At 36.0% G+C, this 72,089-nt stretch overlaps 1 protein-coding gene across 1 annotated transcript; it reads left to right on the top strand.

The window, feature by feature from the left end:
* Positions 1 to 48,725: 48,725 nt before the first annotated feature.
* On the top strand, positions 48,726 to 52,997 carry LOC149138070 (glutamate receptor 3.2-like). The gene is made up of 6 exons (XM_089449692.1): positions 48,726 to 49,117; positions 49,565 to 50,889; positions 51,004 to 51,284; positions 51,399 to 51,430; positions 51,542 to 51,936; positions 52,049 to 52,997. The coding sequence occupies exons 1-6, from the start codon at positions 48,838 to 48,840 to the stop codon at positions 52,739 to 52,741; spliced, it is 3,006 nt and encodes a 1,001-aa protein (XP_089305818.1). The 5' UTR covers positions 48,726 to 48,837; the 3' UTR covers positions 52,742 to 52,997.
* The last annotated feature ends 19,092 nt before the right edge of the window (positions 52,998 to 72,089 follow it).

Genomic DNA, 72,089 nt, shown 5'->3' on the forward strand with positions numbered 1-72,089 from the left:
TCCCATATCCCCTACCCTTTTTGACATTTACATTGATAATCTTGAGGAGTGTCTGGAAACTGCAGGTTACAAGGGAACCGAGCTCGGTGGTATAATAATTACTCTTCTCCTCTATGCTAATGATATCATTCTTCTTGCAAAAATACATGATGACCTAGACAAGTAGCTTAAGAATCTTCATGTCCACTTCTCCAAGATGGGTATAATAGTTAATACCAACGAGACTAAAGTCATGATCTTTAAATAAAACAAGATCACCCATGGTAGTTTTGTCTATTATAACCATTATTTAGAGCAGGTTTCTTCTTAAAAATATTTGGGTATTTACTTTCCTCATCAGCTCAACTGGAATCATAGCATCGAGAAAAGGATTATTGGAGGCGGTAAAGCTTATTATGAGCTTGAAAACAATTGTAAGTCGGTCGATATTTCAATTTGGAGTAAAAAAATGTTCCCGTTTGAGACTCCCGTCACCCCTATTATCTTAACATATGTGAATTTTGGGGTTGTAGTATATCCAAAGAGTTGTGGAGAAATATTGAGACGATTCAAAATCAATTTGTAACCTACAACCTTAAGATCAAGGGAAATACTCCCTATCCTGTCCTCTTGATCAAAGCTGGCTTATACCCCAATGAAAGTACATCTATGTTTAGATATTTGATGTATAAGAATAATCTTTACAACATTGAATCCAAGAGGCTCCCAAAAATTGCTTCTAACTTTAGTCAAAACTCCCACCTTCGCCTCAAGTACGGGTGGCATAAGTATGACCAGTCTTGGCTACCCATTGGGGGAATAAGGAGGAGATCATCATGGGAAGCAAGGATAGTATCAAAGATACTATTACCTCCAATTTTAAGGAGAATTTGTGGGATGATAAGGAGTTGGAGGGTAAAAGGTAGCTAAGATACTATAAGGAGGTGATCAACCCCACCCTTGATAACCAAAATTATGTCTTTGTGTTAACCAACACTAAGAAAAAAATGAACATCGCTAGGATAAAAACTAATTCCCATGAGCTTCGAAGTGAAAACGGGAAGTGGTCTACTCATAAGACTCCTTGGGATGATAAAATCTATTAAATTTACGATACTAAGAAGGAAGATGAAAAACACTTCCTTTTAGACTGCCCAACTCTTACTCACATCCACTCTCAATTCACTAGCATCTTCCACACTTCCAATCTTCTTGACTTATTAAACTAGCCCAACTATAGCAATCTTGGAGCACTTCTTTCTCTTCTTTTTTATCACAGAAACAAGATTTTGAAAAATCACACTAGATTCTTTTTATTTTCTTGAGGTCCAATAGACCACATTGGTCTTAATGGATGTTAATCATCATCATCGGCATCATCATCATCATTCATATATATATAATCAATCTTATATTTTCAGAACATTTCGTTCTAGTTACAAGAATAAGAAATTATAATAATTCCTTTTTACTTTATTTCTTATTTTTATTTTAATTTTAATTTTTTTAAATTAATATTATAATTCTTTGATAAAATTATAATATTTATTTTTTATTTAAATTAAATTTTTAATACATGGGGTGTCTAGTCTATAACCTCGAAGTCGCCTTGATTAGGACTCTCACTTCAATTTGCAAGATCAACATGTGTAAACCTACAAAGATTTTCAGTGTGGAAGTTTCTCTTCAGAGAAAAAATAACAAGGACCTAAAGGAATTCCATAGGGTGTTATAACTTAAAATTTGATGAGCCCCAGTATTGCAACAAGAATGTTGCAACTCCCAAGGTTACCACCTTTAATTATCAACCCGAGGTTCATACAAACATGAGAGGGACTCGCACTGTACGTGCAGCAAACACCTTCCTCTTCCTAGTTTAACTCCCTTTAATGCAAGTGAAAGAAGGAAATGAAACAACTTCAAATGATCAAATATCTAGGTAAGCCGCCAATCCTAAGTTTTGAAAGGTAAATAACAATATGAACATCTATTCTACTTTTGCTGGAAAGTAAATGACAGAATGGAAATCTATTCTATTTGCGAAAAACAATGTAAACTTTGAAACGGGAACTATAAACTCAAAACGGGAACTCTGGCCAAAAAACCCCAAAAAAACATCAAAAACAGTGCTAAAAACGAAAAGTGTTGATGCTGGAATAACACATTTTTTTTTTCTTGGGTAAATTTTCAACATGTTTTAAAAATGGCGGTGAAAACCAATTTTTTGCAGAAAAATTATCCAAAAAACACCCTCAAAACGAATAGTGTTAATTCTGGAAGAACACTTCTTTTTTTCGAACGTAAAATTTCAACATTTCGAAATAATAGCGTAAAATATTTTATCATGACCCCGAAAAACATTAAATTTTTAAAAAATAATGAAAACATAAAATAAAATAAAAAAATAAAAAAAATTAAAACAATGAAAAACACAAAACAAAAAAAAATTTAAAAAATTAACAAAACATAAATTAAGATATATACTAAAAACAAAACACAAAATAAAAATATAAAACTTTAAAAAAAATCAAATATAAAAAATATATATATCAATCATAAAAATGTATAAAAAAAAAAAAAAAAATTAATGGTAAAAATTAAAAAACTAAAAAAATAATAAATTATAAACAAATAAATAGTGAAAATAAAAAATAAAAAAATAAAAATTATCTTGTAAACCATCAAAAAATTAGAAAAAGAAAAAAAAATATGGAAAAGAAAAAAAAAAAAAAAAACATTTAAAAAAAACTAAAAATTAAGTAGGTAAAAATAGAAAAAAAAAAAACAAAAAACAAAAAACAAAAAAAACAAAAAAACAAAAAAACAAAAAAAAAAATTAAAACAAACTAGATTTTAAAAAAATAAAAAAAGTTAAAAAAAAAATTATCTCACATATCAAAAAAGAATTTGGAAAAAAAATAAATTTAAATATATATATATATATATAAGACAAAAATAAAAAATAGAAAATGTTAAAAAAAAATTATCTCATAAACCCTAAAAGAATTTGGAAATATATATATATATATATATATAAAGTTAAGTAAGTAAAAATAGAGAAATTAAGAAAAAAACATTAGCAAAATCTAAGAAAAATAAATAAATAAAATTAAAAACAAACTAGTTTAAAAAAATAAATAGAAAATGAATGAAAAAAATTAAAAAAACTAGTAAAATTGATATTAAAAAAAAAAAAAAAAAAAACCAAAAAAATATGAATATGGCGGAAAATATATGTCTTTTCAAATGAGAAAATAAATAAAAAAACATTTACAATTTATAAAAAAATACCTATTTTTGATTTTTTTTTTTTTAATTCAAATTAAAAAAAAAAAAAAAAAAAAAAAAAAAAAAAAAAAACCATAAAAAAAATTAAAATTATATGAAAAAAAAACCCCAAAAATGCATATTTTTTATTTTTATTTTTTTTAAAGTTAATAATAATTATTTTTATTGAACCTAAAAACTTTATTTAAAAGAAATTAAAATTAATTTTTTTTTAAATAAACCTTTTTTTTTATTTAAAAGAATTATAAAAAAAATTTAACACTTTTTTTTTAATTTATAAATACAAATAATTAAAAAAAAAAAAAAAGTTAATTTTTTTTCAAAAAAAATTAAATTTTTAATTTCAAATTTAAAAATTTATTAAAAAATAAAAATTAAAAATTAAAAAAAAAAAATTTAACGCTTTTTTTAAATATCAAATTAAAAATTTATTAAAAAAAAAAAAAAAATTAACGCATTTTTTTGTTTTTTTTTTTATTAAAAAAAAAAAATTGGTTTCGGGTCCCCGCGCCACCACGGGCGGCCGGGGGGGGGGGGCTCGATTTGCGCAGGCCTTCCGCCCACGGCCGCGGCACCACGGGCGGCCGACGGACGGGGGCCCGAAACCAAATTTTTTTTTTTAATAAAAAACAAACAAAAAAAATGCGTTAATTTTTTTTTTTTTAATTTTAATTTTTTTTTTTAATAAATTTTTAAATTTGATATTTAAAAAATGCATTAATTTTTTTTTTAATTTTTAATTTTTATTTTTTAATAAATTTTTAAATTTGAAATTAAAAATTTAATTTTTTTTGAAAAAAAAAATATATATTTTTTTTAATTATTTGTATTTATAAATTTAAAAAAAAAAATTATAATTCTTTTAAATTAAAAACAAAAAAAAAAAAAGTTTATTTAAAAAAAATTAATTTTAATTTTAATTTCTTTTAAATAAAATTTTTAGGTTCAATAAAAATAATTATTATTAACTTTAAAAAAAAATAAAAATAAAAAATATGCATTTTTGGGGTTTTTTTTTTCATATAATTTTAATTTGTTTTATGGTTTTTTTTTTTTTTTTTAATTTGAAAAAAAAAAAAAAAAATAGGTATTTTTTTTATAAATTGTAAATGTTTTTTTATTTTTTTTATTTATTTTCTCATTTGAAAAGACATATATTTTCCGCCATATTCATATTTTTTTGGGTTTTTTTTTATAATTTGATTTTATTTTTGATTTTTTTAATATCAATTTTACTACTTTTTTAATTTTTTTCGTTAATTTTCTATTTATTTTTTTAAACTAGTTTGTTTTTAATTTCTTTTATTTTTTTCCTAGTTTTTGCTAATGTTTTTTCTTAATTTCTCTATCTTTACTTACTTAATTTTATATATATATATATATATATATATATATATATATATTTTTGTTTTTTTCCAAATTCTTTTACGGTTTTTGAGATAAATTTTTTTTAACATTTTCTTTTTTGTCTTTTTATATATTTTTTTATATTTGTTTTTTAGAGACAATTATTTCATGTGGATTGAAAAATTAATTAAGGATGTATAAATATTTAGATTATCTAAAATTCAAACTATCGACTTTCTAATTTAAAAACGCAAAACAATAAAAACCCCACTAAAAAAAATTAAGATAGAGAACAAGAAAATATGAATAAAATGACCACTTCAAAAACTATCAAATTTAGAAAATAATTTTTTACATTTCACACACTAGAAAATTTAAAGTCAAAAAATAGGTCTTTTAAAAAAAGGGTGTGATGCAGAATACTCACTTTTTAAAATCAGAATGAAAATCACTACCCTTCTAAAACTTAATGCACATGAAAAAAATTAAAGTTCCAAAAACCATGTTCTAAAAAAAACATGTGTATTCTGCATCACCACTTTTGAAAATCGGGTCATTTTTTTGCTATCTCTACGAAATGGGTAACAGCATCAGTTCCCGTTTCAAAGTTTACATTATTGAAAATGTAAAGCATAATGACAACCAAGAAAATATAATTTATATTGCTAGAAAGGAAATGAAATTAAAGGAAATCTATTCTATTTTGCAGGAAAGAAAAGTCCTTGATTACTTTTTCAAGAAGGAAACCACACTTTGTTTAAAGAAAATTGCAAAAAGGAAATCTAGACTAATTGCAGAAATCAACATTGAAGAAGAAATAAATGTAAGAGGTAAATGAAGACCAAACCAAGCCTTAGATAAACCAAAGTGGTATCAGAGAATTCATAAGCTATAAATCTACTTCTACCATGAATTTGGAGTGAATCTGGGCAAGGAAGATCTCGAAAGAAAACTACTACAAGATTGTTGTTTCTCAAGGTAACTTGAAAAATGCCAACAAAAATAAAACGAAAATGAGATGGCGTAATTTTTTTTATTAAGTAGGATGTCCTAATACTCCAATATAAGTGGAATCACTCAAAAATACCCTTGCTAACATGTACTAGAAATTGGCATAAAATTACTACTCTAGAAATGAGACATTATGGAATTAATAAGTTGGTTAACCTACCCAATGCCTAACCTGACCAAGTGAAAGTGCTATGGGGTAAATTTTTTTATTAATTAGAGTGTTTTTAATGCTCAATGTAAGTAGCACCAACTCAAAATAGCTTCATTAACATGTGCTAAAATTCAATAGAAATTTACTACTAAAAACCAAAAAGTTGAGAGCAATGAATTAGTGAGTTGATCTAAGTACCCAAATGCCTAAGCTAATCAAGTGAAAATGTTAGGGGATAATTTTTTTATTTTATTTTATATGTTTTTAAGATTCAATCCAAGTGGAATAAACTCAAAATAATATCACTAAAATGTGCTAAAATTTAGCATACATTTACTACTATTTTGCTACAAGATACTTCAAGAAATTCTAGAATTGTGAACTAGTAAACCAATCGAAGTAGCTCATTGATGAATATGAATTTGAAAATATGATATGAAGATGAATCATACTTTTATCTATATAAATGACATGTAAAACCACTTATTTCAATCATTTAACCAATCTAACCTATAACAAATGAAACATGAATATTAAGGGCAAAAATAGGAAATGCAAGAAGAAGAAATGCAAGTGAATAAGAAGTGAAAAGAAGATAAATAAATTGTATATTATGGCTTTGAGGCTCCTAGGATGGCCAAGAATAAGGATACATAGAATCCTATGAAGGAAACCAAGATTTAGAATCTAGAAATTGCACTAAAATGCATTATTAGAGTCAATCCAAGTACATCCTTGCTAGAAATGAAAGTAGAGTTGTTAAATGACAAGTTTTCTTCACAAGAAGACTAAGAAATCATGCCCCTAGAGGAGAATTCGAATCAGTATTTACATAAATTGAAAGGGAATAATTATCCTTGAAAGGAGGTAGCTTTCCCCTCCAAAATCCCTCAAAAAGTGGATCTAGTTCCCAACAGTAGGAACTTCATTTAATGGCAAGGAACACATTCCTATATTTTCTCAATTAATGGAGCTCCATAATTTGTCAATGATTTCATGATAACCTATTCATTTATTATCCAATATTGGTCCATCTTGTAACACGAAGCAAGTCCCTGTATTATTTGATTCAGAATTTACTCAATATTCTCTCAATATTCCGCAAAAATAAATAATATTAGGCACATAATATGAAATCATCTCTAAATGATTCGAATTGGATCCATAAAGAACTGTCAAATGAACCATGATTGTATCAGGTCGGGAAAAACACTAAAGAATTCAAAATAGTGATCAAAAACACCTTGAACCAGTGGCAATGGCAGCCAACGTGGAATGACGAGGGCCTCGGTCAAAGCGCGTTGACCGAGGCCCATGGAGACTGCGCGGGAGGTCAAATTAGCCCCTGGGAGGCCTGGATCGGGAAACAGAGGAGGTTTTTGATGCGCGATCACTGGAAAAAAAGGCTCGAAATGGGGAAGCCCCGAGCACTCGGTCGCGTGGGGAGCCGAAGAACCGTAGGGAAAAAGGCAAAAAGAGCTAAAGGACAAGGTGGGACCCGCGCTCTGGAAATCGGCGGTATTGATCGGGGCGCCCTCAAACGGTAAGCGGTTTTGGATGGAAGCGGAGCGATCCCACTCAACGATCGGCACGTGGCAAGTGGAGGAGAGAGAAAACTGTTGTTGATCGCATGCTAACGGTCGAGCAATTCAACTGCGCGAAACGTGCGTATGGCGTCGGATCTGGAGGCCCCAGATCTAACGGCTGAGATCGCGCCCGATGGGGGAAGCGGAATCGACGAAGGATTAAGCCGTAGTTTGTAAAGATTTGAGGTCTGTTTTGACCACCACAGTGGAGGAAGACTCATTCCATGAATGTAACTAAAGAATTGAACCGACAAAGCAGGCTGGCACTGTTTACAGGAGGACATGTGGCCACTCCCTGTGAGCCTGATGATGACGCTGAACAGGGAACTCCAAGCGCAACTACAGAAGGTGATTCAACGGAGGCGGAAGAGGAACTGAATAGACATGGGAACGAATGGCTTCAAAGCCATGAACAGAGATAGAAGACACGGGGAGAATCCGGAGAGGAGGACAAGAGACAGAGAGACTAGAATCCCGAGAGGAGGACGGAACACATAGAAGAAGATGGTGAAGCAAAAGCAGAAGACGGAAGACAGAGGGCCGAGCTGACCAAAGGTAGCATCGAGCACCAAAGAGCTTGAGATATTCAAGCCATCCTAGGGAGGATCTGTCCGGACTGAGCATCACATTGGGCTCTCTCCATTATAGACCAGAGGGTCACAGAGCTGGTAAGCAAACAAGTCTGTGCACTCCAGTGGCTTGGGAAATCCAAGAACCACTCTGCCAGGTAAATTTCCATTTCAGGTGACTCATATTGAGCTCCTACATTGTAATTATCTGCTTAAGACACAATAAAACAAGGCCACCACTAAGAGCTGGATAGGAGATGTAGCCCTGGAGGATAAGGTGAACTCCTTATTAATTTCTTGTGTTCTTGTATTTGCTTACTGTATTTCTCTTTTGTCTTCCCATTTCAATTGTCTATTATTCGCAATCTGATTGATCCGTTGCTTAAATAACATAGACACACACACCAGCACATGAGTCTGTAATACCTTTATTCAATAAATATTTAACTGAGGTCACTCATAGGGTGATTATCAAATCAAGTGGTATCAGAGCTTTAGGCTGTAAGGTTAGACAAGCTTGTGTTGGTTTAGCTGTTGAATGCTCACTAGATCAAAGCTCAAATTAGGAGAAGGAGAGTTGGTGGAAACTAATCCTGAGATTGGGAGAGTCTATCCTCGGAAGACAATGTCAGAGGAAGGTTCTGTGGGGCCAGACCCTCAATTCATAGAAAGTTTCCTAGCTATAAAGTCTATGGTAGAAGAAATGTATAGGGACTTTAGAAAGCATAAGGTTGAAGACTCCTTAGGTTCTAAACAAGATAAAGAAGAAGATGAGTCTCATTTCCATGACCACTCCAAAGGAAAAGGGAAAGAGGAAAGCTTTCTCACACCTCCTAATAGCCCTGTGCATAATAAGAAAGCATCTTTGATCAAGCTAGATGTTAAATTTGATTTGCCTATATATGATGGAGAGCTAAATGCTGAAAAGTTGGACAATTGGATTAGACAAATTAATGTGTATTGCAGGGTACAAAACATCGACTCAGATAAGAGTAAGATTCAGCTAGAAAGCCTACGCCTAGGAGGCACTACCTTGGTTTGGTGGGAAGGCAGAACCCAAGCTGATATGAAAAGACATGGTAAGACCATCTTTGTTTGGAGTGAATTTGTTTCTGCAATTAAAAAGTAGTTCTATCCATTGGCCTACATGCAACAAGCCATGATGAGTTGGAAAACTCTTCGACAGTTGAAAGGGCAAAGTGTGCAAGGGTATACTCAAGAATTTAGAAAGAGAGCATTGATGTTGGGTATCTCATTAGACTCACCAGAGACTCTTTTGAAGTACATTGGTGGTCTACACAGCCACATGAGGCATACCATCCTCATGTTTAATCCCACTAGTATAGATGAGGTATTTGTACAAGCTACTCATCTAGAAGCTAGAGGAAAGAATGGAAATCCAAAATTTGGGGGACCATCCCAACCCACTGCAAGCAAGAGCAAGGAGAAAAGAAAGCAGAAGTGGAAAGCAAGGAAAGCTAACACTGCACAGAAAAGCAAAGCTTCATGCACTCACTGTAAAAAGGATGGGCATGATGATGAGCATTGTTGGATTCTGCATCCAGAGATGAGACCTAAGAAGTCTGAGGGCAAGAAGAAGAAGACTGCTTCAGAAAGATTTGGGGTTAGACTCAGGAGATGAAACAACTATTGCAACCACAGGTATAAAAGGTAAGAATTCTGAAGCATCTACTAGTAATTCTGCTCAATCTATCATTGACGAAGAAAATGAGAGAAAAAGACATGATCTTTTCCATATTCGAGTTGTTTCCAAAAATCAAAAGATTGATACTTTGTTTGATAGTGGCTCACAAGTAAATTTGATTTCTGAAGCAATTGTAAAGAAATTGGGATTAGCAACTACACCTCACAAGAAACCATACCCATTAGGGTGGTTGAATGATAAAGCACAACTACAAGTGACTAGACAGTGTAAACTCAAGTTTTCTTTTGGGTCAGAATTTGTAGATGAGGTTGAGTTAGACATAATTCCTTTGGATATATGTGGAATTGTTTTAGGAAGTCCTTACTTGTATGATAGAAAGGCTATTTTCTATAGAGCTGAGAACAAGTATCTACTTGTTAAAGATGGAATCAAATACTTTGTAAGAGCTCATAAGCTCAAGAATAATTATACTCTCATAAACTCAGGGCAGATTAAAAGAATGAAAAATTCATGTAAACAATTCTTACTGATGGTTGTAAAGGAAAAGAAATCTGACAAAACCAATGTATTTGAGGGTTGTAATGCTGAACAACAAGCTGATATAGAAAAGGTTGTTTCAGAGTATGATGTCATATTTCAAGAACCTAAAGGTCTGCCACCCAAAAAGGGAATAGTACATGATATTATTTTGCAACAAGATGTTCCATTGCCTAACATTGGGATGTACAGGTTTTCTGCTTTAGAGAATGCTGAAATCAAGAAGCAGGTGCAGGAGTTGCTCGAGAAAGGGTTCATCAGGCCTAGTACATCACCATGTGGGTCACCAATCGTTTTGGTGAGAAATAAAGATGGCTCGTGGAGAATGTGCATTGATTACCGAGCACTGAATAAGATAACAATTAAAAATTGCTATCCCCTTCCTCGCATAGATGATATTTTGGATCAATTGAAGGAAGCTGTTTATTTCACCAAGCTGGATTTGCACAGTGGATACCATCAAGTTAGGGTTGCAGAGCAAGATGTATGGAAGACTGCTTTCAAAACACAGCAGGGATTGTATGAATGGCTGGTTATGCCTTTTGGCTTGACCAATGCTCCTGCTACTTTCATGAGATTAATGAATGATGTACTCAGACCTTTTCTTGATGATTATGTTATTGTGTATCTGGATGACATTCTATTTTTTAGTAAAACGTGGGAAGAACATTTAAATCATGTTAAGCAAACACTAGATGTTTTGAAAAGAGAAAAACTTTATGTTAAAATCTCAAAATGTGAATTTGGCAAAACATCTCTAAACTACTTGGGTCATACAGTAGGGGGAGGTGAATTGAAAATAGATCCCTCTAAAGTGGCAGTCATTGTAAACTGGCCTAAACCCAAGTCTGCTACAAAAGTGAGAAGCTTCTTAGGAGCAGCACAATATTGGAGAAAGTTCATTTCTAACTTTTCCTCAATTGCATCTCCCTTACATGCTTTAACAGGATTGAACAAGGTGTTTCAGTGGGGAGGCAAACATCAGAAAGCCTTCGACACCTTGAAAGAAAAGATTAGTACAACACCTGTACTAGCACTGCCTGATCTACAAAGACCATTTAAGATCCAAACTGATGCTAGTGACTATGCCATGGGAGTAGTATTGATACAACACAGTAAACCCATATGTTATCATTTTGAGACTTTTAATCCTACAGTAGTTAACTATCCTACATATGATAAAGAATTGTATGCATTAGTTCAGAGTGTGAAAAAGTGGAAACATTACTTAATGGGCAAAGAGACAGTAATACATATTGATCATCAACCACTTCAATATTTGCACTCCCAAACTAAGTTGCAACAATCAAGACATTACAGATGGATGGGTTTTCTACAACAGTTTCATTTAGTCATCAAATATAAAAAGGGCATACATAACAAGGTTGCAGACATGTTATCTAGACCCATTATAAATGCATCTACCATACTTAAGCATAATTCTGTACTACATGAAAGCTACATTGAACAATATGCTCAAGATATGGACTTTAAAGATGTATATGCAACTTTGAGTCAAGGCAAAAGAGTAGAAGAATTGGACTATCATGTGAAGGACTGAATCTTATATCATTGTGGGAAACTCTACATTCCACAAACTGAGAGAGTAAAGATAATTAGGGAAAAACACACTTCTCTGATATGAGGTCAGTTTGGGGTAAGTAAAACAGTTGCACAGCTGCAAAGGTTTTGTTATTGGCCAAAAATGAATGAGACGGTTTCTAGATATGTAAGAGGGTGTGCTATGTGTGCTAAAAGAAAGCCCAGCAACAGAAAACTAGGCTTGTACACTCCATTACCAGTTCCTTCTCACCATTGGGAAAGTATTTCCATGGATTTTGTTGGAGGACTGCCTAAATCTAGGAAAGGTCGTGATTATTTATACGTTGTTGTGGATAGGTTCAACAAAATGTGTATTTCGATACCTTGTAATGAACAGATTATAGCTGAACAGACTGCAAAATTATTCTTTGAACATGTATGGGTTCATTTTGGATTACCCACTTCCATTGTATATGATCGAGACACCCGATTTGTGGGGAAGTTTTGGTCAAGTTTGTGGGAACTGATGGACACCAAATTGAAGAAAAGCACAGTTTTTCATCCACAAACAGATGGCCAGACAGAAGTAGTTAACAGGACAATGATCCAGTTACTGAGAGGATATTGCAGCAAACATCCTAAGCTTTGGGATGAACACTTGTGTTATGTGCAGCATGCTTACAACAAAGCAAGACATTCTTCTACATAGAGATCTCCTTTTGAGACCTATTTTGGTTTCACACTAAGGTCTCCTTTGGATTTTGTCTTTGGTAAAGATACCATGGTTGATGGACACAGTGATGTGGACAATGCAACTAGGTTCATTGAACAGATCCAGGAGATCCACCAGGCAGTACAGGAACAGCTGGAAAAGAGCCAAGCCAAGTACAAGGCTAGGCATGATAAGCATCGGATGGAGCATAGTTTTCAAGTTGGTGACCAAGTCTGGCTGTATATTAGCAAGGACATGATGCAAGGTGAAGGTAAAAGGCTAAAGCCTATCAGGTATGGACCCTTTAGGATACTTGAGAAGATTGGTGAAAATGCTTTTCGCCTTGATTTACCAGCTTACATGCACATCTACTCAGTCGTAAATGCAGATTGCTTGAGATTGTTTGAACCTTCAATGATTGAAGACCCTGAAGAGCAGAGTCAATTGCCTTCTATTGATGACCTACTACCTGAGTATCTTAATGAGTTGCAGGAAGACACAGTGCTGGACAGGAAGGTGAGGACAACGCGCAAGGGAGATGTTGAGTACCTCAGAGTTGGGCTCAAAGGTTCAAAGCCAAGCAGTGCAAAATGGATTGAGATTGGGCAAGTGAGAAAGTAGTACCCTCACTTAGTCGATGCTTGAGAACCAACTTTTGGTGGTCCAAAAGCTTTTTCAGTGGGGAGGCCGTGATCTGAATTGGATCCATAAAGAATTGTCAAAGGAACCATGACTGTATCAGGTCGGGACAAACACTAAAGAATTCAAAACAGCGATCAAAAACACCCTGAACCAGTGGCAATGGTAGCCAGCGTGGAACAATGAGGACCTTGGTCAAAGCGCACTGACCGAGGCCCATGGAGACTGTGTGGGAGGTCAAATTAGCCCCTAGGAGGCCTGAATCAAGAAACAGAGGAGGTTTTTGATGCGCGATTAGCGCTAGGCGAAAAGGCTCGAAATGGGGAAGCCCCGAGCACTCGGTCGCATGGGGAACTGGAGAACCATAGGGAAAAAGGAAAAAAGAGCTAAAGGACAAGGCGGGACTTGCACTCTGGAAACCATCGGTATTGATCGGGGTGCCCTAAAACAGTAAGCGGTTTTGGATGGAAGCGGAGCGATCCCACTCAACGATCGACACGTGGCAAGCGGAGGAGAGAGAAAACCACCGTTTATCACGCGCTAATGGTCGAGCAAGTCAACCGTGCGAAACGTGTGTATGGCGTTGTATCTGGAGGCCCCAACTCTAACAGCTGAGATCACGTCCAATGGGGGAAGCGGAATCGACGAAGGATTAAGCTGCAATTTGTAAAGATTTGAGGTTCGTTTTGACAGCCACGGTGGAGGAAGACTCATTCCACGAATGTAACTGAAGAATTGAACTGACGAAGCAGGCTAGCGCCATTTACAGGAGGACATGTGGCCACTCCCTGTGAGCCTGATGATGACGTTGAATAGGGAACTCCAAGTGCAACTGCAGAAGGTGATTCGATGGAGGCGGAAGAGGAACCGAACAGACATGGGAACAAATGGCTTCAAAACCATGAAAAGAGACAAAAGACACATGGAGAATCTGGAGAGGAGGATGAGAGACAGAGAGACCAGAATCCCGAGAGGAGGACGAAACACAGAGAAGAAGACAGTGAAGCAAAAGCAGAAGACGGAAGACAGAGGGCCGAGCTGACCAAAGGCAGCATCGAGCACCAAAGAGCTTGAGAGATTCAAGCCATCCCAGAGAGGATCTATCCAGACTGAGCACCACATTGGGCTCTCTCCATTGTAGACCAGAGGGTCACAGAGCTGGTAGGCAAACGAGTGTGTGCACTCCAGTGGCTTGGGAAATCCAAGAACCACCCTGCCAAGTAAATTTACATTTCAGGTGACTCATATTGAGCTCCTACATTGTAATTCTCTGCTTAAGACACAATAAAACAAGGCCACCACTAAGAGCTAGACCAGAGATGTAGCCCTGGAGGATAGGGTGAACTCCTTATTAATTTCTTGTGTTCTTGTATTTGCTTATTGTATTTCTCTGTTGTCTTTCCATTTCAAGTGTCTGTGTATTCGCAATCTGATCGATCCATTGCTTAAATAACATAGACACACACACCAGCACATGAGTCTGTAATACCTTTATTCCATAAATCTTTAACTGAGGTCACTCATAGGGTGATTATCAGATCACTAAACCTTAGTAATGAACACATTATAGCTTAAAATCATGTCATCAAATGTATAGAATTCTTTCAAATGTGGGATGGAAGGTTTTCCTCTATTTATAGGTTTATATGTTTGATTTTTGTTGGTTTATAGACAACTGACATAAACATGTCAACACCCCCTTTAAATTCTTTCCTTTCGTAGCTGAAACAAAACTCAACATATCATGCTGGAACTCTTGTTGATGTTCAATTTTAGATCCCTCAAGCATGTCTTTTTGTTTGTAATTAACTTTAATGATCTCTTGCTTAGGTTCTTTAGATTGTACCACAACATCTTTACTAGCATAAGCTATTTGTTCTAACTATTCAATTATAAAAAGAGATTTATCTGCTTTTGTGTGATGAGAATGTACAACATATTCAATTCCTTCTTTGAACAAGTGATTTTGATTATGCTCCTTGTAAAAGATTGCTTTTCTATCATATAAATACGGGCTACCCAAGACCATCCCACATGTATCTAGTTTTACCACATCACACATCACCTTATCCTTAAATTGAGAAGTTATTGCAAATGGTAACATGCATTGCTCAGTTACTCGTAATTTATGATTTCTTTTCATCCAAATTAAAGTATTCGATTTACGATGCTTTATGGTTTTCAACCCCAATTGCTTAACCACTTTTTCTGAAATTAGGTTAGCTTGATATCCACTATCTAACAACGTGTCAATCTTTGTATGTTTCATAACAACCCTTATATGAAATAACTTGCATCTTGAACTGTTAGAATCATTACCTTCATCAGGTTTATTGTTCATAACCAATGTTGCGATCTGCGTCTCGTCGCTTGAACCAACAGTTTCATTGTTGTTGCAACCTTTTGCTTCCCTTTTCTGATCCACTTTGGTTTCATTTCGGGATGCAATTGCCAACAATGATCCTCATCATGGCCCTCTTTCTTGCAATGTTTACAAGAGAGATTTTCAACCTCCTTCTTGTCGAGGTTTACTTTCTTCACTTTCCCTTTTCCCTTGCTCTTTATTCTCACTGTCAATTATGATGATACCCCAAATCCCAACTTACCTACTCCAATGTAAGTTGCTTGTACTGCCACTTCATCCAGGCTAGTAGGACTAAACATAAATACAGTATTTCGAACATACTCAAGTAATCCTCTGATGTATTTCATTAGATTTTCTTGAGTATACAAAGGAATATCTAACATCAATGCCTTCTTATGAAACTCAACTGTATATTCCTGCACCAAATGACCTTTCCTAAATTTTAGTCCTTGCCATTCTATTAAATTGTTTTCGTTATATCCCAATGGATATAATTGCTTTCTAAGTGCAATAATAAAATCAAACCATGATGGAAAAATCTTACCAATATGTTGAGTACCTTTCTGTAACTTACTTTTCCACCAGATCAATATTGCGCCTGCTAAACGAAGCAATGCTAGTCTGATTTTGACTTCATCTTCAATGATATGTTGCACGCTACAGAAAACCTCCATTTGCCTAACCCAATTGTCAAGCTTCTCAGCGTCAACTTCTCCATTGTACATGGGTAACTCGAACTTAACATCGAGCTTCAACAACGATTTCAAAGTTTCAGATGGATTCAAGAGAGAAGTGATAGGGTCTTTTTGATCGCTTTCATCTCCTTTTCCAGATTGTGATCGTTTTCCTTCTTCATCTTTAGATTTGGTGTCTTCACCTTTTTCTTTCTTAAACTCTTGATACATTTCTTTGACCATGGCTCGCAAGGTTATGAAAGCATCCACGAAGCCTGCATCAGATCCAAACGGATGATAACCGCTTCCTTCTTCAACCAACTCTTCTCCTCGAGTTGTCCTTCTTCTCAAGCCAATTTTTGGATCTCCTTCAACAAGTTATCCTTCACCAAGCTTTGATTTTCTCCTGGTGATCATGCACACTTCAAATCATAATTATCAGCAACTCGCTCTGATAGCAAATGATCCCAAAAATATCTTTAATTGAAATGTGATTCATTTATTGTTAAAATAGTGTTAATGCATGATTCTTAAAAACACCAGTAAACACATAAGCATGAAGAACTGATAATATTTGCAGCAAATTGAACAGTAACACATGAAAAGAAAAAGCGACACAAGAGATTATTAACAGAGTTCGACTATCTTCAAGCCTACATCTCCAGGCCCTAGTCTTCAATGGGGAGGCCTTTATATTAGAAGCTTCAAAACCATAAATACATAAAAGAATAATGCTTCAAATACAATCTCGCACCATCCAGACGCACTCTACTCTGTCTCAGGATCCTGTAGCAACTTTTAGTTCTGAAAAAAGCTTCCTGGATCTCCCAAAAAGTGTCTTCAAGTTTCTTAGCTTCGTTACTGCCACCTGCTAAAAAAACTCCTCTACTACATGCAATCTCAACTCTCCTCTTCAAAAAGCCAATGTTTCTCTCCTTCTCTGGCACATCGATGTAATGCTAATTTATAAGTTTTTGAAACTCTATACATGGCAATTGGTTGCAATTTTGTTACAAAAATATCAAATAGTTCAAAATTACACCATATAAAACATTACATTTGGTTCTCGGTGCAATGAAAATTATGCACATAGGTATCGAAACTATACAAAATTAATATGGCATAACAACCATATAATACATTAAACTTCGGTGCGTTTCGTATGGTTTCCAAACATAACATATAGTTATAGCTCCCCCCAATGGTTATACCACATTAGTTGTTGGTCGCATGTGAATGGTGGCTTCAAGCGGTGCCATAACCTTTTGTGGTCACGGTGGAGCCGTGGTTCCCGTGGCACATTTTTGTAACCGTTGCATGTGATAAGTCCCGCGGCTTTGGAGCATGACATGTCATTTGGACCCGTGTTATACCATAAACTCCGCACCATATTGTTATATCACAAACTATGTTTAATACATAATTTTAATATCCTTTGCAGCGTTAACAAATATGGTTCTCAACCATATGTAATGTACCACCATCTATTATATACGTTCAACATTTTGTATTACGTATATAAGTTTTCACTTTTAAAATTCCGCTCCCATTCATTTACATCATTACATATTTAATATATAATCTAATATATGTTATGTGGCTTAATATATGTATGACTTTAATACCATAACATATGTTTTAATATATGGTTTTTTACACCACATATTATGTATTTCATAAACCATATGTATATAACCTAATATATGTTATGTGGATTAATATATGTATGACTTTAATATCATAACATATGTTTTAATATACGGTTTCTTTACCCCACATATTATGTATTTCATAAACCATAGCTCTGTGTTTCGAGATTTGATACCTTCACCATGTAATGAAGATTTACATCCAAACTGGACTTTGACTTGTTTACTTTCACATCAAACTGTGGAGGTGCCCCTTGGCCTGCAAGGCTTCATTTATCTGCTTACTCACAAATTTCAACGAGCTCTTTCTCTTTCATTCGGAGTCCAAATGTGTCTGTTCAAGTTGTGTTGGAGTCATTTTTCCGAGCTCTATGCGACGGTGCTAGTTTTGCTTGCATCCAACAAATTTGATTTTTTGGTCTTTTCTGGATCCTTGACCTTCCATTGATCAATTTCACATCAGTTATGCCCTAGATTTCTCAACAAAGGCATCCCCTTGAAGTCAATACTTCTTTAATACTAGATGTAGGTTTTAACCCTATACAAAAAAGATCTGGAAACAGAAGAATATACATTCTACAATGGCGAGCATATAAAATATACATAAATTTTCTCTTGAAAACCAAATTGATTTTTCATTATATTCATTTCAATATTACAATACATTATATACATGTTGAAGCATTCATAAACCAATCCTTAGATAAACCAAAGTGGTATCAAAGAATTCATAAGCTATAAATCTACTTCTACCATGAATTTGGAGTGAATCTAGGCAAGGAAGATCTCGAAAGAAAACTACTACAGGATTTTTGTTTCTCAAGCTAACTTGAAAAATGCCAACAAAAATCAAATGAAAATTAGATGGCGTAATTTTTTTATTAAGTAGGATGTCCTATGACACCAATATAAGTGGAATCACTCAAAAATACCCTTGCTAACATGTACTAGAAATTGGCATAAAATTACTACTCTAGAAATGAGACACTATGGAATTAATGAGCTGGTTAACCTACCCAATGCCTAACCTAACCAAGTGAAAGTGCTATGGGGTAAATTTTGTTATTAATTAGAGTTTTTTTAATGCTCAATGTAAGTAACACCAACTCAAAATAGCTTCATTAACATGTGCTAAAATTCAATAGAAATTTACTACTAAAAACCAGAAAGTTCAGAGCAATGAATTAGTGAGTTGATCTAAGTACCCAAATGCCTAAGCTAATCAAGTGAAAATGTTGGGGATAATTTTTTTTATTAATTTATATGTTCTTAAGATTCAATCCAAGTGGAATAAACTCAAAATAATCTCACTAAAATGTGCTAAAATTTAGCATACAGTTACTACTATTTTGCTACAAGATACTTCAAGAAATTCTAGAATTGTGAACTAGTAAACCAATCGAAGTAGCTCATTGATGAATATGACTTTGAAAATACGATATGAAGATGAATCATACTTTTATCTATATAAATGACATGTAAAACCACTTATTTCAATCATTTAACCAATCTAACCTATAACAAATGAAACATGAATATTAAGGGCAAAAATAGGAAATGAAAGAAGAAGAAATGCAAGTGAATGAGAAGTGAAAAGAAGATAAATAAATTGTATATTAGGGCTTTGAGGCTCCTAGGATGGCCAAGCATAAGGATACATAGAATCCTATGAAGGAAACCAATATTTAGAATCTAGAAATGGCACCAAAATGCATTATTAGAGTCAATCCAAGTACATCCTTGCTAGAAATGAAAGTAGAGTTGTTCAATGACAAGTTTTCTTCACAAGAAGACTAAGAAATCATGCCCCTAGAGGTGAATTTGAATCAGTATTTACATAAATTGAAAGGGAATAATTATCCTTGAAAGGAGGTAGCTTTCCCCTCCAAAATCCCTCAAAAAGTGGATCTGGTTCCCAATAGTAGGAACTTCATTTAATGGCAGGGAACACATTCCTATATTTTCTCAATTAATGGAGCTCCATAATTTCTCAATGATTTCAAGATAACCTATTCATTTATTATCTAATATTGGTCCATCTTGTAACACGGAGCAAGTCCCTGTATTATCTCATTCAGAATTTACTCAATATTCTCTCAATATTCCGCAAAAATAAATAATATCAGGCACATAATATGCAATTATCTCTAAACCTTAGAAATGAACACATTATAGCTTAAAAATATGTCATCAAATGTATAGAATTCTTTCAAATGTGGGATGGAAGGTTTTCCTCTATTTATAGGTTTATATGTTTGATTTTTGTTGGTTTATAGACAACTGACATAAACATGTCAACACCCCCTTTAAATTCTTTCCTTTCGTCGCTGAAACAAAACTCAACGTATCATGCCGGAACTCTTGTTGATGTTCAATTTTAGACCCCTCAAGCATGTCTTTTTGTTTGTAATTAACTTTAATGATCTCTTGCTTAGGTTCTTTAGATTGTACCACAACATCTTTACTGGCATAAGCTATTTGTTCTAACTATTCAACTATAAAAAGAGATTTATCTGCTTTTGTGTGTTGAGAATGTACAACATATTCAATTCCTTTTTTGAACAAGTGATTTTGATTCTGTTCCCTATAAAAGATTGCTTTTCTATCATATAAATACGGGCTACCCAAGACCATCCCACATGTATCTAGTTTTACCACATCACACATCACCTTATCCTTAAATTGAGAAGTTATTGCAAATGGTAACATGCATTGCTCAGTTACTCGTAATTTATGATTTCTTCTCTTCCAAATTAAAGTATTCGATTTACGATGCTTTATGGTTTTCAAACCCAATTTCTTAACCACTTTTTCTGAAATTAGGTTAGCTTGATATCCACTATCTAAGAACGTGTCGATCTTTGTATGTTTCATGAAAACCCTTATATGAAATAACCTGCATCTTGAACTGTTAGAATCATTACCTTCATCAAGTTTATCGGTCATAACCAATGTTGCGATCTGTGTCTCGTCGCTTGAATTTGACCCTAGGTCCAACAGTTTCGTTGTTGTTGCAACCTTTTGCTTCCCTTTTCTGGTCCACTTTGGTTTCATTTCGGGATGCAATTGCCAACAATGATCCTCGTCATGGCCCTCTTTCTTGCAATGTTTACAAGAGAGATTTTCAACCTCCTTCTTGTCAAGGTTTACTTTCTTCACTTTCCCTTTTCCCTTGCTCTTTATTCTCGCTGTCAATTATGATGATACCCCAAATCCCAACTTACCTGCTTCAATGTAAGTTGTTTGTACTTCCACTTCATCAAGGTTAGTAGGACTGAACATAAATACAGTATTTCGAACATACTCAAGTAATCCTCCGATGTATTTCATTAGAGTTTCTTGAGTATACAAAGGAATATCTAACATCAACGCCTTCTTATGAAACTCATATGTATATTCCTGCACCAAATGACCTTTCCTAACTTTTAGTCCTTGCCATTCTATTAAATTGTTTTCCTTATATCCCAATGGATATAATTGCTTTCTAAGTGTAGTAATAAAATCAAACCATGATGGAAAAATCTTACCAATATGTTGAGTACCTTTCTGTAACTTACTTTTCCACCAGATCAATGATGTGTCTGCTAAACGAAGCGATGCTAGTCTAATTTTGACTTCATATTCAATGACATGTTGCACGCTACAGGAAACATCCATTTGCCTGACCCAATTTTCAAGCTTCTCACCGTAAACTTCTCCATTGTACATGGGTAACTCGAACTTAACATCGAGCTTCAACAACGATTTCAAAGTTTCAGATGGATTCAAGAGAGAAGTGATAGGGTCTTTTTGATCGCTTTCATCTTCTTTTCCAGATTTTGATCGTTGTCCTTCTTCATCTTTAGATTTGGTGCCTTCACCTTTTTCTTTCTTATATGCTTGATACATTTCTTTGACCATGGCTCACAAGGTTATGAAAGCATCCACGAAGCCTGCATCAGATCCAAACGGATGATCACCACTTCCTTCTTCAACCATCTCTTCTCCTCGAGTTGTCCTTCTTCTCGAGCCAACTTTTGGATCTCCTTCAACAAGTTATCCTTCACCAAGCTTTGATTTTCTCCTGGTGATCATGCACACTTCAAATCACAATTATCAACAACTCGCTCTGATATCAAATGATCCCAAAAATATCTTTAATTGAAATGTGATTCATTTATTGTTAAAATAGTGTTAATGCATGATTCTTAAAAACACCAGTAAACACATAAGCATGAAGAACTGATAATAAATTTGCAGCAAATTGAACAGTAACACATGAAAAGAAAAGCGACACAAGAGATTGTTAACGGAGTTCAGCTATCTTCAAGCCTACATCTCCAGGCCCTAGTCTTCAACGGGGAGGCCTTTATATTAGAAGCTTCAAAACCATAAATACATAAAAGAATAATGCTTCAGATACAATCTTGCACCATCCAGACGCACTCTGCTCTGTCTCAGGATCCTGTAGCAACTTTTAATTCTAAAAAAAGCTTCCTGGATCTCCCAGAAAGTGTCTTCAAGGTTCTTATCTTCGTTACCTGCACCTGCTAAAAAAACTCCTCTACTACATGCAATCTCAACTCTCCTCTTCAAAAAGCCAAGGTCTCTCTCCTTCTCTGGCACATCGATGTAATGCTAATTTATAAGTTTTTGAAACTCTATACATGGCAATTGGTTGCAATTTTGTTACAAAAATAACATATAGTTCAAAACTGCACCATATAAAACATTACATTTGGTTCTCGGTGCAATGAAAATTATGCACATAGGTATCGAAACTATACAAAGTTAAGATGGCATAACAACCATATAATACATTAAACTTCGGTGCGTTTCGTATGGTTTCCAAACATAACATATAGTTATAACTCCCCCCAACGGTTATACCACATTAGTTGCGACATTAGTTGTTGGTCGCATGTGAATGGTGGCTTCAAGCGGTGCCATAACCTTTTGTGGTCACGGTGGAGCCGTGGTTCCCGTGGCACATTTTTGTAACGTTGCATGTGATAAGTCCCGCGGTTTTGGAGCATGACATGTCGTTTGGACCCGTGTTATACCATAAACTCCGCACCATATTGTTATATCACAAATTATGTTTAATACATAATTTTAATATCCTTTGCAGCGTTAACAAATATGGTTCTCAACCATATGTAATGTACCACCATCTATTATATACGTTCAACATTTTGTAATATGTATATAGGTTTTGACTTTTAAAATTCCGCTCCCATTCATTTACATTATTACATGTTTAATATATAATCTAATATATGTTATGTGGCTTAATATATGTATGACTTCAATACCATAACGTATGTTTTAATATATGGTTTTTTACACCACATATTATGTATTTCATAAACCATACGTATATAACCTAATATATGTTATGTGGCTTAATATATGTATCACTTTAATATCATAAATTATGTTTTAATATATTGTTTCTTTGCACCACATATTATGTATTTCATAAACCATAGCTATGTGTTTTGAGATTTGATACCTTCACCCTGTAATGAAGATTTGCACCCAAATTGGATTTTGACTTGTTGACTTTCACGTTAAACTGTGGAACTGTGGAGGTGCCACTTGGCCTGCAAGGCCTTATTTACCTGTTTGTTTATTCACAAATTTAACAAGTTCTTTCTCTTTCATCCGGAGTCCAAATGCATCTATTCAAGTTGGTTGGAATCGTTTTTCCGAGCTCTACGGGACGGTGCTAGTTTTGCTTACATCCAACAACTTTGATTTTTTGGCCTTTTCTGGATCCTTGACCATCCATTGATCAATTTCACATCAGTTTTGCCGTAGATTTCTCAACAAAGACGTCCCCTTGAAGTCAATACTTCTTTGATACTAGATGTAGGTTTTAACCCTGTACAGAAAAGATCTAGAAACAGATTCTTAAAACAGAAAAATATACATTCTACAATGGCAACCATGTAAAATATACACAGATTTTCTCTTGAAAACTAAATTGATTTTTCATTATATTCCTTTCAATATTACAATACATTATATACATGCTGAAGAATTCATAAACCCCACTCCATTAACTTTGGGTTAGAACATAACCATAGTTTCCTTTGATCAAATCTACAAAATACCATGGGCAAAAAATCATCATGCTTAAAACCATGTGCAAAACCATGTGTAGGTCTACCCCATATTTGGGTCTGCCCAACCAATATTGAGTCTGCATTAAAAAAAATCTCAGGGTTCTGGCCCAAACCCTGTGTAGGGGGGTTATCGCCCCTTGTAAATCCCCTGCACCCGACGCAATGTAACAACACCTGGGGTTGGTTCTGAGAAGAATGTAACGCATACCCAACAATTTTGATAACGTTTGTAAATGTCAAGTTAGACGATAGATAGACTTTGCTAATTAAGAAATGCTAAAGTTTCTAGTAGATCATGTATTGTAGAGGATAACATATTGGTGAAGATCAAAATTAAAGCTAGTTGTTAAAGTGAGAAGCCCCTCCTTGTCATGTGTGTCACCTTATTTGAATTGTTATGATTAGTGGTCATGATTAGTTAGAATAGTTTTTTGAAATAAGTGTGTTCTTATGATTTAGGAATTCGTTAAATCTAATTAGATGGAGAAATATTTTGGAAATAATTAGCTTCCTAAATTAATGTATGCTTGAGTTATTTGTTCAATTAATGTGATGAGATTAACTTGTTTATCTTGAAAACTCATTCATGTAACATTATTTGATTAATTAATAAAAAAAGTGACTATTATGGAAAAGGAGTTAATTAAAAGGGAGTTCTTCGAGTGGTTTTCATCATCTATCCACATCCAATGAATGACTGACACTTGTTAGAATCCATGTGAAAACCAGTTGGTTAAACACTTAAACTGTATTCAAATCATTCTGAACCACCCTGTTCGCACTGTGTTCTGATCCAACACGTTCACACTACACCTTCCATGTGTAGATCATGGAGCGGTCATACCTTATCCAAAATCTCCAACGATCTACTGATTCTATCTTGTCGGCTTTTTGGCTCAACGTTCGTAGGGTAAATGACTAAAAAATTTGCCAAAAGTCAAAATTGTAATCTCGCATCTTTGAATTATTGATTTTCAATGATAGCGTGGAAAAATTTATTGCTAAAATCCTCATTCTACGTCTCTCAAGAAGTTGCGAGGAATGTTGTATCAGCCTAGGAAGTAAGTGCGATTAAGAGAAGCATTATGTTAGACATGGACTGGTACGAATAATGGCAAAGAGGACTTTTGAATTAGCTGCAGAAATCGTAAATAAAGAGACTAAGCTCCCCAGATCCGAAGATCCTGAGAAAAAGGAAGTGGAAAGCTCTGTTTTGTTTTGATGGGATGAAATAATATTGTAAATAAACTATAATTTTGCTTCGCCTGGGGAGATGTCTATTCCCAGACCATTACGTAATAGACTATATTATCTGGTTATGCCTTTTCCAAAATCTCGTAGGGTTTTTGGCTCCACGTTCGTAGGGTCAATGTCTCAAAAATTACCAAGCAACTCATCAAAAGACGAAATTGTAATCAAGCATCTTTGAATGGTTGAACTTCAATGATACCATGGAAAAGTTTATAGCTAAAATCCTCACAGCTATGTTAGACATGGACTGGTAGGGAATAATGGCGAGGACGACCTTTGAATTAGTTGCAGAAATCGTAAATAAAGAGATTAAGGTTCCCAGCTCCAGTTGGCTTGCTGCTCCGCTTCATTTATTCAGGACGACATGGTGGAGGAGATGCAGTAGTCGTGGATAAATACTTGCGTATACATATGTAGAATGCCTGCAACAGACTCTCCTCACAATTCCTCTCGTCCGCCCAAGAATGAAGAATAAAGGCAGCATAAACTAATAAATAAACCTATGGACAACCTTAAGTGGGTCGAGGTGTCTCCAAATTATTATAATAAGTCACATATATTGTTAGAATTGATTGGAAGTGAATAAAATAATAAACCTTACTCATAACCACTAAAACACAACTATTAATTATCATTATAATTATATTAAAAAAATATCTTTTCTTGTGAAGTCTCACCAGAAATGCTCTCAACGTCTCGACAAACCTAAATAGAATATCCCAAGAGCTAGATGCTAGCCTATCTGCATATATGAAGGCCTCTTCTCTTTCCACTTTTCTTGAAAAACAAAAAATGCATACTTTTTCCTCCCACACTTCTTTTGGCCTTTTCCAAGGCTCTATTTCACAACAGAGTCTACGAGAATTAGTCCTTAACTGAGCAATAAAAATCTTGCCTCTCCAAGAGATATTGCTCTCTATGTAGGTTTTTGGTTGATGACTATGAGTAAGATTAAACACTTCAAATATAGTACTTTTTCTTTCTTCTTAATTCAATATAATACACTTTTTCTAACCAAAAAATTAGAAAATAATATTTTTCTTACATTAAAATAATTCATCTTTATATATCAACTTAAAAATTATAAAATAATTATAAAATATTAAATTTTATAATTAGAATTATATATATATATATATATATATATATATATATATATATATAATTAATATAATAATTTTTTTAATAGTAATACTTAAAATTAATTATATTATAATAGTGGAAAAAAATAATTATCAAGTTGTATTAGGAGCAAAATATTAGCAAAATATATATATATGTAATATCCCCCATTAATGTAAATATTTATTTTAATTTTACTGCAACCAAATACACTATTGTTATTTGAATTATAAACTATTTTGGAATTCAGTTATTGAAGGATAAAATTTTCCAGTTATGGTAAATATTATTCTTTTACTAGTTAATTAGTTATGGAAACAGTTATCTGTTCCAAAACTAAATCCTAGAATATTTTTACAAAAAATGATCAAGAGGATGAGGATCTGAGATTAAGAAAAGGAAAGATGTGCTGAAAGGTCAGACAATCTTGAATGGCTATGTCTGGTTAAGACTAGATAACAGGTAAACTTTGAAGTCTCTAGGAGATAGAGAACTACGACCGTAAGGAGTAGCAAGGAGGGGAAGATTTACTAGAGTAGGTAATCTCATGGGAGGGAGGGTAAAGATTTACTAGAGTAGGTAATCTCATGGGAGGGAGGGTAAACTTTGAAGTCTCTAGGAGATAGAGAACTCCCCTGGTAAGGAATAGCAAGGAGGGGAAGATTTACCAGAGTAGGTAATCTCATGGCAGGAAGGAAATCAAGTGCTAATCTTATATCATTTGGTTCTGGGTATAAGTACAGAGTTATTATATAAATTATGCACTAAATCTACAGAGTTATTATATAAATTATGCACTAAATCTAAGAATCTGTAGCTAGGGAATTGGCTAAATCTATTAAGGATATAATGGTTGTTTAATATGCAAAAGTATAGGAATGTCTCTTACTTCTAAAAGATGTTATTAGATTTCTTTATAATATGTCATTATAATTCTTTATAATGGGCTAAAGCAAATAAAGATTCTGAGAAAAGGGGAAGATTTACCAGAGTAGGTAATCTCATGGCAAGGAGGAAATCAAGTGCTAATCTTATATCATTTGGTTATGGGTAGCGTAATCCAGATAAGTACAAAGTTATTATATAAATTATGCACTGAATCTAAGAATTTGTAGCTAGGGAATTGGCTAAATCTATTAAGGATATAATGGTTGTTTGATATGCAAAAGTATAGGAATGTCTCTTACTTCTAAAAAATGTTATTAGAGTTCTTTATAATATGTCATTAGAATTCTTTATAATGTACTAAAGCAAATAAAGATTCTGAGAAAAAAAAACCATGACTATTTTCATAGGAAGAAGTTGTAATACAAATATCAGAAGATTTTAGAAGTAAACTATAAGACAAGTAAACCTTGAGAAAGGACAGGATAAGTACTCTCTGTAAATAGTTACAATAGATATTTACTGTAAAAAAAGAACTGATCACAAGGAAATAGAAATCTTCTGTAAAAAGAAGAAATAGCACAGTAACTAGAAAGATAGTTTTCCTATCATCTTTTAAATTCATCTATTGAATAAAAGAATTGGTAAACATTATGAAATAGTTGAGCATACATAGCTAACAGTAGACAATAAACTGTTCGAGCTACTTTACTCCATGAAAATAGGCATACATATGAACTATGTGAATACAATAGACATATAACTAATTCCGAATAGATATGACATGAGAACAAGAAAACTTAATAAGAAAACAAACTTGATTATGTAAAGCAGAGGTAGAAACCTCTGCGAGTTTTTTTTCACTGTAATACACCCATCGTTAAGATAGTAATACAAGCGAGTTTTTTTTACTGTAATACACGCATCGTTAAGATAGTAATACAAGCCTCAACATAGGGCATTTAAGCAGTATATTTCACTGAGAATTTACCATTCAAGGAGCTAAAACTATGTAAAAACCTTATACAATTCGAGCCACAATATTTCCAAATAGAGTATGGAGTAAACCCTCAGAAGAATCGAGGAAGGATGGCCCTCAGCCTTTTAAAGAAAGAACTATGTGTTCAATTAAAAACTCAAAACACAAGTCAAAAGTAGAGTGTTAATATAATACTAAACCCCTTACCAAATTTAAAACATAGTAGTAAGTTTTCCATTATTGGGTATGGCAACCCGAGAGCTAATACATTTCAAATAGAAAACTCCACACTCAACCGAAGTTGTAGATCACCTCACAATACCAAAATGCGTCATATTAACTTCTGGAACCAAATAAACGAGCTATCAAAGGAGCTATGACTCCCATGGTCTCAGGGAAACGCTTAAAAGATCTCCTTAACAGACTTAATAACTGGAAGGTCTATTCCTACAAACAAAAACCTCATTCCAAATAGAAATAGAAAGATTCAGATTACCCGAAACTAGTTGAGGATGATGAAACCAGGAGGAGGGTTTGCCTCAATGTCAGGGTGAATCTTCCATTCCAAGGGACCAACCTTCCATCACAACAAGAACGGCGTTAGAGCATGCAAAATAAAAACAATATAGAGAGAGGAATAAACACTTGTTTCTACATCTGAATAGAGTAACAGTTAAGTGGAAGAAGATTAATAAACCATACCTCTGTAGAAAATAACTCAGGCCCAGCCTCCGCAGAACGAATTCTAGAACAATGGGGGGTTTCAAATCCATCAGAGCATCCTAGGAAGCCAGATAGCAGAAGAAAGAGTCTAGGGAAGCCAGACAACAGACGAAGACTGCCATCAAAGGGCAGAGCTGAACCACCAGCTCCCAGAAAATTCGAAAGGCAACAATGACCGGAGGAAAGACCTCACTGGCGAGAAATGAAAGGACGATAGCTCGAGAACCATTTGATCTAGTGGGCGGATGAGAGACATCGATGAAGGCATCAGATCTTGAGATTAAAGTAAGACTGAGACAGATGGAGTGCTTCCATGCAGCCACCCGTATATAGTCATGCTCAAGCAGTGAATGCACTTGTGCTTCTTGGGCGAGTTCCAAGGCAATTGCCTGCGGAGTATAAATGCAGGGTACGCATAGTACCAAGGTTTAAATTATAAACATGATCATAAACTTTGTAAGTCAAAGGCCCTGTGCCAATGAAATATCGCCTTTCATAATAACCAATAACTCATTGTATGTAAGGTATACATTGTAATCGATTAAGGTTTTGATGTGACAACTAATATGGTTTACGGTAGTGCTTGCTTAATGGTATTTCAGTTATATGTTCATTAAATTCATTTATGTATTATGTAGAAGTGTAGTATGTAGTTAATAATAATAATAAAAAAAATTGTTATATATTTATAATGAAGACTGATAGGTAGATGTGTTACATATGGTATTAGAGCACTCAGGTTCCAAACAGAGGCCTCTGGAATAAGCAATAACAAAGTTGTGTTATGCACATGGGGAACAACAGATTAATAATCAACATGAGGCGAGCTAGAAATCCACCCCATGGTTCCATATTTGGAACATGACCAACTTCATTTCAGGAGGGCAATCCTGAGGTTTGGGCGCAGCTAGGCGATGACACGCAAAATCCCAATGCAGACCTCCGGACAACTGTCCAAGAACTAAAAGGGGAAATGGCTAGACTCCGAGCAGATAATGAGAGATTGATGCAAGAACAAGAGAAGATCCTAAGAAGTCTGCCAGATAGACAGAATCATCGGCCATTAGCCCCCAGTCTAGAGCATGGCCACGTGACTGGTGAACAAGAGTTTTGGACTGAAAATATGGAAACAGAAGGAGGAGAAGAAAACCAAGAAGAAGAATCGGGAAATGTGTTTGATCACAAGACGCAGAAGAAACAAAAAATTGAACTCCAAGGGGAGTTTCAAAAAATCAAGCCTCCTCTCTTCGATGGGGAGCAAGAAGAGGCGGCAGAAGCATGGTTAATTAATATGAATAAGTATTTCCATCTTTACGAATATGATTACAATTTGAAGGCTCGTTTGGCCATTTTCTAGCTTCAAGGAAAAGCTACATTGTGGTGGGAGGAAGCAAAAACAGTCCATGGGGTCAATGAGCAAAACATAACTTGGGAAAAATTCCATAAATTCTTTAAGGAAAAGTACTTGAATAAGAGGTTTTATGACAAAAACGCAAAAGAGTTTCATGATCTCCATCTGGGCCAAATGACCATGGATGAATTTATAACAAAATTTACATCATTATTACGATACCTTCCTTATATTCGTGAGGAAAAAGCTAAAGTACAGCAGTCTTCCGTTGTTCATGAAAGAGCGACTGGAATTTGATAGTCCGAAAACTATGGATGAAGTCATTCAGAAAGCACGGATCTGTTATCAGCAAAATAAACCAAAAGGAGATACGAGTAAAATATGGGTAGACAAGAAGGGAAATAAATTTATTCCCAGCCATAAGGGGAATAAGAGTACCAACAGCAAGGGAGCATTTAAAGGTCAATTTAATCGGAATGGGAATAAGCCCAGATTTAAGGTACTATGTGAAGCTAGGACAAATGAACTTACTAGCAGAAATGAAACAGAAATAATTAAAGACCACCTATGCAGTGTTGGGGATGTGGAGGACCGCATTATGTCAAAAACTACCCTCAGCGCAGGAGAAGATCAAATCTCACAAATCCAGGAGGCATCCACAGTGGGAGAAGTGGCAAGGAGCATCCCTAAGATTAACGTAGCTCTTAAGGATCATCAGGCTGAATTTCAGCCAACTATGGTTGAATTTGAAGGTACTATTTTTTACTAGACATGCTCTATTTTAATAGATCCTGGGGCTATTTTAAGCTACATTAGTCCCGGGTTAGTGGAACAGTGTAAACAACAAGGTGTTAAATTTAAAAACCCATGGTTTTTACAGCTAACCACCGGGGCAAAAAGAATAGTTTTGTCTAAAGTAAACAATTTCCCCTTGAAATTATATGGTCAACCTATCATAGTTGATTTAAATGTGCTACCCTTAGGATCATATGATATTCTAATAGGTATGGACTGGTTAGAAAAGCATTGGTCCTTAAAAAATTGTAAAACAAAAGCCATAAGCTACCAAGATGAGGTAGGAAAGAGACAGGAAATACAAGGTGTTCAGAAACCTCTACAATTAAGGCCAATAACAGCCTCCCAATTAGCCAAATGCATTAACAAGGATTATCAAATTTATGCCGTATAGGTAGGGTATGCTAACTCTAAAGAGAAGTCTGTAGCACTAGAAAACATACCTGTGATACAAAGTTTTCCAGATGTCTTTCCTAAAGAAATACCAAGCCTCCCCTTAAAAGAGACATAGATTTTACTATTGAGCTAATTTTGGGAGGTGCTCCAGTTTCCTGGGAACCATACCGGATGAGTATACCCGAACTAACTGAATTAAAGATACAACTCCAGGAGTTGCTGGATAAGAAGTATATCCATCCCAGTGTGTCTCCTTGGGGAGCTCCGGTTCTATTTGTTAAAAAGAAAGACGGAACCCTGCGAATGTGCATGGATTACTGCCAGCTGAACAAGCTGACCATTAAAAACAAATACCCCCTTCCCCGGATAGATGAGCTCTTTGACTAGGTGAAAGGAGTAACCGTTTTCTCAAAGATTGATCTCCGCTCTAGGTATCATCAAATTAGAATTAAAAAAGAGGATATTGCTAAAACTGCTTTCAGGACGTGTTACGGACATTATGAGTTCATGGTTTTACCTTTTGGATTAACTAACGCCCCAGCAACATTCATGTGTCTCATGAACAACATCTTTCATCAGTTCCTAGATAAATTTGTATTAATCTTTATTGATGACACACTGATCTATTCTCGGAATGTGGAAGAATACAAGGAACATCTGTGTATTGTTCTGCAAATCCTACGAGAACACGAGTTTTACGCCAAGTACAGTAAATGTGATTTCTTTAAGGAGAAAATTCAATACTTGGGACACATCATCACTAAGACGGTATTGTCGTAGATCCGGAAAAGATAAGAACCATTATGGAATGGCCAATACCAAAGGATGTAGCCGACATAAGATCATTTATGGGCTTAGCAAGATAATATCGAAGATTTGTGGAGGGTTTCTCCCGCATAGCCTATCCTATCACCTCTCTACAAAAGAAAGGCAAAGTGTTCCAATGGACCCCCGATTTTCAAAGGAGCTTTGACCAGCTCAAGCACCTTCTTACCACAACACCAACTCTTAGCATTGCTGATCCTAATAAGGAATATGTGGTTTGCATTGATGTCAGTAAGGAAGGAGTGGGTGGCATATTAATGCAAGAAGTGAGAGTGGTTGCCTACGAATCTAGGAAACTTAAGGAGTATGAGCAAAGGTACTCAGCCTACGATTTGGAGTTAACTGCAATCATTTATGCCTTAAAAATGTGGTGACATTACCTGTTAGGTAAGAAGTTCTTGTTAATGACTGATCACCATAGTCTGATAAACTATTTCAAGCAACCAACTTTAAATGTCAGACAAGCTCGTTGGGCAAATTTCCTCAGTGAATTTTATTTTGAAATTAAACATTTAAAGAGAAAGGAAAACCATGTGGTAGATGCCTTAAGCCGGAAGGTAAATTGTTTATACGAAATTTTTTTTAGTGAATCGCGAACTACCCTTTTTGGGCAGATCCAAGAATTAGACAATAAACTGTTCGAGCTACTTTACTCCATGAAAATAGGCATACATATGAACTCTGTGAATACAATAGACATATAACTAATTCTGAATAGATACGACATAAGAACAAGAAAACTTAATAAGAAAACAAATTTGATTATGTAAAGTAGAGGTAGAAACCTCTGTGAGTTTTTTTTACTGTAATACACGCATCGTTAAGATAGTAATACAAGCGAGTTTTTTTTTTTATTGTAGTACATGCATCGTTAAGATAGTAATACAAGAGAAGATCCTAAAAAGTCTGTTAGATAGACAGAATCATCGGCCATTAGCCCCCAGTCTAGAGCATGGCCACGTGACTGGTGAACAAGAGTTTTGGACTGAAAATATGGAAACAGAAGGAGGAGAAGAAAACTAAGAAGAAGAATCGGGAAATGTGTCTGATCACAAGACGCAGAAGAAACAGAAGATTGAACTCCAAGGGGAGTTTCGAAAAATCAAACCTCCTCTCTTCGATGGGGAGCAAGAAGAGGCGGCAGAAGCATGGTTAATTAATATGAATAAGTATTTCCATCTTTACGAATATGATTACAATTTGAAGGCTCGTTTGGCCATTTTCCAGCTTCAAGGAAAAGCTACATTGTGGTGGGAGGAAGCAAAAACAGTCCATGGGGTCAATGACCAAAACATAACTTGGGAAAAATTCCATAAATTCTTTAAGGAAAAGTACTTGACTGAGAGGTTTTATGACAAAAAGGCAAAAGAGTTTCATGATCTCTGTCTGGGCCAAATGACCATGGATGAATTTATAACAAAATTTACATCATTATTACGATACCTTCCTTATATTCGTGAGGAAAAAGCTAAAGTACAATAGTTTGTCAGCAGTCTTCCGTTGTTCATGAAAGAGCGACTGGAATTTGATAATCCGAAAACTATGGATGAAGTCATTCGGAAAGCACGGATCTGTTATCAACAAAATAAACCAAAAGGAGATACGAGTAAAATATGGGTAGACAAGAAGGGAAATAAATTTATTCCCAGCCATAAGGGGAATAAGAGTACGAACAGCAAGGGAGAATTTAAAGGTCAATTTAATCGGAATGGGAATAAGCCCAGATTTAAGGTACTATGTGAAGCTAGGACAAATGAACTTACTAGCAGAAATGAAACAGAAATAATTAATAGACCACCTATGCAGTGTTGGGGATGTGGAGGACCACATTATGTCAAAAACTACCCTCAGCGCAGGAGAAGATCAAATCTCACAAATCTAGGAGGCATCCACAGTGGGAGAAGTGGCAAGGAGCATCCCTAAGATTAACGCAGCTCTTAAGGATCATCAGGCAGAATTTCAGCCAACTATGGTTGAATTTGAAGGTACTATTTTTTACCAGACATGCTCTATTTTAATAGATCCTAAGGCTAGTTTAAGCTACATTAGTCCCAGGTTAGTGGAATAGTGTAAACAACAAGGTGTTAAATTTAAAAACCCTTGGTTTGTACAGCTAGTCACCAGGGCAAAAAGAATAGTTTTGTCTAAAGTAAACAATTGCCCCTTGAAATTATATGGTCAACCTATCATAGTTGATTTAAATGTGCTACCCTTAGGATCATACGATATTCTAATAGGTATGGACTGGTTAGAAAAGCATCGGTCCTTAAAAAATTGTAAAACAAAAGCCATCAGCTACCAAGATGAGGTAGGAAAGAGACAGGAAATACAAGATGTTCAGAAACCTCTATAATTAAGGCCAATAACAGCCTCCCAATTAGCCAAATGCATTAAAAAGGGTTATCAAATTTATGCCATACAGGTAGGGTATGTTGACTCTAAAGAGAAGTCTATAGCACTAGAAAACATACCTGTGATACAAAGTTTTCCAGATGTCTTTCCTAAAGAAATACCAAGCCTACCCCTTAAAAGAGACATAGATTTTACTATTGAGCTAAGTTCGGGAGGTGCTCCAGTTTCCTGGGCACCATACCGGATGAGTATACCTGAACTAACTAAATTAAAGATACAACTCCAGGAGTTGATGGATAAGAAGTATATCCGTCCCAGTGTGTCTCCTTAGGGAGCTCCGGTTCTATTTGTTAAAAAGAAAGACAAAACCCTGCGAATGTGCATGGATTACTGCCAGCTGAATAAGTTGATCATTAAAAACAAATACCCCCTTCCACGGATAGATGAGCTCTTTGACTAGGTGAAAGGAGAAACCGTGTTCTCAAAGATTGATCTCCGCTCTGGGTATCATCAAATCAGAATTAAAAAAGAGGATATTGCTAAAACTGCTTTGAGGATGTGTTACGGACATTATGAGTTCGTGGTTTTACCTTTGGGATTAACTAACGCCCCAGCAACATTCATGTGTCTCATGAACAACATCTTTCATCAGTTCCTAGATAAATTTGTATTAATCCTTATTGATGACACACTGATCTATTCTCGGAATGTGGAAGAATACAAGGAACATCTGCGTATTGTTCTGCAAATCCTACGAGAACACCAGTTGTACACCAAGTACAGTAAATGTGATTTCTTTAAGGAGAAAATTCAATAGTTGGGAACATCATCACTAAGACGGTATTATCGTAGATCCGGAAAAGATAAGAACCATTATGGAATGGCCAATACCAAAGGATGTAGCCGACATAAGATCATTTATGGGCTTAGCAAGATAATATCGAAGATTTGTGGAGGGTTTCTCCCGCATAGCCTATCCTATCACCTCTCTACAAAAGAAAGGCAAAGTGTTCCAATGGACCCCCTATTGTCAAAGGAGCTTTGACCAGCTCAAGCACCTTCTTACCATAACACCAATTCTTAGCATTGATGATCCTAATAAGGAATATGTGGTTTACATTGATGCTAGTAAGGAAGGAGTGGGTGGCATATTAATGCAAGAAGTGAGAGTGGTTGACTACGAATCTAGGAAACTTAAGGAGTATGAGCAAAGGTACTCAACCTATGATTTGGAGTTAACTGCAATCATTCATGCCTTAAAAATGTGGCGGCATTACCTGTTAGGTAAGAAGTTCTTGTTAATGACTGATCACCATAGTCTGATAAACTATTTCAAGCAACCAACTTTAAATGTCAGACAAGCTCGTTGGGCAGATTTCCTCAGTGAATTTTATTTTGAAATTAAACATTTAAAGAGAAAGGAAAACCATGTGGCAGATGCCTTAAGCCGGAAAGTAAATTGTTTATACGAATTTTTTTTTAGTGAATCGCGAACTACCCTTTTTGGGCAGATCCAAGAATTAGACAATAAACTGTTCGAGCTACTTTACTCCATGAAAATAGGCATACATATGAACTCTGTGAATACAACAGACATATAACTAATTCTGAATAGATACAACATAAGAACAAGAAAACTTAATAAGAAAACAAATTTGATTATGTAAAGTAGAGGTAGAAACCTCTGCGAGTTTTTTTTACTGTAATACACGCATCGTTAAGATAGTAATACAAGCGAGTTTTTTTTTACTGTAGTACACGCATCGTTAAGATAGTAATACAAGCCTCAACATAGGGCATTTAAGCAGTATATTTCACTAAGAATTTACCATTCAAGGAGCTAAACCTATGTAAAAACCTTATATAATTCGAGCCACAATATTTCCAAATAGAGAATGGAGTAAACCCTCAGAAGAATCGAGGAAGGATGGCCCTCAGCCTTTTAAAGAAAGAACTCCGTTTTCAATTAAAAACTCAGAACACAAGTCAAAAATAGAGTGTTAATATAATATTAAACCCCTTATCAAATTTAAAGCACAGTAGTAAGCTTTCCATTATCAGGTATGGCGACCCGAGAGCTAATACATTTCAAATAGAAAACTCCACACTCAGCCAAAGCTGTAGATCACCTCACAATACCAAAATGCGTTATATTAACTTCCGGGACCAAATAAACGAGCTATCAGAGGAGATATGAATCTCGTGGTCTCAGGGAAACGCTTAAAAGATCTCCTTAACAGACTTAATAACTAGAAGGTCTATTCCTACAAACAAAAACCTCATTCTGAATAGAAATAGAAAGATTCAAATTACCCGGAACTAGTTGAGGATGACGAAACTAGGAGGAGGGTTTGCCTCAATGTCAGGGTGAATCTTGCATTCCAGGGGGCCAACCTTCCATCACAATAAGAACGGTGTTAGAGCATGCAAAATAAAAACAATACAAAGAAAGGAATAAACACTTGTTTTTACATCTGAATAGAGTAATAGTTAAGTGGAAGGAGATTAATAAACCATACCTTTGTAGAAAATAACTCAGGCCTGGCCTCCGCAGAATGAATTCCAAAACAATGGGGGGGTTTCAAATCCATCAGAGCATCCTAGGAAGCTAGATAGCGGAAGAAAGAGTCTAGGGAAGTCGGACAACAAACAAAGACCGCCATCGAAGGGTAGAGCTGAACCACCAGCTCCCAGAAAATTCGAAAGGCAACAATGATCGAAGGAAAGACTTCACTGGCGAGAAATGAAAGGACGATAGCTCGAGAACTGTTTGATCTAGCGGGTGGATGAAAGACATCGATGAAGGCATCAGATCCCGAGAGCAAGGTAAGACTGAGACAGATGGAGTGCTTCCATGCAGCCACCCGTATACAGTCATGCTCAAGCAGTGAATGCACTTGTGCTTCTTGGGCGAGTTCCAAGGCAATTGCCTGCGGAGTATAAATGCAGGGCACGCATAGTACCAATGTTTAAATTATAAACATGATCATAAACTTTGTAAGTCAAAGGCCCCGTGCCAATGAAATACCACCTTTCATAATAACCAATAACTCATTGTATGTAAGGTATACATTGTAATCAATTAAGGTTTTGATGTGACAACTAATATGGTTTACGGTAGTGCTCGCTTAATGGTATTTCAGTTATATGTTCATTAAATTCATTTATGTATTATGCAGAAGTGTAGTATGTAGTTAATAATAATAAAAAAAATTTGTTATATATTTATAATGAAGAATGATAGGTAGATGTGTTACATATGGTATTAGAGCGCTCAAGTTCCAAACGGAGGCCTCTGGAATAAGCAATAACAAAGTTGTGTTGTGCACATGGGGAACAACAGATTAATAATCAACATGAGGCGAGCTAGAAATCTACCCCATGGTTCCATATTTGGAACATGACCAACTTCATTTTAGGAGGGCAATCCTGAGGTTTGGGTACAGCTGGGCGATGACATGCAAAATCCCAATGCAGACCTCCGGACAACTGTCCAAGAACTAAAAGGGGAAATGGCCCGACTCCGAGCAGACAATGAGAGATTGATGCAAGAACAAGAGAAGATCCTAAAAAGTCTGTCAGATAGACAGAATCATCGGCCATTAGCCCCCAGTCCAGAGCATGGCCACATGACTGGTGAACAAGAGTTTTGAACTGAAAATATGGAAACAGAAGGAGGAGAAGAAAACCAAGAAGAAGAATCAGGAAATGTGTCTGATCACATGACACAGAAGAAACAGAAGATTGAACTCCAAGGGGAGTTTCAAAAAATCAAGCCTCCTCTCTTCGATGGGGAGCAAGAAGAGGCGGCATAAGCATGGTTAATTAATATGAATAAGTATTTCCATCTTTACGAATATGATTACAATTTGAAGGCTCATTTGGCCATTTTCCAGCTTCAAGGAAAAGTTACATTGTGGTGGGAGGAAGCAAAAACAGTCCATGGGGTCAATGACAAAACATAACTTGGGAAAAATTCCATAAATTCTTTAAGGAAAAGTACTTGACTGAGAGGTTTTATGACAAAAAGGCAAAAGAGTTTCATGATCTCCGTCTGGGCCAAATGACCATGGATGAATTTATAACAAAATTTACATCATTATTACGATACCTTCCTTATATTCGTGAGGAAAAAGCTAAAGTACAGTGGTTTGTCAGCAGTCTTCCGTTGTTCATGAAAGAGAAACTGAAATTTGACAGTCCGAAAACCATGGATGAAGTCATTCGGAAAGCACGGATTTGTTATCAGCAAAATAAACCAAAAGGAGATACGAGTAAAATATGGGTAGACAAGAAGGGAAATAAATTTATTCCCAGCCATAAGGGGAATAAGAGTACCAACAACAAGGGAGCACTTAAAGGTCAATTTAATCGGAATGGGAATAAGCCCAGATTTAAGGTACTATGTGAAGCTAGGACAAATGAACTTACTAGCAGAAATGAAACAAAAATAATTAATAGACCACCTATGCAGTGTTGGGGATGTGGAGGACCGCATTATGTCAAAAACTACCCTCAGCGCAGAGGAGAAGATCAAATCTCACAAATCCAGGAGGCATCCACAGTGGGAGAAGTGGCAAGGAGCATCCCTAAGATTAACGCAGCTCTTGAGGATCATTAGGCAGAATTTCAACCAACTATGGTTGAATTTGAAGGTACTATTTTTTACCAGACATGCTCTATTTTAATAGATCCTGGGGCTACTTTAAGCTACATTAGTCCCAGGTTAGTGGAACAGTGTAAACTACAAGATGTTAAATTTAAAAACCCATGGTTGGTACAGCTAGCCACCGGGGCAAAAATAAGAGTTTTGTCTAAAGTAAACAATTGCCCCTTGAAATTATATGGTCAACCTATCATAGTTTATTTAAATGTGCTACCCTTAGGATCATACGATATTCTAATAGGTATGGACTAGTTAGAAAAGCACCGGTCCTTAATAAATTGTAAAACAAAAGCCATCAGCTACCAAGATGAGATAGGAGAGAGACAGGAAATACAAGGTGTTCAGAAACCTCTGCAATTAAGGCCAATAATAGCCTCCCAATTAGCCAAATGCATTAAAAAGGGTTATCAAATTTATGCCATACAGGTAGGGTATGTTGACTCTAAAGAGAAGTCTGTAGCACTAGAAAACATCCTTGTGATACAAAGTTTTCCAGATGTCTTTCCTAAAGAAATACCAATCCTACCCCCTAAAAGAGACATAGATTTTACTATTGAGCTAATTCTGGGAGTTGCTTCAGTTTCCTGGGCACCATGCCAGACGAGTATACTTGAACTAACTGAATTAAAGATACAACTCCAGGAGTTGATGGATAAGAAGTATATCCGTCCCAGTGTGTCTCTTGGGGAGCTCCGGTTCTATTTGTTAAAAAGAAAGACGAAACCCTGCGAATGTGAATGGATTACTGCCAGCTGAACAAGCTAACCATTAAAAACAAATACCCCCTTCCCCGGATAGATGAGCTCTTTGACTAGGTGAAAGGAGCAACCGTGTTCTCAAAGATTGATCTCCACTCTGGGTATCATCAAATCAGAATAAAAAAAGAGGATATTGCTAAAACTGCTTTCAGGATGTGTTATAGATATTATGAGTTCGTGGTTTTACCTTTTGGATTAACTAACGCCCCAACAACATTCATGTGTCTCATGAACAACATATTTCATCAGTTCCCAGATAAATTTGTATTAATCTTTATTGATGACACACTGATCTATTCTCGGAATGTGGAAGAATACAAGGAACATCTACGTATTGTTCTGCAAATCCTACAAGAACACCAATTGTACGCCAAGTACAGTAAATGTGATTTCTTTAAGGAGAAAATTCAATAGTTGGGACACATCATCACTAAGACGGTATTGTCGTAGGTCCGGAAAAGATAAAAACCATTATGGAATGGCCAATACCAAAGGATGTAGCCGACATAAGATCATTTATGGGCTTAGCAAGATAATATCGAAGATTTGTGGAGGGTTTCTCCCGCATAGCCTATCCTATCACCTCTCTACAAAAGAAAGGCAAAGCGTTCCAATGGACCCCCGATTGTCAAAGGAGCTTTGACCAGCTCAAGCATCTTCTTACCACAACACCAATTCTAAGCATTGCTGATCCTAATAAGGAATATGTGGTTTGCATTGATGCCAGTAAGGAAGGAGTGGGTGGCATATTAATGCAAGAAGTGAGAGTGGTTGCCTACGAATCTAGGAAACTTGAGGAGTATAAGCAAAGGTACTCATCCTATGATTTGGAGTTAACTGCAGTCATTCATGCCTTAAAATTGTGGTGGCATTACCTGTTAGGCAAGAAGTTCTTGTTAATGACTGATCACCATAGTCTGATAAACTATTTCAAGCAACCAACTTTAAATGTCAGACAAGCTCGTTGGGCAGATTTCCTGAGTGAATTTGATTTTGAAATTAAACATTTAAAGGGAAAGGAAAACCGGGTGGCAGATGCCTTAAGCCGGAAGGTAAATTGTTTATACGAAATTTCTTTTAGTGAATCGCGAACTACCCTTTTGGGTAGATCCAAGATTTAGCCATGCAGGATCCATTATATAAACATTTATGGAAGCAAGCAAAAATTATTAACAACCATGAACAGCAAATGTGTTATGATATAAATGCATAAAATTTATTGATTTTTAAGAAAAGGATATATGTACCTAACCAAGAACACCTTAAAAATCTCATTCTTGATGAATACCGTAAGATTCCTTATGCAAGCCATCCCGGGTACCAAAAAATGATTTCTTCCTTGCGGAAAGAATTTTTCTGGCCTGGCATGAAGAAGGAAGTGGCAGAATATTTAGCCAAATTCTTGGAATGCCAGCAAGTGAAAGTTGAGCATCAACATCTAGTAGGGTTACTTCACCCTCTACCTATCCTAGAATGGAAATGGGAAACCATATCTATAGATTTTATTACCAGGTTGCCTAAATCGAGGAAGAAAAATGACTCCATCATGGTGGTGGTGGACAAATTGAGCAAATTTGCTCATTTTATACCTGTTCAATCAACTTATAGAGCAGTACAAATTGCTAACATTTTTATGCAGAACATTTTTAAACTGCATGGAATCCCTAAGATGATTATTTCTGACCGAGATGTAAAATTTACATCAGCCTTCTGGAAAGCCCTCTTTGAAGGGTTGGGCACACAACTGCACTTCAGTACAGCTTACCATCCACAAACGGATGGGTAGACTGAAAGGGTAAACCAAGTTGTTGAAGACATGCTGCGGATATATGTAATGCAGCAACCCACAAAATGGGAAGATTATTTACATCTAGTGGAGTTCGCATATAACAACGGGTACCATGCATCTCTTCAAATGATCCCCTTTGAAGTTTTATATGGATGTAAGTGCAGAACACCTTTAAGTTGGAGTGGACCAGAGGACAAACTGTTACTAGGGCCAGACATGTTGGAGGAAATGGAGGAAATGGTGAAAAAGGTACAGATTAATTTAAAATCTTCTCAAGACCAGAAAAAGAATTTTTCCGATCGGAAGAGGAGTTTCCGAGAATTCCAGGTGGGAGATCATGTCTACATTCGAGTGCGAGCCAAGAAAAGCACCTTACAATGGGCTGGGTGTGCTAAACTAGCACCCTGATATTGCGGTCTGTTTCAAATCCTAGCTCGAATAGGACCGGTGGCTTATCAACTTGCCTTACCCAGTCATATCTGTGTACAAAATGTTTTTCATGTCTCTCTACTTAAGAAATATGTATATGATTCTAATCACAAAATCCAAAGGTAAGATGTATACATATACATATGAAGGTATACTTTACAGATTGTGTTAAATAACTAGTTAATGACTTAACGTTTTGTTGCAATGTTCAGGTCGAACCAGAAGGCGAGTTCTTGGTCAAACCTCTGGCTATACTAGATCGAAGAGAAGTAATGCTGCGGAAACGAGTTATCACCTAGGTTAAGGTGCAGTGGCAACACTATGGGCCAGAAGAGGCCACCTGGGAAGATGAGCAGGTTATGAGAGAAAACTTTCTGGGTTTATTTGCAGGAGGAGAACATCGGGATGATGTTCCATTTTATGGGGGGAAGATGTAATATCCCCCATTAATGTAAATATTTATTTTAATTTTACTGCAACCAAACAAACTATTGTTATTTGAATTATAAACTATTTTGGAATTCAGTTATTGAAGGATAACATTTTTCAGTTATGGTAAATATTATTCTTTTACTAGGTAATTAGTTATGGAAACAATTATATGTTCCAAAACTAAATCCTAGAGTATTTTTCCAAAAAATGATCAAGAGGATGGGGATCTGAGATTAAGAAGAGGAGAGTTGTGCTGAAAGGTCAGACAGTCTTGAATGGCTATGTCTGGTTAAGACTAGATAGTCGGTAAACTTTGAAGTCTCTAGGAGACAGAGAACTCCGATGGTAAGGAGTAGCACAAAGGGGAAGATTTACCAGAGTAGGTAATCTCATGGCAGGGAGGAAATCAAGTGCTAATCTTATATCATTTAATTCTAGGTAACGTAATCCAAATAAGTACTGAGTTATTATATAAATTATGCACTGAATCTAAGAATCTGTAGCTAGGGAATTGGCTAAATCTATTAAGGATATAATGGTCGTTTAATATGCAAAAGTATATGAATGTCTCTTACTTATGAAAAATGTTATTAGAGTTCTTTATAATATGTCATTAGAATTCTTTATTATGGACTAAAGAAAATAAAGATTCTAAGAAAAAAAAAACCCTTACTATTTTCCTAGGAATAAGTTGTAATACAAATATCAGAAGTAAACTAGAAGACAAGTAAACCTTGAGAAAGGACAGGATAAGTACTCTCTGTAAATAGAAAGGTTATGATAGATATTTACTATAAAAAAAGAACTAATCACAAGAAGATAGAAATGTTCTGTAAAAAGAAGAAATATCACAGTAACCAGAAAGATAGTTTTCCTACTTTTTTTTCCAATTCAAGATCAACTTTTAAATTCATCTATTGAATAAAAGAATTGGTAAACATTATGAAATAGTTGAGCATTCATAGCTAACAGTAGACAATAAAGTGTTCCAGCGACTTTACTCCATGAAAATAGGCATACATATGAAGTCTGTGAATACAACAGACATATAACTAATTCTGAATAGATACGACATAAGAACAAGAAAACTTAATAAGCAAACAAACTTGATTATGTAAAGCAGAGGTAGAAACCTCCACGAGTTTTTTTTTTTACTGTAATACAGGCATCATTAAGATAGTAATACAAGCCTCAACAGAGGGCATTTAAGCAGTATATTTCATAAGATAAAACACTGAAAATTTACCATTCAAGGAGATAAAACTATGTAAAAACCTTATACAATTCGAGCCACAATATTTCCAAATAGAGTATGGAGTAAACCCCCAGAAGAATCGAGGAAGGACGACCCTTGGCCTTTTAAAGAAAGAACTTTGTGTTCAATTAAAAACCCAGAACAGAAGTAAAAAATAAAGTGGTAATATAATACAAAACCCCTTATCAAATTTAAAGCACGGTATTAAGCTTTCCATTATCAGGTATAACGACCCGAGAGCTAATGCATTTCAAATAGAAGACTCCACACTCAGCCAAAGCTGCAGATCACCTCGCAATACCAAAATGCGTCATATTAACTTCTGGAACCAAACAAACGAGCTATCAGAGGAGCTATCACTCTCGTGGTCTTAGAGAAACACTTAAAAGATCTCCTTAACAGTCTTAATAACTAGAAGGTCCATTCCTACAAACAAAAACCTCATTCCGAACATAAATAGAAAGGTTCGAATTACCCGGAACTGGTTGAGAATGATGAAACCACGAGGAGGGTTTGCCTCAATGTCAAGGCGAATCTTCCATTCCATGGGGCCGACCTTCCATCACAACAAGAACGACATTAGAGCATGCAAAATAAAAACAATATAGGGACAGGAATAAACACTTGTTTTTACATCTAAATAGAGTAACAGTTAAGCAGAAGGAGATTAATAAACCATACCTCTGTAGAAAATAACTCAGGCCCGACCTCCGCAGAACGAATTCTAGAACAATGGGGAGGTTTCAAATCCATCAAAGAATCCTGGGAAGCTAGATAGCGGAAGAAAGTGTCCAGGGAAGTCGGACAGCGGATGAAGAGCGCCATCGAAGGGTAGAGTTGAACCACCAGCTCCCAGAAAATTCGAAAGGCAACAATGACCGGAGGAAATACCTCACTGGCGAGAAATGAAAGGATGATAGCTCGAGAACCGTTTGATCTGGTGGGCAGAAAAGAGACGTCGATGAAGGCATCAAATCCTGAGAGCAAGGTAAGACTGAGACAGATGGAGTGCTTCCATGCAGCCACCCGTATATAGTCATGCTCAAGCAGTGAATGCACTTGTGCTTCTTAGGCGAGTTCCTAGGTAATTGCCTGTGGAATATAAATGCAGGGCATGCATAGTACCAAGGTTTAAATTATAAACATGATCATAAACTTTGTAAGTCAAAGGCCCCGTGCCAATGAAATCCCGCCTTTCATAATAACCAATAACTCATTGTATGTAAGGTATACATTGTAATCGATTAAGGTTTCGATGTGACAATTATTATGGTTGTTAGTAGTGCTTGATTAATGGTTTATTTCAGTTATATTTCATTAAATCCATTTACATATTATGCAGAAATTTAGTATGTAGTTAATAATAATAAAAAAAAAAATGTTATATATTTATAATGAACACTGATAGGTAGATGTGCTACTATATATATATATATATATATATATATATATAGTAAACTTTATTGGACATGTAAACATGAAAATCGATTTTTATGTTTACATGTCCACTATTCACCATGCTACGGGGTGGGGTAGCACAAGTTTCGAACCCAAGAAGATTTCCAATTCGGCAAGACTTATTTTATAATTTTTTTTTTTTTTATAAAAAATAAAATGTATTTTAAGAAAAATATTACGAATTATATTAATATAACATATTATAAAAATAAAAATTTTAATATAAAATTAAATATAGATGAAAATATATTAGGAAAACAAATATAAAAATAAAGAGTATTAAATTTATTTAAAATATTTATGAAAACAACAGCAACAAAATTATGGAAAAATTAATCTAGCAAAAAGTTATGATTAAGAAAGCAATAACATTCATCTTAAAAGTTATAAATAACCCAAAAAAAAATAAAAAATAAATTATATATGAAAAATTATATATGAAAAATTAATAATGATAATAATGGAGAAAAAAATTACATTATAAAATAAAGGTAATTTTTTTAATGATAAGTAAAAAAATAATTTGACATTATTATATTTGATTTTTCCATTATAACTAAAATAAATTATTTTTATTTATCTTATTTTTAATATTTATTTTGTATTTTAATTAAATAATATATAACATGAATTTATTATTTAGAAAATTAATTAATAATAAAAGTATATAATTTTTGTTATTATATTGTTTAAATTACTATTAAATTTCTCTACTAATGTATGAGTTAGAGTATCAAAGTAATAATAAAATTGATGATGATGATTAACGTCCATTGAGACCAAATAATGATCTATCGGACCTAAAAAGACAAATTATTTATTTTGATTTAAGATTTTATTCCTATGCTCAAAAAGCTTGGAGAGAAGCCTCCCGAGTTCGCTATAATTTTGGCATTGTAAAAGGCTAGGAAGGTCAGTATTGTAACAAAGGTTGTGAAATTGAGATCTAATGTGGTTGTATGCAGGGCACTCTAAGAGGAAGTGGTTTTCATCCTCGATGCTCCTATTCTCACAAATATGGCAGATCCTTTCCATCCATGGCGTTTTAGGAACTGCCCAACGGCCAGTTTCACTATGGAGCTCATGAGAATTCGTTCTAATCTTTGTTATATTAATTTTCTTCTTTGAGCTAGTTAAAATAGAGAGATACTTTTGATCTTCAAGGGTGGGGTTGATGACCTTCTTATAATAACTTAATTTTCTTTTAGACGCTAAATCTTTCTCACACCACAATTTTTCTTTGAACTTAGAAGTAACAATATCTTTAATGTTATTTATGTTTTGCAAAGCATCATTCTCATTGATCTCCCAATAGTTTAACCAGGCCCTTGTGTCCTTATGCCATCCTCGGTTAAGCCTTAGGTGGTTTTGGCTGGAATTTAAAGCTAGCTTAGGAAGTCTATGATTGTCTATGTTATTGAGCTTGTGCTTGTACAACAGAAACCTGAGCATAGCCAGGCTCTCAATAGGAGAAAGACCTGCTTCTATAAGGAGAATAGGGTAGGGTGTATTACTTTTAATTTTCAGGTTATAAGTTATAAAACGCTTCTGGATTTGCTCATTCTTTCTCCATGATTCTCTGGAGATGCTGCAGCCCCAGACTTCACAGCCATATAAGATAACAGGAGTGACTAAAGTTTCAAAGAGGAACTTCTTTTTATCCCACATTACGAGGTTTGTTGTTTTACAATTATTTTCAAGACCAAAATAAGCTTTCCATCCCCCATTGATCCTTTTCTCAATACTATGGTTCAAGTTGAGCTTATGATGGATGTCAATTCCTAGGTATTTGTAAGAGTACACTTCCTCCAAGTTATTGTTGTCATACATAAAATTAGCGCAAGTGTCCTTCTTGGATTTGATAATCATAACTTTTGTTTTGTCAGTGTTAACAGTCATACCCATGGTAGAGCAGAAATCCTTAAGAAGCTTGAGTTGCTTATCAAGATCAGAAGGGCACCTTGCCAAAAGAACAATATCGTCAGCATAGAGAAGAAGGATAACGACTATCCCAGCTAAGATTGTGCCACCACATCCTGCTTCTTCTAAATAACCTTCGAGCTTATCGATGTAAATGCCAAATAGGGTAGGGGAGAGGGGGCAACCTTGTTTAACTCCGATGTTACACTTAATATCTTTTGACCACCCCTCATTGTTTTTTAGCTTGGCAATTACATTCTCGTATAGCCTTATAGTAGCAGCTCTCAACTCAAGAGGAACCTTTAGCTCTTCTAACCTATTCCAAAGGTTGTATCTAGGAACCGTATCGAAAGCCTTTCTAAAGTCTACAAAGCAGCAAAATAAATTGGATTTATCATTACGACATTCCTCCGCAATGATCCTAAGCGTAACAAGGTGGTCTGTTGTTGAATGATGCCTTCTGAAACCTGCTTGGCCTTTAGCCCGCTTACCTTCACTTTCAAGCCATATGTAGTTTTTGTTTAAATAACTAAATTATTATATATGAGTTTGGAGTATGTTTTAAAACTATTTTTATCTGGCTAATTTAAGGAAATAAGTTAATGGCCCAAGATCTAGAGAGATCTAAGAAAACTAAAAGTCTACCCGTTAATAACTACCAAATGAGGTGGTTTTCCATAAATAACATAATAAACTAACTTGCATGTGCAAAAAACAGCGAGTGATACTTATCTCATTGCTAATTTAAAAAGTAGATTATAATACTTATCTCATTACTAATTTGAAAAATAGATTATAATACATTTTCGTATTTTACTAGAAAAATAAAATAGAATATTATATTATCAAAATTATTACCACCTAATTTATATTTATATGTTATTTGATTAACAAACTTGGTAATGGTTAGAAGCAAAATATAAAAAACTGAACTCTTACTGTATTAGTACACCTTCTGCATTTTCTTCCTCAAGGACTCGGTATCCCAGGTTGACTATCATAACTTCTTAAAATTTTATAAATACTTAGAAAATTATATAAAAACAATAAAATTTAATATTATAATTCATTTGTTCTACTTTCTAAGTTATGTCGATTGCACTTTGCTTCCGCGAAAGAAAGTGATGGAATCTTACGGTATTTTTCAATCCCAGAACGCCCCGAAATGCATATTTTATTGTCTGTGTCTACGTGAGCCGGAATAAGAATCCATGTCACTCTCAAGTCAACGTCAACAATACAGAAAAGTGATTTCAGCCTCCGATTTTTATTGGGTCAATGATTACGGCATTGCCAGGAAGCTGACGAACAGGACAACTGAACTGCAATAAAGAAAGTTAAAATTGATCAACAAAAATGATACTGTGCAAATTTCTATTGCTTCATTGTCACGGTTCTGAACAGAGCAAAATCATGTTAAGTATAAATCAACACATCACCATTATATTCTTCAATAAACAATCACAACCGTTCAACTATTGCCACACCATACCTCATAATTCTCCCAAGTCAATCCAGACAAAATAGCGTGTTTCTTTCCGCCTTCTGTTGACAAAATAGAGTTGCAGGGATCTATTTATTGAAATCTTTGGCTCCCGTTGTCTTTGGCTGTACACGGCAACGATCATGGGGGTTTCCATTCTGAAGTTCTTCGTCTGTCTTCTACTTTGTTTACTGAATTTCTATGGAGAGGATGCAAGGAATGCTGTAGCAGCAGAGGATGGGAGGAGGGCAATTAATATAGGCGTCATACTAGACAAGGATTGGTACGGAATAAGAACGGCCTTTGAATTAGCTGCAGAAGACGTAAATAAGGAGAATAAGCTCCCCAACTCCAGTCGCTTAGCGCTCCAGTTTCGCTTTTCAGATTCTGATGGACAAAACGCAGTCATGGCCGCCTCTGCTGGTATTTATTAAATCCAATAATCACAGTTTAAAATTAGAATTAATTTTAATTGTTTGTATTTTCAATTCAGGATTCAACTGCATTAAACAGATAAAAGGCTAAAGCACTGCGACTTTCTATAAAAGAAATTAAAGGGTTGTATCCGGGTCGGTTGAATTTACATTAAAAAAAAATGGTTCCAAATCCAAAATTGCAAAATAGGTGAATTTTGTTTTAAAATATGCACATTTTAAGAAATACAATTCTTCTCAGGTGCGGGGTTCGAATCCCTTAGATTAAGAGGTTTCACGATTCGTATCTATTAGATTAAACTACCCACGCACTATTTTGCTATGGATTTCTACGCAAGATTTTCTACGAAACAGAAAGTGAAGAGCGTTGGATGCAAGAAATCTGAATGAGTAAAATAGTTCTAACAGCATTAAACAAACTGCTGCTTTTCTACAGCTGTAAATCTATTGAAAAAACAAGTGGTGGCCATAATAGGACCACAAACATCGCAAGAAGCCGGGTTCGTGATAGATCTGTGTATTGCTTCAAAGGTGCCAATGATTTCATTCTCTGTAACGGATCCCTTGCTGTCTGCCCACCGTTACCCATATTTCATCCGTTTGCCTCATAGCGACGCCGTCCAGGCCGACGCCATTGCAGCGCTGGTCGAATACTACGGCTGGAGAAAAGTCGTGGCCGTCTACGCCGACAACGACTACGGCACCAGCATGCTGCCCTTTTTGACCGATTCTCTCAGTAACGTGGGATGCGAAATCCCTTACAGATCGGCCATTCCAGCGAACGCAAATGCAAGTGCTACAAGAGCGAAGCTTTCCGAGCTGATGGACATGCAGATCACTAGAGTTTTCGTTGTTCACATGACTTTCGAACTGGGCACTCTTTTCTTCTCAGAAGCTCGGAAGATGGGGATGATGAACAATAGTGAAAATGCATGGATTATTACAGAGGGGTTGAGCGCCGTTCTCGACGTCATGATCGAATCAAGCATTGCGTCCATGGAAGGTGTTCTAGGAACCAGAAGTTATATTCCAAACTCTACTCAGTTGCTTGATTTTGATCGCAGGTGGAAACAACAGTTCATAGCCGAGAATCCCCCGGATGGAAGGCCGGCAAAGCTCAACATATACGGTTACTATGCCTACGATGCCGTTTGGATGATCGCTCAGGCTCTCCAACGTTTTGGTAATGCCGAATTTAATTTTTCACAGTCCCCAAATAACCCAAATACACAGTTGTCGAATCTTCCAGTTTTCAAACAAGGGGAACAATTGCTACAGCTACTAGGGAACGCCAATCTCAGTGGTTTAAGCGGGCAATTGGAAATAAGTGAAGGGGAGGTTACAGGTGACACGTATGAAATACTCAACGTCTTGGGCAAAGGCAAGGGCTATCGCCCAGTTGGGTACTGGAGATCAAATGGAATTTCTAATTCCTCAGGGGGCAGTGAGCTTGAAAATGTTACTTGGCCAGGAGGATCCACAGACCCACCCCGCGGCTGGGCAACGCCTACCAAAAACAAGCCGTTGAGAATCGCGGTTCCAGTTAAAGACGGATTCCACGGGTTTGTCGTCACAGAGACAAATGCATCCGGCGTGCTAGTAGTCCCCGAGGATAATCCGGGTTTTGTAATTGAAATATTTAGAGCCGTTCTCAAAAACCTTTCATATGATGTTCCGCACGAATTCATTCCTTACAATCAGAACGGGTCACAATTGCCGGGTTACTATGATGACCTAATCCAGCAAGTCTCCTTATCAAAGGTCAGCTGTTAAAAATTTTCTTCCTCTCTTTCTCCATTATCCAGTTCCAGCTATATAAGTGCCTCTTTTTTTCAACCAATCTAATTTGGAGTGTTTTTTTAATGCCCTGATCAGGAGTTCGATGCAGCTGTGGGGGATTTTACCATCCTTGCAAACCGCAGCATATATGTGGATTTCACTCAGCCCTATTTTGAATCAGGGCTGGTGATGGTAGTGCCAATAAAGGCAGCCAATCCGAGCAATGCTTGGACATTTGTCCTTCCTTTTACACGAGCCATGTGGGGTACAACCGGAGCATTCTTTGTATTTACAGGATTAGTTGTTTGGCTGCTTGAACACAAGGTCAACGATACTTTCAGAGGAAAGCCCAAAGCACAAATTACAACCTTCCTATGGTAATATTCATTTTCAATATCTTTCATAGGCTTAATGTATTTTCATTTATGAATCTTTTAAATTAAATATAGAAAAACTGTGTTGATATCTTTTGTGTTAACTAATGTTTGCAGGTTCTCATTTTCCACTCTCTTTTTCTCTCAGAGTAAGTGTGTTATTTACTTTCAAGTTTTTATTATATCATTAATGCTTTGATAAACTGTGTTAATCGTTTTATTAGTGATTCAAAAAATTGCAAATGATTTGTCTGATACAGGGGAAAAAGTTGTCAGCAGTTTGGCTCGAGGAGTCATAATAATCTGGCTTTTCGTAGTTCTGATACTGCAATCTAGCTACACAGCAAATCTCACAGCAATCTTAACAGCAAAACAAATGCAGCCGACCATTGAAGACGTAGAGTCTCTGAAATCCAGCGGACTGCCAGTGGGTTACAACGCGGGATCTTTTGTAGGCGAATACCTGGTAGAGCACCTGGGGATAGAGCGCAAGAAGCTAAAGGGATATTCATCACCACAAGAATATGCAAACGCGCTGTCAAATGGATCAGTGGCTGCCATATTTGACGAAATCCCTTATATTTGCATTTTCCTGTCTGAACAAAGGGGATTCACAATAGTTGGCGACACATATAGAACCGGGGGCTTAGGCTTCGTATGTTTCCATGACATTCATTTTATTTGTTGCTATAGGGTTAAGACTAGTAAAATTGTACTCGTTTTTGGTGTTCGAAACATACAGTGACTTTGATTTTATTTATTCACAGGCATTTCCGAAGGGATCTCCGCTCGTATCGGACATGTCAACGTCGGTGTTGGAGGTTGCAGAGGGCCCGAAAAGTCAGGAAATGCGGAAGAAATATTTCAACAACAGTACAGACTGTAGCAGCGGAGGGCCTCAAGAAAATTCGAATAGGCTAAGCATGGAGAGCTTCTGGGGCCTCTTCCTCATTACGGGTTCCGCTTCAGCGATGGGTCTGCTCATATATTTGGGCCGTCTCCTTTACACATATGTTCGCCATCGCCTTCCACAGGAGCAACAGCACTTCCCCTCCACAAAACATTTAATCTCAAGCTTCTTTAAAAGCTTCCTGAATTACATGGACGAGAAAAAGGAATCCGAAAACTCTAAGGAAACCAGTGGAGAAAGTGATGAAAATCTCCCTAAGGCCCCCAATTTTGGTACCAGTATTTCTACTCCGCCGGCGTGGGAAAGTCCAGTGAGCGTAAACACCGGTGGTCACATAGAAGAAGAACGAAGCGACTATGAAGACACCGGTGGTCACATAGGCGGCGGCGGCGGCTATATTGAAGACACGGGTGGTCACATAGAAGGCGGCGGCGGTGTAACCACCGGTGGAGATCCCATAGAAGAAGACGACGACTATGAAGACACCTCCTCCTCCGCGTGGTCATCGCGCTCTTCTTCATTCCTTTGGCTGCCGGGGGCAACATCTTAATGATCAAGAGCTTCAAAACACACCCTTTGCTTAATCACGTCTGTGCTGGATGCGACACTTGTTTAATATTTCGTTGGCTTTCAATAATCACAGCTATAACTTTTAAAACTGGTTTGTACCTTACTTCTTCATACTAAAGAATAGAAAACAATTAGGAGTGGGACAACTCTTCGGTTAGAGAATATAGACTAATTTATAGTTTTATTCAAGGCTGGTACTCTGTAAGGCACAGACTTTCTTCAAATATTTTCATTACATTTAATAAAACAAACTCTTAAAAAACTTATCTGTTAAATCATTATAATTTATAATATTGATTGATTTAACAGTTACCATTGTAATTTATAATATTGGTTGATAAAAGAGTTATATAATATTTGTTAGCTATTCAATAATCACATTGTAACTTGTAAAACTGGTTTGTATAAGTCTGTTGGATATAGGTAGCTTGGAAATTTGAATTAAATTATATTTTTTTTAATGGCGTTTCATACATTATTTTTAAAAAAGGGTGGGAATATGTCTATTAATATTTGGAAGCATGTAATTATATTTGACACTTAAGCTTCAACAATCCAAAAAGAAAGAATTTTTTTTTTTAAATGTTATTTGCAATCATTGTAAATTGAGAAAATTTGACATTTCCACATCAGTGGACAACTTGGAGGTAGTTAACTGGGGTGACATAGCTCTTGTCACTCAGTTATCTCAATAAATTCGAGTTAGAGGCTTTGGAGATCACTAATGCAAGTGTGCTTGCTAATTTATAGCAATCCAATTCAGTTATTTCAAGTTGTACTCAGTTAAACTAGTTCTAACAGTTAATAGAACTAGTTGGAGGTTAGTTGTGCAGTGGGACAACAATCCGACTTAGAGATCATCTAATTAATTGATCAATCAACCAAAAATAACTCATGCATGCAAGTAATTCGAATTGCTCAATTATGGTGAGATTCCAAGGTTGTGTAACAACAATTGTAGACTAGTTTTGAGTGTACAAGTGTTGCATGCAATCAGTGATCAATCCTTGGGAATTATGCAATTGTTTTGGAGGAAATTCCTAAAGAATAAAGCCTAATTTCCTTAGGAACTGCGCAAGGAAATAGGAGCTCAGGTGGGGGGGCATAAATTGGCTAATTCTGAGTCAGAGCTTCTCATTAGAACAAGAATTTCGAAGTTGTTCCTCGGGAGGTTCGAATTTGCAGCTTGATTGTAGCAAGATTTCTTCAAAGTTGGGAGAATAGCCTTCAATGGATTGAGTTAGTGTATGCCTTGGAAGGCAGATCAAATTTCATTGCCAGAAAGGATCGCATGGAGGCAGTGCTTGATGATAATGGATTGCTGGAATATGTCAAGACAGACATTCCAAAACTAGGATCAGTTGATGCCTAGAACCTACCCCAATGGAAGAAATATGTAGCCAAGACAATCTTGGAGGGAGTGAGAGACCACATCGTCTTAAATCTCCATGGAAAAGAAACTCCTTTCACAATGTGGAAGGCATTGACTGAGTTATTCGACGGAGTGAGAGAGCACATTGTCTCAAATCTCCATGGAAAAGAAATTCCTTTTGCAGTGTGGAAGCCACTAACTGCGTTATTTCTAGAATAGCAGTGACCATAGGAAACTGATCATCAAAGACAAACTTCAAAACATTAAGATGCAGAAGAATGATTCTATTCTATAGTATCTCACCAAATTTATACAAGTTCGGGATGAGCTTGGAGGGGTTGGTGTGAATGTTGCATAAGATGACCTTATGAGCCTATCTCTTTTAGGCCTTCCAAAATCCTGACACAACTACCACACCGGGGTTTCACTGACAAAGAAATACCATATCACGTGTGTTCATATTGGAGAATAAAAAGTGAGGAAAAAATGAAATAATATATTGAGCATATAATAGGGGAATAAAGGGGTTTTATATGTTATATAGCAATATGTGTATTATAAGGTATTGTTTATACAATACATTGGCCACGTGGAGGCAAAAAATAAGTGGGATGGAGAAATAGAGGTTCAAGAGTATTGTGGGAGTATCGAGAGTGGGAGGGAGAAAGAAAAGACTATTGTAGTATTAGGTCCACAGGAGCCTAATATTCAAACCTATGGCCCTAGTATTGACATGCAATTCATGGTAATGTTAAATTCTTAAAGTAAAAGTGACATTCTCCTTTATCTTTCATTTTCATCCTTTTACTTAAATTTTTAACATTACCATGAAACAACTCAGGATGTTTGAGAGTGGTTCCGATCTCATTAGATTTCATATGGAGAAACTAGAATTTTAGATCTCACTCGAAATGCAACAAACTTATTAGTTTTTATGGAATTCAGGATTGGGGTGATTGTAATGTTTCCATTGAATTTTGTGATGTACTAGGGTAAGGAACTCGTATTTAACCAAGAGAACCAAGCCCTCTATGTACCTTGATGTTAGTGGCATTGGTTGTCAAACTCCTCTATCATGACCCTACTAAAAATGTACCCGTCACTCAAACAAAATCTTGACTTGACATGTTACATTTTTTCCTATTTTATGTTAATGCTTAGAGGGTGATATTAAAGACAAAGTTCCCAAGATAACCAGTGATTTTGATGATATGTAGGTATTTGTTATAGCATGATTTTTTTGGATGATAGAGGCCATCAAAAGCCTACTTGTTGATGTATTTTCAGTTCAGAGATGGATTTCACTCGATGTTATTTTGGTTATGTGCACCCTTACATGCTATATAAATGAGAACTTGTAATTTGTGGACCTGTGCTTGATGAAGATTATAACTACTAGATTAATGATGTTATATGTTTTAATATATGTTTTGATATTTTGTTATCACAAATTCATCATTCTACATTATTTTGTTGACATATATGCATCAAAATATAATATATATATATATATATATATATATATTATATATATATATATATATAAAATCCACTCCCAAAAATGCTCCCAACTTGGGAGCTTTTGAAAATTTCACTCCTAACTCTTGCTTCCACTCCCACTTCCTGCTTCTACTCCCACATCCCGCTTCTACTCTCGCTCCTAAGCAACCTTGCTCCAGAGCATACATGCATCACATTACTAATACCTCTACAGTCTATGTCTAATGTGTGTGTTAATATTTTTTACCTGTTGCTCAACTAGTGATCCTCCCAATGATGGGGCAGTAGAGAATAGAACAGATATGGCACCTTCACCCTTTCCTTACATTAGTAATGAGCAGATTGAATGCAAGTGAAGGAGACAGGAATACCAACTATTTCTTGGTAGAGGGTACATGCATGCCATAGGAGATAGTGAAATATACTATTTTTTGGAAGAGGGTGCATGCATGCTAAGGGCGCGCATGCCACACCTTCAGTTAATTCAGGTTTAGATGTTGTTTCAAATTTAGCAAATTTAGTTTTGGATGGAGTTTTTCTATTATTAGAGCTTTTATTTTTTTCATTTTAGAATGCATGCTCTATTCTTCCTAAGATGGTGTAGATCCTTAGTCAATTATAATACTTATGCATGAGAAATTCCCATCTTAGGTAGAGGACTCATATCTCAAGGAAGGGATGCATGCTTGCATGCTCTAGTTCATCTTTTGATGGAGACACACTTACTTGGAACTCTTACCATGCAACTATGGTGCACTAGGTGATCAGGTTAGGGCTATGATTTGACAAAGTCCAACCATATAGGATTTTTCATGTGTCTATATTCATTGTACTTTCTCTCCTCTTCCTATTCTATAAGCGAGATGAAAGGTGTGCGATTGTGTTGGTTCTCAAGGTTTTGTTTTGAACTGTTGTAGTGTGGCTTTTCCAATATTCAATAGAAGATAGATGTAATTGAGAGTTCAAATCTACGTATTTTCCATTCAAATTTTTAGTAGTACGTATTTGTAAATCAACCAACTTATATCTACCTCTTTTTTATTGAAACTTTCAAGTTTTCAGCTACCTAGTATTTAGGTTATTATTTCTAGGTGCGGAATCTACTTACCATTGTTAATGAAAATAAAGGGATATAAATATAAAGGGGTATGAAAAATATTAATGAAAAAATGGATACCTATAGTATCTAGTGAAAGTAGGGACTTTTTAAATTGGGAAAGTGTATTAGGTTCGTATTGGTAAAGGGTTAAATATAGTGATTTTTAGAGGTATCTTCCAATATGCAGTCAAATTAAGGGTATTGTTTAGTATGCGACGAAAGCACGTGTTATGTTAGAGGCTCATTGAGTGAAGCCCCCATGAGCTACCAAGACTCTATGAATGGAAGGGAAAAATTACCAAATTGGGAATTCTTATGGTCTGATTTGTTACAAGAAGAAATCAGAAAAGATACTAGAGATGGAGGTTCATCCAAGGGAAAGGATGAAGAGAATTTTGCATTGGTTGGGAAGGCAAGAATGGAAAAGGGAAGAAATCTCAAACCAAACCAGATTCCAACCAAGGGAGCAAGAAGAAATACTTTTCCAAAATAAAATGCTTCAATTTTCATGAATTCAAGCATTGTACTACAAAGTGTCCACACAAAAAGTATAGCAAGAAGAACTTAGGAGGAGGAGCAGGTGAAATAGTGGCTTCACAGTTCGAGTTATACTTCACCCTAATCACATCCATGGTCAACACTATGATGGGGAATGTGTGGTACTTTGACTCAGGTGCCTCATTCCACATGATAGGGCATAGAGGGGTTTTTAGTGACTTGGAGGAGAAATATCTCTAGATGCATATTGATCTTGGGGACAATGGAAGGTACAGTGCTACCGAGATTGGTACAGTAACCTTTAAGAGGGAGTAAGGATCCCCTTTTCACCTCAAAGATGTCATGTTTATACCAGGCTTGGAGAAGAACCTCATATTTGTAGTAGTTTTGGAAGACCATGGCTATAATGTGATATTCAGTAAAGGGAAATCCTTTCTAAGAAAAATAGCTACTGGGCAAGTGAAGCAAATTGGGGTTCGTGTCAGGAACATGTACAAACTTGGTGTTGAAGATTTTGTTGTATTAAGCAGTAAGGTTGAGAAATTGTAGAGTCATGATGTTCGTGAAATCTCGCATAAAGACTTTGTCATTTGCACTATGGCACCCTTAAAATTATGCAGCAAATAACCACTGGCCTCCCTAAAATATCACTTGAGCATCATGATGTCTGCAAGAGTTGTACCTTGGGGAAGTATGTAAAATCCACATTCCATGACTAAGACAACAAAATAAAGGCAATCTTCGATAGAGTCCACTCTGATGTTTGTGGACCCCTCTCAATAGCCTCCACTACCAGACATAAATACTATGTTATTTTTATTGATGATTTCTCAAGAAAGTGTTGGATCTTCTTCAAGTGGAAGAAAGATGAGACATTCTCAAAATTTGTAGAATTTAAGGCACTATTTGAGAAAGGGACTAGAAAGAAGGAGAAGGCTCTTAGGAGTGACAATGGAGGGGAGTAGGTTTCAAATGACTTTAAGGAATTTTGTACCAAAGAAGGAATTTGAAGAGAATTGGCAACTCCTCACTACCCACAACAGAATGGGGTAGTTAAGAGAAATATATGGGGCATTGTGGGAGCTATAATAGCTATGCTACATGACCAAGTCATGTCACTACATTTATGGGCAGAGGCATGTAACAAAGCAATTTACTTGTATAATCAAATTCCTCATCATATTCTTGATATGATTACACCAGAGGAGGCTTTCTCAAGGAGAAAGCCAAATGTGTTTCATTTCAAAATTTTTGGAACCTTCGTTTACTACCATGGCTCCAAAGATTCGAGGAAGAAACTTGAGCCGACAATAGAGTTGGGGATTTTTTGTGGGTTACATCAAAACTCTAAACAATTACCGAGTGTACTTACCTTCCATCATAATGAAATTTGTGTGAAGGGATGTAAATTTTGATGAGGAGAAAGCAATGAGATGCTCTCTTGAGAGGGAGTTTCAAATCCCACCAAAAGAGGAGCTTTTAGCTCCAAAGAAGGAGCCTCAAGAATTTGTGGAGAAGCCACAAATGGAGGAGCAGAGATGATGCATAGTGGAGACATCCACTCAAGTAGAACCATCCAGAGAAGGTAGAAAAATAACGAGAGAAGATGAAAGTATTGTGCAGGTTGCGAGGGAGAATGTGGGAGCTCCTTCAAATTTGTGCAAGAAAAGGAGGTCACCTGAGAGGTACACTAGATACATGGATCTAATGATTGACCTTATAGAGACTGAGCCATCTTCTTTTGAGGAAGAAATTGAGAAGCCAGTTTGGGTTGATGCCATGGTGGAAGAATATGAATCCATCATGAAGAACAATGTTTGGGAAGTGGTCCCAAGATCGACAAATAAATTAGTTATGGGTCTGAGATGGATCTTCAAGGTTAAGCATGGAGCAGACATAAGCATGAAGAAATATAAGGCCAAATTTGTGGCCAAAGGATTCTCTCAAGTTAAGGGAATTGAGTATGAGGAAACCTTTATTTGTTGTTTTCAGTTTTGGCTTGAGTATGTGATCCTTCTTGAATTAGTTGGATAAAATGTCAGACATGCACAACAAGCTAACAAAAGTTTTCATGCTACAAATGGAATAGAAAATGAGGATTGAGGTTATAAGTAAGTGTCATTTTCTAAGTTTGGTAACGCATATCTTTTTTGCGGTGACTTATGTTGCCCTTTGTTGAACTGAATTTTCTCACCCTTGAGTTTCTCTTGGAAAAGGCTTCCCCACATATACTTGCTTCATTAGCTCCTAGCAGTAAGGTGAGTGTCATTTTCTTTATTTCCTATGTGAGGGGGTTGGTTGTGTGTTTAATATATAGTTTCTCCCTTTTTGAGAAACCAAAATTTGTTGGTTCGTACAGTCACCAATTGTTGACACTATTAATCGTCGTTTTCATATTTTTCAATATAACTACAGAATAAGAACACCCCTACCTTTTAAACAACCAATAAAATTATGTCTAAATGAATAATTGACCATCTATTGACCTAATACTAAGAGGGAGGGAGTCCTCCACTTAAAAACATTGTTGCTCAAGTGGTGAAGTTCAACCATAAAATTGTCCACTGTCGTGTTTAATATTAAGAATAATTGTTTGATGACTACTATCTGTTGTACATATGTTATTATTCCAAAAACCAAATGATGAAGTGGTGATCATAGTTTCTGCCTATATACATAAGTCTAATATTGGTAAAGCGTTGTTGAAGGAAGAACAATGTTTTTAAAGGTTTATTGCATCATGATTAAAAGGAATAATTTTTTATGTGAAATATGATTCCACACACTTTGATGAGGTGGCATTGCGTGAAATAGTTGGAAGCATAGTTTAAGGTGGTGTAAATACGTCGATAGTTTTGGAAATGAAATGATGTGAGATTAAATGTCTCTCCCTGTCATTCGATCAACGACCATTGTGATAGTGTTTGACGATCAACAACATATGTGAATCTAGATTTCTTTTGCCAAGGTTTTAGTAAAATCTCAGTGTTTTGCTTATTAATTTGGGAATTTCATTGTGTCTGATTGTCACTAAGTTGAGTTAGAAACCCTAGTCATCATGGCATGTTGAGAAAGAAACGAGTGTGGCCGAAACGCATAGTTGGTGAACATTTGGCATCTTGGCAACTGGAAGGCGTTGTAACATGTTAGTATATTCGACACTTATGGTTAATTTCAGATGGCTATTTGTTAAATGGTTGTTTACATGTGTTTCCCCTCCATCTTATTCATTCCGTTCAAAATTTCATGCACAACAAGTTAAATTGACAAGCCTATGTTCATTTGATTAAAAATACATGACAACCGTTACCTTTGTCAATGTCATTTAGCTCACTCTGTATATAGTCATATTTTCACCTTGTAGACTTTGTCTCAACTACCTATGTAAAATAAATAACATTTTGTTGATTCATGGCTTAAAGCATACCATTCTTCATCGTTTTCCCTTTGGAATAGTTATGCCATCATCAAGTCAAAGGTTGTTTTTGTTATGGCTCCATGCGGTTATTGTTATAAGAATCAATCTTGTTCCCTTTGGAAATTATCATAACCCAACAAAAGATTCCATATTATACCAAATGAATAAGTTCAATTCAAATGAGCCCAAGCTGGATATGATATGCACCTGTTCAAATTCTGACAATTATAATTATTCAAAATCTCGAGGAACCTAATGATTTTGAAGCCCTCAAAGGGTTATCATTATGTTTGAAAGTTATATTCTGGGTACATATGAATGAAGTCTAGCCTGAAAATATCGTTGGGTTTCTGATTCAATTTTATATCCTAGCCACCTGTACATTATTATGCTTGCAATTGTGAAGTCAAAACCCTCCATCGTGCACCATTGTGTACTTTCTCATGTTTTTGTTGAACTTGCACATGTTTTATAATTTGTTTGACAAATTCTATCACGAAATTGTAAAGGGGATGAGATCATTGTTGTGTCAGATTTGGTATCATGCATTGGCTAATGATTTTTCTTGGCAGCTACAAGTTTCTTCTCTAGAGGTTCAGGAAGACGAGGTAGGGGAAGAGGCAACAGGCCATTGGGAATTTTGCAACAAGTTAGAAATAGAAGGATTTTGTTTTCAATACACTTTAATGCATATTCTGATGAATTCAGGTAGCTGGCTACTACAGGGCATCTTTACCTAGGTCCTCCACCTGCAATTAGCCAGCCACCTTTTTCTAATGAACCTCACCAATCTGCTTTGTGTCATGTTGACAGTGTTGGACCCTCCAACATGTCAGGGGATCTCCCCATAAGAAGTCCCAACTAGACCTTAGACTGTTTGGTGTAGGAGTCCCAACAGTCGATCGTACGGTATCACCTTGACCACGATTGCGTGTAGAGGCAAGTAAGATGTTCTTGTTGGTATAAAGGGTGTGACATGTGCAGCAAGCCAAGGAAGGTGCATGAACGGTTCTAACACACAGAAAGTGAGGTGAGTGCGCCCCTTGGAAACCTGTGAAAGCACGCAGCTAAGAAGGGAACACACGCGCAAAGATACATCACAAACTGGAAAGCACGTAAGCTAACAATCTAAAGTGATGGTTAAACCAACAACACATCTCAGTAAGATCCATACATGCATGCATAAGAAAACCAATACATATATCATTAGAGTAAATAAGATAGTTGAAATACAATAACAAAATATGCATGAAACGTGTTGGCTCTGTTATATTTCGAAGTGAAAGTTCCAATCATACAGTACAACCATAACCAACCATTAGTCCCGATAGCGGAACATTATAGTCACCGCCACCTACTCCTCCAAAGAGTTGTACTAGCTCTACACTATGTAGAGGCCAAGGCTTGTGACAATATTGTCCAAGATTTCTCTAAGATACTCCTATCGGAAGCTTGGCTGACCAAAAGCCTATACAATGAGTTATGAGGTGCTATAAATAGCAAAGGGTGGGGTGATCCTTGACATTCCCCTTTGTGATTGTTCACCTACCCTCATGACTCTTTAAATACTCTATGATTGTTACATTCAACTATCGACACTTCAACTTCCACTTTACAAGATGTTACATGCAATCTTCACATGTACCCATGTGAGACAAAATGGCTTGAGCAAGCCATGAAAGACATCACTAAGACTCGAACAACTGTGGGAAGACCAACTCTTCGACATCCTCATGATGGTTGATGGTGGCGAACTAATTCCAAGCTTGGGCATCCGTGATGGTGTCCGCGCACTCAAAGGAGACATCTTGTTGAAAGCGAAATCTTGCCTCCGTTGCATCCAGGTGCATTGATATGGCTCCTTTGTCCAACTCGTCTGATAACATGTGCATCATCGTCTTGAGTGCAACTAGACTAGTAACATATTGATGCATAGTGTCTGTGTTGATCTCCAAGTATGTGCTGGTGACCATGCACATCAACTTGTCGAAATACATGTTCATCTCCAGTCAAACTTCCTTCTTGTCTTCGCTTCGGTGAGTGTGGCAGATGGGTGGGATTGCATGCGTGCGCAAAATGACATTCATGCTCCTGAATACCCTTGCATGCGATCGACAACACTTCTCACCCTGTCTGCTCCATGACGACTGTTGGATTGGTCCGTAACTTGTATGGGCGTAGTTTCATCAGTATGTGCATGTTGTGCCTGTTCCCGAAGTAACTCCTTATGTTGTTTGTGTAGCCCATGTTCTTCCTTGATTTTCTTCTTCAGCACCTGTAACTCCTTTTATGTTTCTCTCTCTACCTTTTCGCGATCCTCCTGTCGCATCGTCACCTCATAGCCTCAGTCTCCAAAGCTGCTTCCATCACAAGTGGATCTGCTTAAGCTTGTAACTTGTTTCCGCCTCTGCGCTATCAACAACCTTCCTCTTACATTTGTCGCTTCCATTTCATCTTGATATCCTTGTCCATGAACAACTTGATGTCTTCATAGATAGGGAAGTTCATGGACACTTGATCGACTGCATCCCTAGTTGCGCTCCCAACAGTGTCTTTGACTTTGCTCTCATGGAAGCTGATGTACCTATGCTGCTAAGAGGCAAATGAACACCTATGATATCTGGAGACATAGCAACACTCATGACAAGAAATCTATCAGTCGAGAACCAAAACAAATTGGGGGACTGCCATGCAACATACCTATGTGATTGTTTGTGAAGATTGCACAATTTTCGTGGGAGGCTGGGAGATTGGCTGCCAAAACTGCGTAAGGCACAGTCCGGGCTATCGAGAGGTTGATTGATTGATGGAACTGCGTAATGCACAATCTAGCCTGGCTTGCTGAGGACTGAAACTGCGCAATGCGTAATTTCAGTCAATAAAGACATGCAAACCTATAAACTGCATTGTGCAGTTTTTGGGGCGAGCAAGGCACTGCCTCCAAGAATTGTGCAATGCAAGCCTGAAGGTCATTACTGGGCCAGACTTGCGCAATTTTTGGAGGGAACGTAGAGCCTTCACTTCCAGAAATGCGCAATGCTAGCCAGGCAAGGCAACCTAGACCCGTCGACGAGCAACTGAGAACATGAGAAGTTTGAATCCATGGTGATACTAAGTGTAAACAAGAGTGAATGATCATGAATGAAAATAGCAAGTGCAGGATTCAGAAAATGGGAAAACATGCATGTGTGTGAAACAAGTCTCTGCAACGTCGACCGTCAGTTCAAAAATAGTGTCATGCATGCGACAACAATGAGATGCGAACGAAAACTGAAATGGTTCTTCTACAAGCTAACATACATCAAAATGACAACAAGCACTCATTGAAATCAAGCAGACAACACTCACATGAAGCGAAACACAAAAAGCAACAGAAACGTAGCGCAAGACATGAAAAGCAGACTTACCCTGAAACAACTAAGCTAAAAGTGTCGTAGAATCCTAGATGTAATGTGGGATGCCAGAGCTACAAGGTTGATGTGAGGAATGAGACTTGCAGCGTCCGGTTGATGAGTTTTGATAAGATTGAGCTTATGACACGAATGCCACAAATCTAGGAAAAAGTGACACTTGGTGAGAGGTTTCTAAGATGAGCTTTGCATGTAACCTCCAGCTGGTAAAAATAGATCCCTAGATCTAGGAATGCCTTTTGCATGCTGCTTTTTTCTATTTCAGGAAGAGCAACCCATGCATGAAAATCAATTTTTCTCGATCCTGGAGGGAACTGGCCAACCTAAAGGCACATGCGACAGGGTGCTTGACTGAGAGAGGGATTTGCGCGATTTCTAAGAGGAACTGTGTTGGCTGTCCTAAAGGGATTGCGGAAGTTTTTGGAGAAGGTGAGTGCTTCCCAGAATTGCACAATTTCTGGGAGGAGTTGCGTTGTTGGGCTAGATTGCGTAGTTCTCACTGGGAAGGCTGCTTGACATGATTTCACAATTTCTAAGCCCAAACAGCTTCTAGTCAGATTTGTGCAATTTCTGGAGGGAAGGTTGTGTTGGGTGCAGGAATTGCGCCTGAGCAAACTCCACAACACTTAATTGTCAACTCGAGGGTTTCGTAACCTTAGAGACAAAGTGAAGATAATGCTAGAAATGGTATGAACTTTTCCTATCTCTAGTCCTACTTCTTAAAGGAAATTCTTTGCAAAATCAGACAGAAAAAAATCGGAAAGGTAATTAACACCAAAGCAACTCTAGTGCTAGAATGTAAAAGAAAATTTGCATGTAAATCAAGTAAAGAAATTCCACACAATGGAAACAATCTTAAATGTTGAAATGAAATGCTATGTTCATATTCAGATGGATGGCTAACAGCCTGACAAGTGGGCCCTTGCAGAATTCTGTCTTCCTTCTGATCTTCCTTCCTCACAAACAACCTGTCCTTGCACTATTACAATATGCTTGCACTAGTGCAGGTACAGTATCTCTATGCAAAAGTATATGTGACCTCCCTTATTGAAGACTTATGTCTTAGTGAAGGTGCTCTAAGCCTAAGGGCTTAGAGCACTCTGTTTCTGTGACAAGAGACCAGCTCTTGCACCAAATCAAAGCTTCCTCCACCTAGTTTCCAAATTACTTTCAAAAAGACTGAAAGATGTGCTAGAAAAGAATTGCAATTGTAAATGAAATTCTGAAGTAAATTATCTGTGAAAAAGGAAATGCTTCAATTCATTAAACCTTGCAAAGGAAATAAACTTCATGAAATAAAAGCATTTCAAAAGAATCAAACAATAGTCTAAGTGTTTTGCATGTGTTATCTAACTTTATTAATCCATTCAAAGATGCTTATGTTCTTTTCAAGTATAATATGTTTATGATGATTTTTATGCAACTGCTTCCAGATCCTCTTAAAGATGTACTTTTAATACCGAAGACAGTTACTAAATTAATGATTCATTCACTTGAGTAATAACTGGAAACAATATGTCAGTTAGGGACAACATCATTCCTCATATTAAGGATTGTAAAACATCGAAAGAAACATGGGATGTTCTCAAAAGCTTGAATGAAACATCTAATACTAACTGGATTTTGTTCTTGAAGTCCAAGCTTTTGTCAATTAAAATGGAGGCTAATGAAAGTATAAGCAATTTCATTTCCCGTGTCAAAGAGCTAAGTGATAAGTTAGGAGACATTGGTGAAAAGGTGTCCAATACTGACTTGGTAATCATCACATTAATTGGTTTAGTGCAATATTATCAAATTTTTGTTTCAAGTCATTCAACTAGAGAGAAGCCTCCTATTTTTTATGAAATGACAGGTATTCTTCTATAAGAGGAAGAGAGGATGAAGGACTTCAATTTGGGATCAAACAATTTGGATTTGGCATTGGTAGCCAAGGGTAAGCATCCATACAAAGACAATCCATGGGACAAAAGAAAAGGAGGAAAGTTTCAAGCAAAGCAGAAAGGTATGGCATAATCTAAATTTCCAGTTCATGATAAGAGAAATGATGATTGTTACTATTGTGGCAAACCTGGACATCATGCTAAAGATTGATATAAAAGGAAATATAATGAGTCTAAACAGATAAACAGAAGGCATAATGGGAATTTTGTGGACAAAGACACCTCAACCAATGATGGATTTAAAAATCTCAAATTGTTTGTTTCTGATGCTGCATTGTCTGCTGAGACTGATGATGTGAATGCTTGGTTCATTGATTCTAGTGCATCACTCCAAGATATGCTGCTCTCTAAGTTAGATCTGCGGCTATTTCTTCAAATCTACTGCTCTCCAAGTTAGATCTGTGGCTCTATTGAGATATAGAGGGGCTCTCCAGATCTGCGGCTCTCCAAGTTGTAGATCTGCCCATTCTGTAGCTTTTTTTTTGCAATCTTCTATACTCAGCAGGAGAGCATTCTCCAGATGGCTCCCAGCTTCGCGAAAATAGCTGTTGGCTTAGTGTCGTCCGCCTCAAGGGGGCAAGCTCCTGCCCATATCGTCAGTGAAGCCACAACTCCCACTGTCCAGGTGGTCCAGGCCTCACTCGATGAGGCTTTGAAGTTCTCTGAAAGTGCCCTAATCTTCCGATTCAATGGTTTTTGGCCGCGACTGACAGCGCTCCACAATTGGATCTCAGAGGTATGGAAGCCTCTAATTCCTGATGCAATTAATATCTACCCCTATGCTAGGGGTTTCTTTATAGTAGATTTTGAAAACCCTGAAAGCAGTCAATGTATTCTAGATTCCAACCCTTGGTTTTGGGAAAAATCAGGCCTATTCATGAGGCCATGGAACCCATCATTCGATTCCTCAAAAACAATGATAACCTCAGCACCAGTTTGGGTGAGATTGCCAAACCTACCCTTACATCTCTGGAATTTCTCTTCACTAAAAGCCATTGGAAATGCAATTGGGAAATTTTACTGCAGGTGCCCAGAAATAGAAGAATATGCCAGAACCACCTATGCACGCATCTATGCGGAAATGGACTTTAGCATCGGATTCCCAACTGAAATACACCTAACAAGTAAAGACTATGTGTGGAACCAGAAACTTGATTATGAAAGTGTCCTCTTCAGATGTCGATCCTGCTTTGAGACAGGCCACCTAGCCAAAAATTTCCCAAAAGCCTCCCAGAAAAATTCTGCTAGAAAAAATCACCACAGATCTACATGGTGGGAAGGAGCACAAAAGGAACACTACACTGTCATCAAAGAAGAATACTCTCTAGAAAACTCTGAATCACAAGAAATCAGACAAGAAAGAAACAACTCTCAAGACAAGCGGGGGGAAAGCCCCGCCCAAAAACAAAAGAGTGAACTCGACAATCCCTCAAGTTATGAGGGTTCGAATACCGCACAAAATAAATCTCCATTTAATAGCAAAGCAGATCTCCTAGACCAAACTTGTTCTCCAACTATCTTCAAAAGGACGAACACAATAGATCGCGAAGCTAAGACACCAATGTCCAAAGAATCAGAAGAGATGAAGGAGATGCAAGATAAAGAAAGTTGGAAGACTGTAGAGAAAAAAAAAAAAAAAAGCTACAGCACCAATCTTGCCAAGAAAGACAAGGAGCCAGACAATTAGAAACTAAGAAAGAAAATTATAGGTCCGATAGATCAATTTGGTCTCAGTGGACGGTAACCATCATCATCATCATCATCATCATCAATAAGGTTTGGTTTTATGAATATCATGAGAACATTGATGGAACATGGGTTTATATAGGATATAATAGATCCCTTCAAGTTCAAGGATATGGAATAATAGGTGTGATGTTTCCTAATGGAAAAGAGAGACAGATCCATGATGTGATGTATGTTCCTGGTATAAAAAAGAATTTCATTTTTGTTTCTACTATTACTGATCAAGATCTAAAGGTGGAATTTGTCAAATCACAGTGTGTTGTTAAAGATATCTAGGATTGCTACAAGGTTATTGCCACAGGTACTAGAGTTGGAGGATTTTATAAGTTGAATGTGACCAGGACAGGACATCAAGCAATGGCATCTACAACAATGTCAACAGAAAAGTTATGGCATCAAAGGTATGAACATTTAAATCACAATGATTTAATGTTACTTCAAAGGAAAACAATGGTTGAAGGTCTTCCTGTTATGAAGAATAATCATGTTGAATGTGAAGCATGTGCACTTGGCAAGCAACATAGAGAGGAATTTTATATACATGAAGAAAAAAGGCAAAGAGAAGTATTTGAATTAATTCATACTGATGTATGTGGACCTATGCAAACTAGATCTCTTGGAAGAGCATTGTGCTTTCTTATTTTTGCTGATGATAGATCTAGATACACTTGGGTCTATTTCATAAGAAATAAAAGTGATGTTTTTGAATACTTTAAGGAATTCAAAAACATGGTGGAAAAACAAATTGGGAAATACATCAAAATTCTCAGATCTGATCAGGGGGGAGAATACAAATCAAGAGCTTTTAATCAATATTGAAAAATTCATGGGATTCTACAACAATTTATAGTGCCTCATACACCTCAGCAAAATGGAGTTGTTGAGAGGAAAAATAGAACACTAGTGGAATGTGCATGGAGCATGCTTCAAGGTAAAAATATCTCTAATGGTTTTTGGGCTGAAGCCATTAATACTGTTGTTTATTTGAAAAATAGGAGTCCAACCAAAATTTTAGATCTAAAAACACCTTTTGAAGCATTTTATGGATTATTGAATTTAGGCTTCTGTGATCCATATCAAGTAAGAGAAGGATCTTCGGCGAAAATCACATAGAGATAATTTTGTCGACGCGTTTCGAACCAACCAGTGTGGTTCATCATCAGGACAAGTTGAATGAGCAGATCTTGCTATGCATTATAAATAGATCGGGCAAAATATCCAAGTAACGGCTAGAATAATGACAGCTTGATTTGACCGGGAAACGGCTAGTTAGACCAATATATATATATATATATATATATATATATATATATATATATATTCCAAATCAGTTAATTCGGTTATTAATTTTCTTATTAAAATAAACGTAAATTGACAATTTTATAAATATATATTAAAATAAGTGAGCTAATATACTATAATCATAAAATAATCGAGTAATTAAAAATAGATAATAGTTAACTATATTTTAATTATACTTTAAATAAAATATCAGATAAAGGGAGATTTAAATCTTAAAGTAAATTAATTATAAATCAACGAGGTTATATAAATATTAGTTAGTTGTATAAGTTAAAAATAGAATATTCTATAAATAGTTAATTCTATTTTAAAATATATATAAATAAATAAATAAGTTTCATATTCATAGTCAAAGAGAATCCTGATAAAAATATTTACTTAATAGTTTATTAAGGGTAAACATTAGTATATTAGTTAAAAAATAAAATAAAATAAAATATTAATTTTAATTTAAGAATCAAAGAGTTTGAAAAAAATAAATAAATAAATAAAAATATTAATTATAATTTAAGAATTAAAGAGCTTGAAAAAAATAATAAATAAAATAAATTTATTAATTAAAATTGAAATAAATTAAAAAATTAGAAATTAAAAATTAAAAAAAAAAATAAAAAAAAAATAAAAAATAAAATGAATAAATAAATAAAAATATTAATTTTAAAAAATAATAATAATAATAATATAATTTTAGTTTAAGAATCAAAGAGCTTGGAAAAAAAAAAAAAACACTCAAGGGAGAAAACGATTAGGAGGAGAGGGTTGGAACCCAGCAACTACTGATCTTCCAGCCATCCTCTCTATTGAGATTGTTTGGCCTTTTTTCAATCTCAAGGGCTTCCCTAAATTTCCGGTGATGGAATTGCGACACTCTAGCAATCACACTAGCTTCTTCGATGCAGACATGGTGATTGGTTTTCTCCACATGCTCTGCTAAAGCAAAAGTCTTGGTTCTCATATGCTTGAGGTCCGTTGCATGCTCACTAATCCTTTGGTTAATGGAGCGACCAGTCTCACCAATATAGGGGGTCCCACATGAACAAGGAATAATATAAACACCTTTCATGTCCTTGAGGTCGATAGGATCCTTCACAGATCTGAGGGACTTATGAATGGTGTTAAGAGGTCTAAAGGTTGTGGGGACATTGTGCTTCTTAAGAATCCCCGCAATCCTATCCGTGGTCCCTTGAACATACGGAAGATGGACCCTAGGAATCCAATCCTTAGGTTCTCTTCTAGATAACGAATTATTAGGTTCTCTTATGGATATAAACCAAAAGTGAATCATTTAAGAGTTTTTGGATGCAAGGCGTTTGCACATATTCCAAAAGATGAAAGAAGAAAACTTGATGCAAAATCAATTAAGTGCACATTCATTGGTTATTGTGATGATCAAAAGGCATACAAGTTGTTTGATCCTACTTCACATAGATTGCTTGCAAGTAGGGATGTGGTGTTTCATGAAAATGTAGATGAAGGTGATAAAATGAATAACCCAGGTGTACGTAATGATATTGATGATTATGTCAAAATAGAAGCATGTTGTGAACAGGAACAGGAACAGGTACAACAATAGGTACAAGTTCAAGAGCAGGAAGCATCCAACAGTCATGACACTCCAAGAAGAGAATAAGAGACTCCACAAAGCAGGAAGGAGGATGAAAGCAGTAAAACTCTAAGGAGGTCATCACGTCAAATTCATCCAGCTATAAGGTATAAATATTATGCATTAATGTCTCATGTAATGAATGTTGTAGAACCCTAAAGTTATGAAGAAGCTAAAGAGTATAAAGAATGGAGAGATGCAATGAATGAGGAATACAACTCTATAATGAAGAATGACACATGGGAATTAACACAATTGCCCAAAGATAAAGTTCACATAGGATGAAAATGGTTGTTCAAACCAAAGTTTAATGTTGATGGCAGTATTGATAAGTATAAAGCTATATTGGTTGCAAAAGGCTATTCACAAGAAGAAGGCATTGATTATGAAGATACCTTTGCACCCATAGCTAAATTAAATACAATTAGAATCATGATTGCATTAGCTACAAAACAAAATTGGAAACTGCATCAGTTAGATGTCAAATCTGCTTTCTTGAATGGTGAATTAAAAGAAGAAGTATCTTTGGTTCAACCTGAATGGTTTGTAAAGCAGGGACAAGAGCGTCTTGTTTGCAGGTTAAAGAAAGCTTTGTATGGTTTGAAACAAGCACCAAGATCTTGGTATGTGAAAATTGATTCATTCTTTTATGGCAAAGGGTTTGTGAGAAGCAAAAGTGATCCTAACTTGTACATCAAGAGAGATGAAGATGGGAATATTGCCTTGATATCTTTGTATGTTGATGATATTATCATAATAGGCAATGCACTCAGGTTGATTGAAGAAATTAAAATTCAGTTGTCACAGGTATTTGAAATGAAGGATCTTGGTGAATTGCATTACTGTTTGGGTCTTGAAATTTCGAGGGAATCTGGTAAGACAATCATCACACAAAGAAAATATGCAAAGACAATCCTTGAAAGATTTCATATGTTTGAATGCAAACCAATTTCTACTCCTTTGGAACAGAATGCCAAGTTATACAGTGATGGTGGATCTAAAGAAGTGAATGGAACTTTGTATCATCAATTGGTGGGAATTTTGAACTACCTCACCACTACCAGGCCAGATATAGCATATTATGTCAGCATCCTTAGTCAATTTATGGCTAAGCCTTGTGAAAGCCATTGGAAAGTAGCAAAGAAAGTCCTTCAATATTTGAAGGGAACACTTTATTTTGGTATTTTGTATACTGATGAATCTGATGTTGAGTTGGCAGGTTTTTCTTATTCAGATTGGGCTGGAAATCCTGATGATAGAAGATCAATCTCTGGATATGCATTCAATTTAGGATTGGGGGTCATATCACATGTGGAGCAGCAAGAAACAACCAATTTTGTCATCCACATAATCTGAATACAAAGCTTTGACCAATGCAACTTGTGAAGCTATTTGGTTGAGGATTCTTGAAGATGTTGGAGAAAAACAAAGAGGACCAAC

This window comes from Pinus tabuliformis, chromosome X (assembly GCF_031772625.1).
Source record: "Pinus tabuliformis cultivar Carrire ecotype Pingquan chromosome X, CPIR1, whole genome shotgun sequence".
NCBI lineage: Eukaryota > Viridiplantae > Streptophyta > Pinopsida > Pinales > Pinaceae > Pinus > Pinus tabuliformis.

What these genes read in the sequence shown, in the direction of transcription:
- LOC149138070 (XM_089449692.1), top strand. Translation starts at nt 48,838, where the DNA reads ATGGGGGTTTCCATTCTGAAGTTCTTCGTCTGTCTTCTACTTTGTTTA. An exon ending in AGCAAGTCTCCTTATCAAAG is followed by an intron (nt 50,890 to 51,003) that starts GTCAGCTGTTAA and finishes TGCCCTGATCAG; the next exon opens with GAGTTCGATGCAGCTGTGGG. An exon ending in CAAATTACAACCTTCCTATG is followed by an intron (nt 51,285 to 51,398) that starts GTAATATTCATT and finishes TAATGTTTGCAG; the next exon opens with GTTCTCATTTTCCACTCTCT.